This window comes from Schistocerca nitens, chromosome 4 (genome assembly GCF_023898315.1).
Source record: "Schistocerca nitens isolate TAMUIC-IGC-003100 chromosome 4, iqSchNite1.1, whole genome shotgun sequence".
Lineage (NCBI taxonomy): Eukaryota > Metazoa > Arthropoda > Insecta > Orthoptera > Acrididae > Schistocerca > Schistocerca nitens.
The window spans coordinates 886357636-886429724 of NC_064617.1; positions in this window are offsets into that span (position 1 = coordinate 886357636).

Here is a 72089-nt window from a genome sequence, read left to right on the forward strand (position 1 = left end):
AAACTGCAAACTGCGTTTAACAAAATCTGGACTTCCCTTTCAGTACAGGCCACGACTATGCGGGTTCGCTCAAACTGCGGGCACCCCTTCGCTACGGCTGGACGGGAATATGGACGTGGGCCACATATCACTAGATTTTTGAGGCGAACCCCTGTGCAGTTTACGTTTCGCCCACACGAAACGTACCGCCACGTGCCCTTCACCTTTCGAATACGTTCCCAGCTGTCGCGCCATTTTTCATTCGCATACTACGAGGCACCTGTTACCCGTACCGCAGCAGAACTCTGTCTGCACGCAGGAAACTTGGAATATGAACCCTCTTCTGACAACGCGCCACTAATGTTTTGCAATAGTCTTGGTCTGGGACGAAAAGTGTAACTTACTTCCTGAAGCCCCAACGTGTTAATTAGTTAAAACATCGATAACTTTCGCAACACTTTGCTAAGATGATGCTGTAGTCTACATGAAAGTAGTATCACACGAAAGTTGTGAACAAATCAATAAAGATTTGCAGAAAATAAAAGCGTGGTGTAATGACTGGCAGTTATCTCTCAATATTGGTAAGTGTAACCTACTGCGTATAACAAGGCGAAAATCCCCATTAATGTATGAGTACAAAATAAATGATCAGTCTTTGGAAGCGGTAACATCAGTCAAGTATCTGGGTGTGACTATTCGAAATGATCTCAAATGGAATGATCAGATTACACAAGTAACGGGTAAGGCGAACTCTAGATTGCGGTTTATTGGTAGAATCCTGAAGCGATGCAGTCCTTCAACAAAGGAAATAGCTTACAATACGTTATTTCGTCCAGTCTTAGAGTATTGTTCGTCTGTATGGGACCCTTACCAGTTGGGTCTGATTCAAGATATTGAGAATGTGCAAAGAAGAGCGGCAAGATTCGTGACTGGTACATTTAGCCATCGCGAGAGCGTTACAAATCTCATAGAAAGTTTGAAGCGGGACACACTTGCAGAGAGACGACGCGCTAAAGAGAAGGGGCTGCTCACTAAATTCCGAAATCCAATCTTCACCGAGGATGTAAAGCATATATTATTACCACCAACTTTCAAATCGCATAATGATCATCATTCAAAGACAAGGGAAATAAGAGCTCGTACTGAGGCGTTCAGACAGTCTCTTTTCCCTCGCGCGATCCGTGAGTGGAACAGAGGGGGGGGGGGGGGCGCGGGGGGGGGGGGGGAATATGACTTAGACGCGAATTGTGCCTTCCGCCACACACCGCTTGGTGGCTAGAGGAGTATATATGTAGATGCAGGTGTAAGAAAAAATCCAGTCCCACTTTCGTGATCTGATAAAGCGGAATCGTTTGGTAACATCACGATAACATTTTGGTTCATTTTTATTGTGGCATTTTTTAGCGGGTACAGACTGCACGACACGCCGGCCGGAGTGACCGAACGGTTCTAGGCGCTTTAGTCTGGAACCGCGCGACCACTACGGTCGCAGGTTCGAATCCTGCCTCGGGCATGGATATGTGTAATGTCCTTAGGTTAGTTAGGTTTAAGTAGTTCTAAGTTCTAGGGGACTGATGACCTCATATGTTAAGTCCCATAGTGCTTAAAGACATTTGAACCATTTTGTTAAGTTCCATAGTGCTCAGAGACATTTGAACCATTTTTTGCATGACAACGAAGCCGGCAATTTGTGAGGGACTTCCAGTATCATTTGGATGCTTTGAACTACCTCTATAATTAGTCATCAACAGAACTTAAGTCTACACGATACTTAAATGGTTCAAATGGCTCTGAGCACTATGGGACTTAACATCTATGGTCATCAGTCCCCTAGAACTTAGAACTACTTAAACCTAACTAACCTAAGGACAGCACACAACACCCAGTCATCACGAGGCAGAGAAAATCCCTGACCCCGCCGGGAATCGAACCCGGGCGCAGGAAGCGAGAACGCTACCGCACGACCACGAGCTGCGGACACACGATACTTAATTCGCTTCATAAGACACGTCGAATTCTGACGAACGGCTTCTCTGATACCATGGGAATAACGTCACTACCCAATAGAATAAGAGCAGTAACTTCAGCTAAGGAAGGGGGGGGGGGGAGGGGGAGGGATTGCAGTTGACAGTTTTGACACGAAATCCATTTGTGTAGCTAGCATACGCTTTGACAACAACAGATGGGCGTATGATTTCAGGATGGCATTGTACTATTTCCCTTGGTGTCAAACTGACAAGAAGGGCAACTCGATATTTCAATTTATAGATCTCGTGTTGTTTTTGTATTATAGCGAAATACGGGAGAGTGTGCCGTGGATATATACAAATGTAATGTATTGCGAATACATAGAAAGAAGGATCCTTTATTGTATGATTATATGATAGCGGAACAAACACTGGTAGCAGTTACTTCTGTAAAATATCTGGGAGTATGCGTGCGGAACGATTTGAAGTGGAATGACCATATAAAATTAATTGTTGGTAAGGCGGGTACCAGGTTGAGATTCATTGGGAGAGTCCTTAGAAAATGTAGTCTATCAACAAAGGAGGTGGCTTACAAAACACTCGTTCGACCTATACTTGAGTATTGCTCATCAGTGTGGGATCCGTACCAGATCGGGTTGACGGAGGAGATAGAGAAGATCCAAAGAAGAGCGGCGCGTTTCGTCACAGGGTTATTTGGTAACCGTGATAGCGTTACGGAGATGTTTAACAAACTCAAGTGGCAGACTCTGCAAGAGAGGCGATCTGCATCGCGGTGTAGCTTGTTCGCCAGGTTTCGAGAGGGTGCGTTTCTGGATGAGGTATCGAATATATTGCTTCCCCCTACTTATACCTCCCGAGGAGATCACGAATGTAAAATTAGAGAGATTCGAGCGCGCACGGAGGCTTTCAGACAGTCGTTCTTCCCGCGAACCATACGCGACTAGAACAGGAAAGGGAGGTAATGACAGTGGCACGTAAAGTGCCCTCCGCCACACACCGTTGGGTGGCTTGCGGAGTATAAATGTAGATGTAGATGTAGATATGATACGTGAGGCGCGGTGGCAATCTTTAAAACAAAGGCGTTTTTGTTTGCAGTGGGATCTTGTCACAAATTTCAGCGGCGAACTTTCTCCTCCGAATGCGAAAATGTTTTGTTAAATTCCAACTCCATAGCGAGAAATGACCACCGTAATAAAATAAGAGGAATCAGAGCTCTCACAGAACGATTTACGTGTTCACTTGTTCCACGAGCAATTTGAAAGTGGAACGATCGAAAAATAGTTTGGAAGTGGTTCTGTGAAGCTTTTGCCAAGCACTTAATTGTGAACTCCAATCTAGTGATGCAGTGGATGTAGAGCAATAATAAACGAACTAATTTATAGGTTATTCCTCATTATTTATAAAGTTAAAAGACACCTCATTACGAATCCACGGGCCTGTAAATCTGGACAACAAACGACTACAGGATACGTATATCTACGAGAGTTATGGATTTGGTAATGGCCGGCCGGAGTGGCCGAGCGGTTCTAGGCGCTACTATCTTGAACCGCGCGACCGCTACGGTCGCAGCTTCCAATCCTGCCTCGGGCATGGATGTGTGTGATGTCCTTAGGTTAGTTAGGTTTAAGTAGTTCTAAGTTCTAGGGGACTGATGACCTCAGAAGTTAAGTCCCATAGTGCTCAGAGCCATTTGAATCATTCGATTTAGTAATGTCCATTATTAGCGAGGGCTCATTTAAAACAAACTATCAGTAGGTCTCAGTTACAGAGAACAATTTTCATTTACGTATATACATGGTGTCTCAGGAGGAATGGGGTGACAGTACAGACTCATTCGAACAAAATGTTTCGTAAAACTGTGTCCAGAGATACAGCTGGTTAAAGAGATAAGGTTTCATTTCGCATGTTGGTACTCTAGTTACTACGGTTTTATTTATCTAGTTATTATGGTTTTATTTGTCGGTGGAAATTTTTGTTTTGAAGTTCCGAAGTCGTGCAGAAGTTAAAAATGTAAATGTCGTGTGACTAGGGCCTCCACTTCGGCGACTTGCGTGTGGATGGGGATGAAATGATGACGATTAGGACAATACGACACCCAGTCCCTGAGCGGAGAAAAATCGCCGACCCAGCCGGGAATCGAACACAGGCCCTTAGGATTAACATTCTGTCGCGCGCGCTGACCACTCTTTTCCGGGCGGACTTCGTAAGACACCCGTTGAAGTTCGTCGCTGAACGATTAACTCAGTTTTTTTTTTATTAAAGAGGTTAACTAACCCTCTGACCGAACACTCTGAGCTACGGTGCCGGCGACCACTCAGCTACCGGTGGCGGACGTGCCCAAGTTTATGTAACTGAAATTTTCTTGTGTGACTGTGATTGCGGTTTGTAATGCAGTTCTACTGTACCATTAAAGCGTGCTGCGCGTATTTTATGCCGTTACTTCTACACCTATAGGTGTTCCACAGGAATGTGTCGCACGTTGAGTATGCACGAACTGTTTACTTACCACTTATAGCGGATTCAATACCTCCGAGAAGGGGATGAAGATAGGCAATTGAAAATCGTCGTTGACTAACAGTGAACCACCGAGTAATCCCGTCATTACCGTTTACCGGTGGAGCCACTAGCACTGATGGCGGTATCAGTAACACTCGTAACTAATCACACTGCTGGTGCGACGAAAGCCAATACGACTCTGCCGAGACGCGTGTTCAAGAGCACTCCTCTGAGGTAAGCGTGCGGTGCGGTGTGCTCTGCTGTGATAGCCTGTAGTGCCGACTTAACGGCGCCCCATTATATCTAGCTTCCAGCATTACTGGAAGAGAGTCCTTTTGTTACCGTGAAGCATGCTGGGGCGAATCGTGTCAACCTAACATTCCCTGGAAAATGGTCACTGGAAACTTGCACAAGTCACACCAACATTCAAGAGTAGCAGGTAGTAGGAGTAACCCACTAAATTAGAGGCCCATGTCATTAACGTCAATAGGAAGCAGAATTTTGATACATATACTGTGTTCGGACATTATGAATTACCTCGAAGAGAACGACCTATTAACACACAGTCAACGCGGATTTAGATTACATCTTTCTTGTAAAACATAACTAGCTCTTAATTCACACAAAGTGTTGAGTGCTACTGACAAGGAATTTCAAATTGATTCCGTGTTTTCAGATTTCCAGAAGGCTTTCGGCACTGTACTACACATTGCGTGTTTATGGAGTAACATCTCAGTTATGTGACTCGATTCGTGATTTCCTGTAAAAAAAAAAAAAAAAAAAAATGGCTCTGAGCACTATGCGACTTAACTTCTGAGGTCATCACTTGCCTAGAACTTAGAACTAATTAAACCTAACTAACCTAAGGACATCACACACATCCATGCCCGAAGCAGGATTCGAGCCTGCGCCCGTAGCGGCTCCAGACCGTAGCGCCTAGAACCGCACGGCCACTCAGCCTGTCAAAAAGGTCACAGTTCTTAGTAACTGACGGAAAGTCATCCAGTAAAACACAAGTGATTTCTGGCGTTCCCTAAGGTAGTGTTACAGGCTCTTTGCTGTTCCTCATCTATATAAACGATTTAGGAGACAATGTGAGCAGCCGTCTTAGGTTGTTCGCAGATGCCGCTGTCGTTTATCGATAAGTAATGTCATCAGGAGATCGAAACAAATTGCAGAACAATTTACAAAAGATATACGTATGGCAACTGACGCTAAATAACGAAAAGTGTGAGGTCATCCACACGAGTGTTAAAAAGAATTCGTTGACACGTCGTGTGACTAGGGCCACTCGTCGGGTAGACCGTTCGCCGGGTGCAAGTCTTTCGATATGAAGCAATCCGTTAAACTTCGGTTACTCGATAAATCAGTCAAATCTAAAGGCCGCAAAATCAACTAAATGGTTAGGAATTAAAATTACGAACAACTTAAATTGGAAGGAACACATAGAAAATGTTGTAGAGAAGGCTAACCAAAGACAGCGTTTTATTGGCAGGACAGTTAGAAGATATAACAGATCTACTAAGGAGACTGCCTACACTGCGCTTGTCCGTCCTCTTTTAGAATACTGATGCGCGGTGTGGAATCCTTACCAGATATGATTGACGGAGTACATCGAAAAAGTTCAAAAAAGGACTGCACGTTTTGTATTATCGCGAAATAGGGGAGAGAGTGTCACTGAAATGAAACAGTATTTGGGGAGGACATAATTAAAATAAAGGAGTTTCTCGTTGCGGAGAAATCTCACGAAATTCCAATCACCAACTTTCTCCTCCGAATGCGAAAATATTTTGTTGACATCAACCTACATAGGGAGAAACGGCCACCATGATAAAATAATGGAAATCAGAGCTCGAACGGAAAGATATAGGTGTTCGTTCTTTCCACGCGCTATTCGAGATTGGAATAATAGAGAACTGTGAAGGTGGTTCGATTAACCCTCTGCCCGGCACTTAAATGTGATTTGCAGAGTATCCATGTACATGCAGATGTAGATTAACATAATTCGTTAGCCGGCCGTGGTGGTCTCGCGGTTCTAGGCGCTCAGTACGGAGCTGCGCGACTGCTACGGTCGCAGGTTCGAATCCTGCCTCGGGCATGGATATCTGTGATGTCCTTAGGTTAGTTAGGTTTAAGTAGTTAAATTAAAGAGACCTTTGGAGATAAGAGAACCACTTGTATGAACATCAAAAGCTCAGATGGAAACCCAGTTCTAAGCAAAGAAGGGAAAGCAGAAAGGTGGAAGGAGTATACAGAGGGTCTATACAAGGGCGATGTACTTGAGGACAATATTATGGAAATGGAAGAGGATGTAGATGAAGATGAAATGGGAGATACGATACTGCGTGAAGAGTTTGACAGAGCACTGAAAGACCTGAGTCGAAACAAGGCCCCCGGAGTAGACAACATTCCATTGGAACTACTGACGGCCTTGGGAAAGCCAGTCCTGACAAAACTCTACCATCTGGTGAGCAAGATGTATGAAACAGGCGAAATACCCTCAGACTTCAAGAAGAACATAATAATTCCAATCCCAAAGAAAGCAGGTGTTGACAGATGTGAGAATTACCGAACAATCAGTTTAATAAGCCACAGCTGCAAAATACTAACATGAATTCTTTACAGACGAATGGAAAAACTAGTAGAAGCCGACCTCGGGGAAGATCAGTTTGGATTCCGTAGAAATACTGGAACACGTGAGGCAATACTGACCTTACGACTTATCTTAGAAGAAAGATTAAGGAAAGGCAAACCTACGTTTCTAGCATTTGTAGATTTAGAGAACGCTTTTGACAATGTTGACTGGAATACTCTCTTTCAAATTCTAAAGGTGGCAGGGGTAAAATACAGGGAGCGAAAGGCTATTTACAATTTGTACAGAAAGCAGATGGCAGTTGTAAGAGTCGAGGGACATGAAAGGGAAGCAGTGGTTGGGAAGGGAGTAAGACAGGGTTGTAGCCTCTCCCCGATGTTATTCAATCTGTATATTGAGCAAGCAGTAAAGGAAACAAAAGAAAAATTTGGAATAGGTATTAAAATCCATGGAGAAGAAATAAAAACCTTGAGGTTCGCCGATGACATTGCAATTCTGTCAGAGACAGCAAAGGACTTGGAAGAGCAGTTGAACGGAATGGATGGTGTCTTGAAAGGAGGATATAAGATGAACATCAACAAAAGCAAAACGAGGATAATGGAATGTAGTCGAATTAAGTCGGGTGATGTTGAGGGTATTAGATTAGGAAATGAGACACTTAAAGTAGTAAAGGAGTTTTGCTATTTGGGAAGCAAAATAACTGATGGTGGTAGAAGTAGAGAGGATATAAAATGTAGACTGGCAGTGGCAAGGAAAGCGTTTCTGAAGAAGAGAAATTTGTTAACATCGAATATAGATTTAAGTGTCAGGAAGTCATTTCTGAAAGTATTTGTATGGAGTGTAGCCATGTATGGAAGTGAAACATGGACGGTAAATAGTTTGGACAAGAAGAGAATAGAAGCTTTCGAAATGTGGTGCTACAGAAGAATGCTGAAGATTAGATGGGTAGATCACATAACTAATGAGGAGGTACTGAATAGGATTGGGGAGAAGAGGAGATTGTGGCACAACTTGACCAGAAGAAGGGATCGGTTGGTAGGACATGTTCTGAGGCATCAAGGGATCACCAATTTAGTATTGGAGGGCAGCGTGGAGGGTAAAAATCGTAGAGGGAGACCAAGAGATGAATACACTAAGCAGATTCAGAAGGATGTAGGTTGCAGTACGTACTGGGAGATGAAGAAGCTTGCACAGGATAGAGTAGCATGGAGAGCTGCATCAAACCAGTCTCAGGACTGAAGACCACAACAACAATAAGTTCTAGGGGACTGATGACCACTGATGTTAAGTCCCATAGTGCTCAGAGCCATTTGAACCATAATCCGTTAGGACAGTGCGGCGAAATTTGGTGTTAATGGGCTGTGTAAACGGACAACCAACACAAATTGCTATGCAAACAGCACGACATCGCCCGCAGCGCGTCCCCTGGGCTCGTGACCATATCGGTTGGACCCTAGACGACTGGAAAACCGTGGCCTGGTCAGATGCGTCCCGATTTCAGTTGGTAAGAGCTGATGGTGAGTTTCGAGTCTGGCGCAAAATCCACGAAGCCATGGATTCTGTATCTCAACAAAGCACTGTGCAAGCTGGTGGTGGCTCCATAATGATATGGCCTGTGTTTACATGGAATGGACTGGGTTCTCTGGTCCCACTGAACCGATCATTGACTCGAAATGGTCATGTTAGGCTGCTTGAACGCCATCTGCATGTCACCTGTGCATAATTGTTCGCGATTGGTCTGAAGAACATTCTGGACAATTGGAGCGAGTCAATTGCCCCCCCAGGCCGCCCAATACGAATCCCATTGAACACTTATAGGACATAATCGATAGGTTAGTTAGTGCACGAAATCCGTACCGGAAACACTTCTGCAATTGTCGATGGTTGCAGAGGCAGCACGGCTCAGTATTTCTGCAGGGGACTTCCGACAACTTGTTGAGTCTATGCCACGTCGAGTTGCCGAGCTACACCGGGCAAAAGGGTATGCGAGACGATATTAGGAAGTATCCAATGACTTTTGTCACAACATTATGGCCACTGCCCACCGCGAGGTCGAAAGTCACCTGGTGGCGATACCCTCATATGGACAGTTTACAGCAAATTTCAAAAGTGATAAACGCACCGAGGCTGTAGTTAACCGTAGAACACCAAATACGGAAGTTATTAACATTGCTATGAAATCGTCGTGAAGTGTACTACTCCATTTTCATTCTACATCTACATTTACATTTATACTCCGCAAGCCACCCAACGGTGTGTGGCGGAGGGCACTTTACGTGCCACTGTCATTACCTCCCTTTCCTGTTCCAGTCGCGTATGGTTCGCGGGAAGAATGACTGTCTGAAAGCCTCCGTGCGCGCTCGAATCTCTCTAATTTTACATTCGTGATCTCCTCGGGAGGTATAAGTAGGGGGAAGCAATATATTCGATACCTCATCCAGAAACGCACCCTCTCGAAACCTGGCGAGCAAGCTACACCGCGATGCAGAGCGCCTCTCTTGCAGAGTCTGCCACTTGAGTGTATTAAACATCTCCGTAACGCTATCACGGTTACCAAATAACCCTGTGACGAAACGCGCCGCTCTTCTTTGGATCTTCTCTATCTCCTCCGTCAACCCGATCTGGTACGGATCCCACACTGATGAGCAATACTCAAGTATAGGTCGAACGAGTGTTTTGTAAGCCACCTCCTTTGTTGATGGACTACATTTTCTAAGGACTCTCCCAATGAATCTCAACCTGGTACCAGCCTTACCAACAATTAATTTTATATGGTCATTCCACTTCAAATCGTTCCGCACGCATACTCCCAGATATTTTACAGAAGTAACTGCTACCAGTGTTTGTTCCGCTATCATATAATCATACAATAAAGGATCCTTCTTTCTATGTATTCGCAATACATTACATTTGTCTATGTTAAGGGTCAGTTGCCACTCCCTGCACCAAGTGCCTATCCGCTGCAGATCTTCCTGCATTTCGCTACAATTTTCTAATGCTGCAACTTCTCTGTATACTACAGCATCATCCGCGAAAAGCCGCATGGGACTTCCGACACTATCTACTATGTCATTTATATATATTGTGAAAAGCAATGGTCCCATAACACTCCCCTGTGGCACGCCAAAGGTTACTTTAACGTCTGTAGACGTCTCTCCATTGATAACAACATGCTGTGTTCTGTTTGCTAAAAACTCTTCAATCCAGCCACACAGCTGGTATGATATTCCGTAGGCTCTTACTTTGTTTATCAGGCGACAGTGCGGAACTGTATCGAACGCCTTCCGGAAGTCAAGAAAAATAGCATCTACCTGGGAGCCTGTATCTAATATTTTCTGGGTCTCATGAACAAATAAAGCGAGTTAGATCTCACACGATCGCTGTTTCCGGAATCCATGTTGATTCCTACATAGTAGATTCTGGGTTTCCAAAAACGACATGATACTCGAGCAAAAAACATGTTCTAAAATTCTACAACAGATCGACGTCAGAGATATAGGTCTATAGTTTTGCGCATCTGCTCGACGACCCTTCTTGAAGACTGGGACTACCTGTGCTCTTTTCCAATCATTTGGAACCTTCCGTTCCTCTAGAGACTTGCGGTACACAGCTGTTAGAAGGGGGGCAAGTTCTTTCGCGTACTCTGTGTAGAATCGAATTGGTATCCCGTCAGGTCCAGTGGACTTTCCTCGGTTGAGTGATTCCAGTTGCTTTTCTATTCCCTGGACACTTATTTCGATGTCAGCCATTTTTTCGTTTGTGCGAGGATTTAGAGAAGGAACTGCAGTGCGGTCTTCCTCTGTGAAACAGCTTTGGAAAAAGGTGTTTAGTATTTCAGCTTTACGCGTGTCATCCTCTGTTTCAATGCCATCATCATCCCGGAGTATCTGGATATGCTGTTTCGAGCCACTTACTGATTTAACGTAAGACCAGAACTTCCTAGGATTTTCTGTCAAGTCGGTACATAGAATTTTACTTTCGAATTCACTGAACGCTTCACGCATAGCCCTCCTTACGCTAACTTTGACATCGTTTAGCTTCTGTTTGTCTGAGAGGTTTTGGCTGCGTTTATAGAGTGAAGTTCTCTTTGCTTTCGCAGTAGTTTCCTAACTTTGTTGTTGTACCACGGTGGGTTTTTCCCGTCCCTCACAGTTTTACTCGGCACATACCTGTCAAACGCATTTCACGATTGCCTTGAACTTTTTCCATAAACACTCAACATTGTCAGTGTCGAAACAGAAATTTTCGTTTTGATCTGTTTGGTAGTCTGAAATCTGCCTTCTATTACTCTTGCTAAACAGATAAACCTTCCTCCCTTTTTTATATTCCTACTAACTTCCATATTCAGGGATGCTGCAACGGCCTTATGATCACTGATTCCCTGTTCTGTACATACAGAGTCGAAAATTTCGGGTCTGTTTGTTATCAGTAGGTCCAAGATGTTATCTCCACGAGTCGGTTCTCTGTTTAATTGGTCGAGGTAATTTTCGGATAGTGCACTCAGTATAATGTCACTCGATGCTCTGTCCCTACCACCCGTCCTAAACATCTTAGTGTCCCAGTCTATATCTGGTAAATTGAAATCTCCACCTAAGACTATAACATGCTGAGAAAATTTATGTGAAATGTATTCCAAATTTTCTCTCAGTTCTGCCACTAATGCTGCTGAGTCGGGAGGTCGGTAAAAGGAGCCAATTATTAACCTAGCTCGGTTATTGAGTGTAACCTCCACCCATAATAATTCACAGGAACTATCCACTTCTACTTCACTACAGGATAAACTACTACTAACAGCGACGAACACTCCACCACCGGTTGCATGCAATCTATCCTTTCTAAACACCGTCTGTACCTTTGTAAAAATTTCGGCAGATTTTATCTCTGGCTTCAGCCAGATTTCTGTACCTATAACGATTTCAGCTTCGGTGCTTTCTATCAGCGCTTGAAGTTCTGGTACTTTACCAACGCAGCTTCGACAGTTTACAATTACAGTACCGATTGCTGCTTGGTCCCCACATGTCCTGACTTTTCCCTGCACCCGTTGAGGCTGTTGCCCTTTCTGTACTTGCCCAAGGCCATCTAACCTAAAAAACCGCCCAGCCCACGCCACACAACCCCTGCTACCCGTGTAGCCGCTTGTTGCGTGTAGTGGACTCCTGACCTATCCAGCGGAACCCGAAACCCCACCACCCTATGGCGCAAGTCGAGGAATCTGCAGCCCACACGGTCGCAGAACCGTCTCAGCCTCTGATTCAGAACCTCCACTCGGCTCTGTACCAAAGGTCCGCAGTCAGTCCTGTCGACGATGCTGCAGATGGTGAGCTCTGCTTTCATCCCGCTAGCGAGACTGGCAGTCTTCACCAAATCAGATAGCCGCCGGAAGCCAGAGAGGATTTCCTCGGATCCATAGCGACACACATCATTGGTGCCGACATGAGCGACCACCTGCAGATGGGTGCACACTGTACCCTTCATGGCATCCGGAAGGACCCTTTCCACATCTGGGATGACTCCCCCCGGTATGCACACGGAGTGCACATTGGTTTTCTTCCCCTCTCTTGCTGCCATATCCCTAAGGGGCCCCATGACGCGCCTGACATTGGAGCTCCCAACTACCAGTAAGCCCACCCTCCGCGACCGCCCGGATCTTGCAGACTGAGGGGCAACCTCTGGAACAGGACAAGCAGCCATGTCATGCCGAAGATCAGTATCAGCTTGAGATAGAGCCTGAAACCGGTTCGTCAGACAAACTGGAGAGGCCTTCCGTTCAGCCCTCTGGAATGTCTTTCGCCCCCTGCCACACCTTGAGACGACCTCCCACTCTACCACAGGTGAGGGATCAGCCTCAATGCGGGCAGTATCCCGGGCAACCACAGTCTTAGTCCGATCGTGGGATGCGTGGGACGAGCTGGCCGTCCCCGACAAACCCCCATCCGGAACCCCACAGTGATGCCCATTGGCAACAGCCTCAAGCTGTGTGACCGAAGCCAACACTGCCTGAAGCTGGGAGCGAAGGGATGCCAACTCAGCCTGCATCCGAACACAGCAGTTGCAGTCCCTATCCATGCTAAAAACTGTTGTGCAAAGAACGTCTGAACTAATCTACAGAGAGCGCAAACAAATCGACACAAAATTTAAGCGGTTATTAAAATACAAGATAGCCTAGTAAATGCAGTAATGCTGCTACTTGCGCACTGCTGACACACTGCTCGGCGGCGGAAGGACACTACGCGATTTTACACTATTCAGGTACTAAAACGCGATGCTACAACTCTCAAATACTATAATACGCCAGAAATTTATGAATTAAACAATGCAAGTACCAAAAACATGCAAAGAAATTAAGAATTAAACTATGTAACAAATGAGTGAGCTAGGAGTATACGACTTGCTGCTGCAGCTGCTTATCCAACGGCGGCAGGGAGCACACTGACTGTGACCATCCGACACTGGCCGTTCAAAACAAAAACAGAAGACAAAAGACTACGCGAATTTACACTATTCAGGTACTAAAACGCGATGCTACAACTCTCAAATACTATAATACGCCAGAAATTTATGAATTAAACAATGCAAGTACCAAAAACACGCAAAGAAATTAAGAATTAAACTATGTAACAAATGAGTGAGCTAGGAGTATACGACTTGCTGCTGCAGCTGCTTATCCACGGCGGCACGGAGAACACTGACTGTGACCAACCGACACTGGCCGTTCAAAACAAAAACAGAAGACAAACGACTACGCGAATTTACACTATTGGAAATACAGAAGCGTCCGATCTTACCCGTCGGCTTTGACCCATGACGTCACAAATATGGCGGAAACGACCATAAACGACAATTCCAATATGGCGGATATAAAAACATCGCATACGTATCATAAACACTGAAATACACAGGTTTCACAAAAATCCTAATGACTCTAACGGGACAAGCGTGGGAAATTGGGGGTTTTTGGGTGGGGAGAAACTAAATATACACAAATGTAGCCACCGACCGCCATACAAAACCACGCAAAACGACGAAAAAAATAAACATCACGAAACTGACCAAATACCAAAAAACACATTCTTATCCAGAATCAGACACTTGCCTTGACCAACATAGATCTACAGTAACTCCCGATCCCATAAATTAGGATCGAACACTTCCCTTGACCTATATAGCTCAACAGAACCTCCCGATCACATCCCCCAATACAAAACTCAAAAAACACTTCCCTTAAATCTACATACATCTACAACAGCTCCCGATCCCATAAATTAGGATCGAACACTTCCCTTGACCTATATAGCTCAACAGAATCTCCCGATCCCATCCACCAATACAAAAATAAAAAAAAAACAACAAACCATAGCAAACAAACATTTCCCTTAAACCTACATACATCTACAGCAGCGCACGATCCCATAAATTGGGATCGAACACTTCCCTTGACCAATATAGCTCAACAGAATCTCCCGATCCCATCCCCCAATACAAAACTCAAAAAACACCACTAACCAAAGCAAACAAACACTTCCCTTAACCTACATACAACTACAGCAGCTCCCGATCCCATAAATTGTGATCGAACACTTCCCTTGACCTATATAGCTCAACAGAATCTCCCGATCCCAACACCCAATACAAAAATGAAAAACCACCACAAACCATAACAAACAAACACTTCCCTGAACCTACATACATCTACAGCAGCTCCCGATCCCATAAATTGAGATCGAACACTTCCCTTGACCTATATAGCTCAACAGCAACTCCCGATCCCATCTCCAATTACAAAAATCGACATACTCCACCAAACATTGAGATTAACACTTCCCTCCAGCTATATAGCTCAACACCAGTTACCAATCCCATATCGACCACTACCCATGACCTATGATCTGAAACACATCTTCCAATACTAATACCAATACCAACCTTCACAGCCACAAATCTCAATGAAACACTTCCCTATACCCAATACACAACACATACACCAAAAACAAAACAAAAATGGAACTTACCACAAAAAATTTCCAGCCCCACAACCTAGATTGGCCACCACAATCACACACAAATGCACACACACACACGCACACACACACACACACACACACACACACACACACACACACACACACACACACACACAGACACACACACACACGGCAAAGAGAGCACTTTACAACTTCGGCAATTAATCCGAATAGCTGTAGAAACTTGATCAGGTCTAACGGTATCTCGCCCATCATCGCCCTCAACCGAACACTATTCATGCGGTCTTTCATATCCATTCCTGAACAAAAAACCACAACCGAATACACTCAATAACAAACTCACACGACGTACAGCAATTACCATTACATTAACCATCACACAAAACCGTTAACTCACTAATACAAATTCCGCTTCAAAACCACGAACACAGCACTCACCACTGAGCAACAGCAAAGTGACCCCAACAAACCAAACAAACGTAAACCATGAACACACCACCAGAGGGCACGACAAACATCCCCACGACATCTACAAACACGCCACAATCACAAACAAAACTCCGCGCCGTAATGACGTCACACACCACAACACGCTTACGTCACGAGTCAAAGCCGACGAGTAAGATCGGAGGTTTCTGTTGACCCACACTATTCAGGTACTAAAACGCGATGCTACAACTCTCAAATACTGTAATACGCCAGAAATTTATGAATTAAACAATGCAAGTACCAAAAACACGCAAAGAAATTAAGAATTAAACTATGTAACAAATGAGTGAGCTAGGAGTATACGACTTGCTGCTGCAGCTGCTTATCCAACGGCGGCACGGAGCACACTGACTGTGACCAACCGACACTGGCCGTTCAAAACAAGGAAGTCATAAATTACTGGTTATGCATTAGTTAGATAAATTACTAGATCTGTAATTGTACGTTACATACTAAATTAAGTACAAAATGTCCTCTTTTATACCCGACTGCAATCGTAAATTTTACGAGGGTTAAGTAATCTACGGTTAATATCGTCAACTGCTTAAAGAGGTGCCTGCAATATGTACACGTGTCAACCGGACACAATTCGAAATACTTTTTTGTGCAATAAATACTTTTCGCCTAAAGAGTTGCACCAGAATATTATTCTGCAAGATATCACTGAATGACAAGGTGCAAAACACTCGTATACCAACTTACAGTCTCCTGTATCTCCGAAGCAGGCAATAATACTTACGGCAAAAGTAGCGGAACCTAAACGTCGTGGCAGATGTACTATATCATTTTTGCAGTTTAAGTTGCTATAAATGCATATATAGCTAAATGTGCAGTGTTCAGATGTTGACAGACGAACCCATTTAATGAATGCGCGCCAGATATCAGCTCGTCCGTACTGTGCTTGCCCTTGCTTCTTTAAGCTTTTTATGCTACCTAGGTTGCGTGTCTGCCACTCCTAACTACTCCTGTTCTGTAAAAAAAAAAAAAAAAAAATATGCCTTGGGCAATTTGTGGAAACTATGAACTGCGGTAAGCGAAACGTTTGTCCTTATCGGAATGGGAACTGAAGACAGGTTCGCGTACAGATAAGCGGAGTTCGCGATTGTCTTGTGGAGCACGTGGCCTCACTAAACTAACCTTGTTACGGGCAATAGTTGGGACAGCTGTTCAGGAGAGGACTGATAGCGCGTAACGTTACTGAACAACTAGCGCCCGTCATTCGGTTGTTGACATTAGTCACACCGGAAGGCGTGGAAACGCTACTTGGAGACCTTTAAAAAGCTACTTCTCGCTACTCACGGAAAGCGTCATGTTGTTTGCGACAGCGCCATCTCAGTACCGTTGCACGCAAACTGTTGTCGATGCTCGAGCTGAGACGAACTGAGGTTCCGTTTTAGTCGTGTCTCTGCTATCCGCTGTAAAACTGCGAAACAACATTTTACTTTATCGAACCATCAGGAACAAAAACCCACTCCTAAAACTCTGGAATATACTGTTCGTGTTCACAGATCCGACATCCCACTCCTAAAACTCTGGAATATACTGTTCGTGGTCACAGATCCGACATCTGTGACAAATATCAATCCTTTATTTTATTATTTTTATAGGATATCATAAACGCTGCACAAATTAACATAACTCATGGCCTGGAATATGCTGTAGACAACCGCGAGGCGACCATACTGAGACGAATATCAGCATAACATCTGATGCAGTCAACTTTGACATACTGCCCAGAAAAATGCGGACAGATGAAAGTTCTAGACAGGGTGCTTTGAAGTGCTGTGGAAGGCACTTGAGACCATAAGCAGCGTGTTAATAAAAAGTCGTCCTGGAAGCGTGCTCTCTCACTCCTCGGGCCACTAATATTCGCCATTTGTGTCACGTCAGTTCCGCTAGCCTGTAAATTTCTATGCTGACGTCTAACACCATCCAGAGCCAGACCTGTAGCTCGTCCAGATGAATGATCATCTTTGTTTACTGCTCAGATGGTTGCCAAATATTGCTCTTAAATTACCGGGTGATCAAAAAGTCACTATAAATTTGAAAACTTAATAAACCACGGAATAATGTAGATAGGGAGGTAAAAATTGACACACATGCTTGGAATGACATGGGGTTTTATTAGAACCACCCCATATTGCTAGACGCGTGAAAGATCTCTTGCGCGCGTCGTTTGGTGATGATCGTGTGCTCAGCCGCCACTTTCGTCATGCTTGGCCTCCCAGGTCCCCAGACCTCAGTCCGTGCGATTATTGGCTTTGGGGTTACCTGAAGTCTCAAGTGTATCGTGATCGACCGACATCTCTAGGGATGCTGAAAGACAACATCCGACGCCAATGCCTCATCATAACTGCGGACATGCTTTATAGTGCTGTTCACAACATTATTTATCGACTACAGCTATTGTTGAGGAATGATGGTGGACATATTGAGCATTTCCTGTAAAGAACATCATCTTTGCTTTGTCTTATTTTGTTATGCTAATTATTGCTATTCTGATCAGATGATGCGCTATCTATCGGACATTTTTTGAACTTTTGTATTTTTTTGGTTCTAATAAAACCCCATGTCATTCCAAGCACGTGTGTCAATTTGTACCTCTCTATCTATATTATTCCGTGATTTATTCAGTTTTCAAATTTATACTGACTTTTTGAACACCCGGTATATGCAGTAAAGACCCAATTAACTTTAGCGTCCCATCAAGAATTAATTAAATCCGAATTTCTATTCTTCTTGACGGTATTCCAACAACATATGAGAAAACGGGGAAGATCTTGGGTGTAACTTCGGATGGGCACCTGAAATGGGCGAAAGATCCTATCGCCATCTGTTGGAAGACTTCCATTTGCCTCTATACCCTTCAGAAGTTACGGAAAATCTTTCCATAGACTGTGAAACGGAAGCTTTAGCAGTCACCCGTTTGCCCAACCCCCACTATTCCGATGTACTTAAATACGGCGCAGGTAGTGGACGGTTAGAAGTAACCACGAAAGCTTTTGTGGATTACACGAGGAACATCCCTCAGCCGAATCCATGAAAACTGGGCCCAGTGAAATTTGCGCCCAACCAGAAATCTGTGAAATCTGCGCCCAATACCTGGTCCCTTTGTGTCACGGCTTACCTGCGCCGGGCCGGCCGCTGGTGGCCGAGCGGTTCTGGCGCTACAGTCTGGAACCGCGCGACCGCTACGGTCGCAGGTTCGAATCCTGCCTCGGCCATGGATGTGTGTGATGTCCTTAGGTTAGTTAGGTTTAAGTAGTTCTGAGTTCTAGGGGACTGATGATCTGAGATGTTAAGTCCCATAGTGTTCATAGCCATTTGAACCATTTTAAGAAGTAAACACGACATATTTATGGATGGTACGTTCAAGTCCTGTAGCAAACAGTTGTTTTTGCAAAATATACACCATTCACACCGACTTTGGGAGTACAAATAATGAGATAATAATCATCTGTCCAGTTGCCTTTATATTACTGCCAAATAAAAGAAAATATACATACATCCATTTTGTCCGAAATTTGGTGGAAAATATTCCAGAATGGAAGCGTGCAAATGTAGCCGTAGATTTCAAATCAGCAGCGATTTCTGCGATGGAAGTTGTACTACCGACAACCGAAGTGCATGCATGTAGTTTCCACATGACAAAGTCTCTCTGGAGAAAAGTGAAAGATCTGGTACTGACTCTCATGAATACAAAGAAAATGAAGAAGCGGGGCAACAAATTCGCTTGTGTGCTGCGCTGGCGTTTCTACGGCCTGAAGATGTATGCGATGGCCGGCTCAAGATACAGGCACCGGATATCCCCATACTTTCTGAGTTTTTTCATTAGTTTGTAGATAGACGGTTGGAAACGACCGACGATGTAGAAGGCTGGCACCACAGAAGTAATAACATACTTGCTAAACCGAATCATAAAATTAATGACGTAATTCGGTGCACGAAAAGAGAAGCAGAAAATTCAGCGTGCACGTTAATGAGGGCAGAGCTGAGTATACAAGGTAAACGAAAAAACAGTCTGCATGAAACAGGATGAAAGGTTGGAAAAAAATAATGAAACAGTACGAAGAAGATTGTAAGATCAGTACCTGCTTGAGCCGGCCGTGGTGGCCAAGCGGTTAAAGGCGCTACAGTCTGGAACCGCGCGGCCGCTACGGTCGCAGGTTCGAATCCTGCCTCGGGCATGGATGTGTGTGATGTCCTCAGGTTAGTTAGGTTTAATTAGTTCTAAGTTCTAGGCGACTCGTGACCGCAGAAGTTAAGTCGCATAGTACTCAGAGCCATTTGAACCATTTGAAGTACCTGCTTGAAGGCTATCTTCTACCTACTGAAAGAAACTTGACAAAATTTATCAGAAGACGTATACAGCTAGAAAAATGCGCACATTTTTAATACGAATTTATAAATAAAAAATTAAAAACGGTGTATCGATGATGCTTATAAGCTGATTTTAAACATGCCTAAATAACAATAATTTACTTTTGCCATTTAGCGAGTCCAAAGTCTGGATAAAGTGTGGTGGAAATCTATTTTTGAGTACCTGGGCTCAATTCTATGGCTGACCATACCGAGCTCGGTTTCCCGTGGTTTCTGAGATCATTCAAGACAAATACTGGGATGGTTCTTTAAGGAGGCCGTGGTTGCTTCCCCCTCCTCTTGTAACCACAAATCCGAGCGAAAGCTAAGTCTCTAACAATAATAACAGTCGACGCGACGAAAAACACCAATCGGAAAATCTGTTTTCCATTGATTGTTATGACGATGATTGAAGATATAGTGAGCTAAAATTAAACATATCAGTGGAATGTAATCCAATTTCTGTGAGTGAAATTGTCATTCACATTATAAAGCTTCTAAGATACACACACACACACACAATTTAATAAGGTAAAGATAAGACTCATGACATATTTAAATAATATTGAATGCCTTGGCGACATCTGCTGTGATCAATTTCGAACATGTACAGAACTGTACAACGATTTCCTTTGTGGTTACCTACACAGCATTTTACTCTGGTTCAGACAGACGTTTACGCAGTGGCGTAGCTTAAGTGGTCTGGTACCCCCCGGTGCAAGCTTTTAATTTGTCAGCCCCTTCAATCCCCCAAACTGTTAACTTCACAAAAGCATAAAATACAACATTATTTGTGTGTAGGTTTTTCTTTTCATATGTGTGATTAAGTAATCGATGTTGACTACTTCGCAAACAATTTTATATGAATGAAAACGTATAAGTAAAACGCATTAAAACACAAACAGACACACACAGTTTAACTTATTGTTAAGGAAGCAGAACAAGTAACTGAGTAACTGAAGATCTCCTTACTGAAACCTGCCTACCACGTAGCTTTGAATTTCTTCCTTCTTTTTAGGCTGTAAATTTTGAAACTTCCTCATCAATATCGATAGCTTTAGCTAGCCCTTTTTTTTGAGTAGCTGTAAATTAGATCGTCTTCCTTGGCTCACAGTGGCCCCAAGGTAATCCTTAATTAATTTTACTTCTGAAAAAATAAGTGTCTTACATAACACTATCGAGACAAATATAGTTAAGAAAAATCGTAGCGCCAAAATAAAGTTGGGAACAGATTCGGAAAAAATCTTTTTAGTCGTGAAATTTGTGCAAGGAACCGTCTCCAGCAATCTCGTGATAATTGTATAACCGTGAGAAGTTTCGTTTCAGGAGTTTTAATCAAATGACTCGGGTGGAGGATCTGCAACGAATTGACGCATGGTGCAGGGAATGGCAATTGAATCTCAATGTAGACGAGTGTAATGTGCTGCGAATACATAGAAAGAAAGATCCTTTATCATTTAGCTACAATATAGCAGGTCAGCAACTGGAAGCAGTTAATTCCTCAAATTATCTGGGATTAGGCATTAGGAGTGATTTAAAACGGAATGACCATATAAAATTAATCGTCGGTAAAGCAGATGCCAGACTGAGATTCATTGGAAGTATCATAAGGAAATGCACTCCGAAAACAAAGGAAGTAGGTTACAGTACACTTGTTCGCCCACTGCTTGAATATTGCTTACCGGTGTGGGATCCGTACCAGATAGGGTTGGCAGAAGAGATAGAGAAGATCCAACGGAGAGCATCCCGCTTCATTACAGGATCATTTAGTAATCGCGAAAGCGTTACAGAGATGATAGATAAACTCCAGTGGAAGACTCTGCAAGAGAGACGCTCAGTAGCTCGGCACGGGCTTTTGTTGAAGTTTCGAGAACATACCTTCACCGAGGAGTCAAGCAGTATATTGCTCCCTCCTACGTATATCTCGCGAAGAGACCATGAGAATAAAATCAGAGATTAGAGCCCACACAGAGGCATACCGACAATCTTTCTTTCCACGATCAATACGAGACTGGAATAGAAGGGAGAACCGATAGAGGTACTCAAGGTACCCCCGCCACACACCGTCAGGTGGCTTGCGCTGTATGGATGTAGATGTAGATGTAGACCTAAAACAGCATCTGGTATACTGGTACGTTCCACGGTTTTGCAGCGTGTATTGACTTCCCAGTTCGCAGCCTTCTGTGTAGCAGTGTGCGATTTGCAGGGGGGGGGGGGGGATGGTGGGGATTCCCCCCCCCCCCCCCCTCTGCATCAGAACATCACCTCCTCTGGTTTTAGTTTATGCATCCCAACCTGGGATCTTTATTTCCCACGCACTGGAGTAAAACTTTACATATAATTTAAATTTGTGGAGCCGAACACTGAAAGTTTTTAATAAGTCTTACTATTAATACTATTAATATGTTTCAGTTTTCTATCTTCAGAATAAGTATAGCTTTTCACAAATGTGCCTCTACTTTTTGAATTCCCCTCGTATACCTGTATGTAGATGATTTTGTAAATAAGCTTTACCTATAATGTACTTTTAAAGATATAACAAGGGATGGCTTTTCTGATAGTGCATACGCGTGAATAGTGAGTTTCGGCATTAACATCTATTTATAAATAGCTTTTTAACCATGCGTAACGCCGCGGTCCAAGCTAGTAACATAGTTCTACTAACCCCCTAAGACATTCCCCTCCCCCCCCCCCCCCCCCACTGTAAAAGCACAAATCGCACCCTGCTGTGTAGTACGGCTTGAAAATGCGAGCTCGGAAACCACTAGGTAGCGCCCTTCAGCTCTTCTATTTGCCAGGCGAAGGGATTAGTGGACCCTTCCTCGACCCTTTCCGGGCGCAAATTTCAGTGGACCCTTCCTCGACCTGACCACGCCGGAGCTTCACACGCTCGCTTAGGATTGCTGCAGCCACACAGTATACGAGACAAACGCACGCCGCGCCCGCTCCATCGTCTTCTCAGCGCGCAGCCGACCCAGTGCCTCGCATTGGACATTAGGCACTCAGCACCCCGTCGTGACTGCTACACGAAGTCTCCCCTACCCAGTATCGCAGCTGTTCTGCTGTTGGCCTCCGGAACAAGGCACCAGTTCTCTGCGCCCTGCTGCACTTAAGGAGAAGCTGAACCACCTGGTTTTGTCAAACTCATAATTTTCCTGAAATATTAACATACTCGTAAATGGCCAGTTTCTATATGTAAAACAGAAAAGCAAATGCTTCCATCTTCTCCCACCACGTTCCTCCTCCTCTGCTCTCGCAGCCGCTGTTGCCAATACCACGTTTCCCTCTGGCACACTGTAACCTGCCTTCATTGTTCACTTTTTATCAACTAATACAAACTGTTTGCTTAGTACTTCAAGTACTATTGTCTCCACCCTTAATGTCGCATTGCTTTATTAGTGTTGGGTAGTATATCAAATGAAACTTGTTATGTGTTATTATGAACATAATGTAAAATACGTAGAAGTTTGGTTGGATGTACAGGGTGGCGCACGCAATGTGTTACCAATTGTTTCTTTCACAATTTACGACGCACATTAGATATCCCACTGGGATATCTACAGCAGTACCAGCAAAGCTTGGAAAAACAAATGAGTTACGAAATGACGTGTAATTCACGATACTGCCGCTAGGAGACTAGTAAGCAGCAATGGCTGACAATGGAAGAGTGACGACACAGCAACGATCGGCCATTGTGTTACTCTTTCATGAAACGAAAAGCCTTGTTGTGACTCAGAGGCGTTTTCGACAACAGTTTAAGACACGATGGGTCCCTTGCAAGAAGACCATCCACAGGTTGAACGATAAATTTGTACAGGAAGGAAGTGTTGGAAGCGAAGCGACCTCGGCCTAAGCCCGTTTGTTCGCCGGAGAATATTGAAGCGGTACGAGTTGCTGTACAGAGAAGTCCCGGGAAATCGTGTAGAAAGGCAGCAGTGCAACTGAGAATATCCAGACACTGCCGGAGTGGCCATGCGGTTCTAGGCGCTACAGTCTGGAGCCGAGCGACCGCTACGGTCGCAGGTTCGAATCCTGCTTCGGGCATCGATGTGTGTGATGCCCTTAGGTTAGTTAAGTTTAATTAGTTCTAAATTCTAGGCGACTGATGACCTCAGAAGTTAAGTCGCATAGTGCTCAGAGCCTAATATCCAGACACTGTTCAACGCATTCTTAAAAAGTGGCCTCCATATGTACCCATACAAGATGACCTGTGCACAGAAGCTTACTGAAGAACAAGCAGCAGAGACTACTGTTTTCTCAGTGGGCGGAGGATAGGGAAGAAACTCTCAACAACGTTTGGTTTTCAGACGAGGCGCATTTTCATTTAGACGGTGTGGTTAATAAACAAAATGTACGCTTTTGGGCCACTGAAAACCCACAAGTGCTTCATGAACGACAACATTATGCTCCGAGGATTACAGCGTGGGCAGCAATTTCCAGTCACGGACTTATTGGACCCTTTTTCTTTGAAGAAACTGTGAACAGCGAGCGTTATTTGAGCATGCTTGGCAATAGCTTCATTCCACAGCTTCTTGCTGCTGCCTTGCCCTTCAACGCGCAGTGGTTCATGCAAGATGGAGCAAGGCCACGTACTGCAAACACTGTGTTGGAGTTTTTACACGAGCATTCGACATGCGGATCATTTCACTCAGGTTTCCAGGTCGCTTCAATGACGGACAAAATTGCCCCCCCCCCCAATAGTCGAGACCTCAATCCATATGACTTTTTTCTTTGGGGGTACCTAAAGGAAAACATTTTCCCGAATCGTCCACGTGATTTGATGGAGCTCAGAAGACTTATTCTTCAAGCTTGCAGTGAAATTACGGAAGACATGTGCCGTAGGGTAATCACTAACTTCAGTGTTCGTTTGAAGGAAGTTAGGAAACGAAATGGTGGACATATTGAGCATGTGCTGAGTTAGAACAAATGTATATGTTGCTTTCAGATTGTATTGACAATAAAGTCTATATTCAAAAACAATATGGTAACACATTTGTTGCGCCACCCTGTAAGAGAGGGTCTCGTGGACGTTTCATGCTGGGATATATATATATATATATATATATATATATATATATATATATATATATATATATATAGTATGAGGTAGTTCTGGTTCGTAACATTTCATGTTTCTTTTCGAATTTTGTTTTGTATGGCATCTGTATTGCCGATTGAAGTAGCTCAGTTAACTTGAAAGCATTATAATCAAATTGTGTCCAAAGCGTAGCGATAATGAGGAACAAGAACGTATTTCCTGAGCAGAACATCGGACCAAACGTTAAAGGAATCGTGTGGAAAGTGACGTGTCTAAAGCGCGGTTCCATGTTTGAAGTGACCACAGACTAATAAGACAGGAATAACATATACAAAGCCGGATTGAAAGAAATTTTAGGCGCGAAATGAGAATGGTAGATTGTGTGGGTTCAGACGAATAGGACAATTTTTTGACAAAGATACTTAGACAAGCATCAAAAGAAGTCGAAGGTACGAAGAAGGTAACTATTAATTGGAGAAAGAGACGTGGAAGCAAACGATAATAGGAACACGATGGGATAGTATTAACTAAAGAAAACTATTCCGAAACGTCTTCAAGAGGATGACAGAAAATACGGTGAGTTTTGGTGAGAAAAGCTAGTGAAAACGATAAGAGTGCGAAGGAGACAAAACAGCAACTTATTTAGGGTAATTATCACATTTAATTAGTGAAGGTGGCAAATAACTTCTATCAGAGCCAAAAATTTCTAAAGACCATAAATATTTGCAAAGTTCAAGAAATGAATCAGAAGCACAGATAGCAAATTGCGTTAACAATACCATTCTGGAAGTAACGCCAGGTAAGATGTTATAGCCATTTCAGGCACAGGAAATTATGGTGTTTCGGTAGAAATGTTAATTAGGTAACAGACGTTGTCCGCCGATAGTAGTAACTTTCTGTGTTTATCAACGTTTTGCTTGTAGGCTGGAGTTGCATGCCAATCGTAAGGTAAATGATTTAATCCTCCACGCCACCATCTTCGTCAGAAATCCGTTATAGTTGAACTAGTGTAGCTGAACAGCCCGGAATATTCACGGGTTCCTTATCTCAAAATACTCAGTTTGGGACCGCCTACTGTGTGTACTACGTTGACTCCAGACATCTGGGACCCTATATACGTCAACGGTACCTGCAGCTTCCAATGGAGTTCATCAGAAGTGAAAGAGGTACCAGACAGACAAATCTCGTATCACTAAAACTACTGTCAGCAGGGTCACAGAACGTTTTCAGATCCTTGCGCTGTGAAAGCGAACAAATTTGAACGATCTCAGTCTTCACTGTGTCGTTGTAATGTATGGGTCTTAACACAGCAAGTTTGAAAGTAGACTCGAAAATTAATTATAATCAGTTGTTTTATGCCGATTGCCTGAAAACAATACAAGTGTTTTCGTAAATATCACTGAAGAAAAAAATGTAACGAGCTAAAGTTTTTGATCGAATGAGTTACTCGACTGTCTAGGCCCACCGTCAGACGGCAGGGGGAAATCGCTGCCAAGAGTCCCAGGCTTGCTTTTGTTTTTGTTGTGGTCCAGAGACTGGTTTGATGCAGCTCTCCATGCTACTCTATCCTGTGCAAGCTTCTTCATCTCCCAGTACCTACTGCAACCTACATCCTTCTGAATCTGTTTAGTGTATCCATCTCTTGGTCTCCCTCTACGATTTTTACCCTCCACGCTGCCCTCCAATACTAAATTGGTGATCCCTTGATGCCTCAGAACATGTCCTACCAACCGATCCCTTCTTCTGGTCAAGTTGTGCCACAAACTTCTCTTCTCCCCAATTCTATTCAATACCCCCTCATTAGTTATGTGATCTACCCATCTAATCTTCAGCATTCTTCTGTAGCACCACATTTCGAAAGCTTCTATTCGCTTCTTGTCCAAACTAGTTATCGTCCATGTTACACTTCCATACATGGATACGCTCCATACAAATACTTTCAGAAAAGACTTGCTGACACTTAAATCTATACACGATGTTAACAAATTTCTCTTCTTCAGAAACGCTTTCCTTGCCATTTTATATCCTCTCTACTTCGACCATCATCAGTTATTTTGCTCCCCAGATAGCAAAACTCATTTACAACTTTAAGCGTCTCATTTCCTAATCAAATTCCCGCAGCATCACCCTATTTAATTCGACTACATTCCATTATCCTCGTTTTGCTTTTGTTGATGTTCATCTTATATCCTCCTTTTAAGACACTGTCCATTCCGTTCAGCTGCACTTCCAGGTCCTTTGCTGTCTCTAACAGAATTACAATGTCATCGGTGAAGCTCAAAGTTTTTATTTCCTCTCCATGGATTTTAATACCAACTCCGTATTTTTCTTTTGTTTCCTTCACTGCTTGCTCAATATACAGATTGAATAACATCGGGGATAGGGTACAACCCTGTCTCACCCCCCCTCCCAACCACTGCTTCCCTTTCATGCCCCTCGACTCTTATAACTGCCATCTGGTATATGTACAAATTGTAAATGGCCTTTCACTCCCTGTATTTTACCCCTGCCACCTTTAGAATTTGAAAGAGAGTTTTCCAGGCAACATTGTCAAAAACTTTCTCAAGTCTACAAATGCTAGAAACGTAGGTTTGGCTTTCCTTAATCTATTTTCTAAGATAAGTCGTAGGGTGAATATTGCCTCACGTGTTCCAACATTTCTACGGAATCCAACCTGATCTTCGCCGAGGTCGGCTTCTACCAGTTTTTCCATTCGTCTGTAAAGAATTCGTGTTAGTATTTTGCAGCCGTGGCTTATTAAATGTTCGTTAATTTGTAACTGAGATGAACGCGCACAGAGCACTAATTCTTCCAACGCTCGGATACCTGAGTCCGCAGCTCGTGGTCTCGCGGTAGCGTTCTCGCTTCCCGAGCACGGGGTCCCGGGTTCGATTCCCGGCGGGGTCATGGATTTTCTCTGCCTCGTGATGACTGGGTGTTGTGTGATGTCCTTAGGTTAGTTAGGTTTAAGTAGTTCTAAGTTCTAGGGGACTGATGACCATAGATGTTAAGCCCCATAGTGCTCAGAGCCATTTGATACCTGAGTGGAACGGGAATAGGCCGCAAGACGCGGTACCGTGGCTAGTATCTCCTGTGGCTAGCAGAGCGTTGATTTGCATGCGGTGCACGAAGATGTCCCCTTGTTGTCCGCTGCGGAACTCTCCCTTCGAATACTGCCCAATCGGCAGCCTGTGTCCGCCTGGTCAGTGAGTCGGCCGAGACTGCAGCAGCAGGTGTTGACGGAGAGAGAGAGAGAGAGAGAGAGAGAGAGAGGAGACGCGTTTCGCAGGTCGGGAGCGGGCGGCAGTGCAGGACGGGGCAGGGCAGGGCAGGGCAAGGAGGGCGGTAGGGCGACTCGCGCCGCATTCCTGCGCCTGCCTTCTTTTTGGCGTCTGGCTCGTCTATGCCCGGGCCACCACACCACGGCACGCCACACGGCGTGAGGCGGCCACCCCTCACCCTCCCAGTCTGGCCGCGCCGCCTGCCCCGTTGCCACATCTGGTAGGACAGCAGCAGCTCCGCTGCAGATGCAGCCGCACACACTCACATATAGTCGCACGGTTTTCGGTCGTACCACAGTCTAACATATAACAGTCGCGACACTCACTGCTGTAAAAGTTGTTATCGTTTGACAGATGGAGCGGCGAGTAAGATGAACGTCAGAATGAAATTAACACCCGTAGCTGCTTACAGGCGTTGACATACGTCAACGGGGACAGATGAAAATGTGTGCCCCCACCGGGACTAGAACCCGAGATCTCCTGCTTACATGGCAGACGCTCTATCCATCTGAGCCACCGAGGGCACAGAGGATAGCGCGGCTGCAGTGATTTATCTCTGGCACGCCTCCCGCGAAACCCACATTCTCAACGTATTGTCCCGCACTACATTCGTAGTGTCCTCGCCCATTATACTCATTACTCGCGGCGCGTTGCCGATTCCCGTAAGAGTTCGGGCACTGTTTGCGCTTTCGCACAGAAGAAGAAGATGGTCAAGTGGCCGGTGAGCCTTAACTACATATACAGGGTGTTTCAAAAATGACCGGTATATTTGAAACGGCAATACAAACTAAACGAGCAGCGATAGAAATACACCGTTTGTTGCAATATGCTTGGGACAACAGTACATTTTCAGGCAGACAAACTTTCGAAATTACAGTAGTTACAATTGTCAACAACAGATAGCGCTGCGGTCTGGGAAACTCTATAGTACGATATTTTCCACATATCCACCATGCGTAGCAATAATATGGCGTAGTTTCTGAATGAAATTACCCGAAACCTTTGACAACGTGTCTGGCGGAATGGCTTCACATGCAGATGAGATGTACTGCTTCAGCTGTTCAATTGTTTCTGGATTCTGGCGGTACACCTGGTCTTTCAAGTCTCCCCACAGAAAGAAGTCACAGGGGTTCATGTCTGGCGAATAGGGAGGCCAATCCACGCCGCCTCCTGTATGTTTCTGATAGCCCAAAGCAATCACACGATCATCGAAATATTCATTCAGGAAATTAAAGACGTCGACCATGCGATGTGGCCGGGCACCATCTTGCATAAACCACGAGGTGTTCGCAGTGTCGTCTAAGGCAGTTTGTACCGCCACAAATTCACGAAGAATGTCCAGATAGCGTGATGCAGTACTCGTTTCGGATCTGAAAAATGGGCCAATGATTCCTTTGGAAGAAATGGCGGCCCAGACCAGTACTTTTTGAGGATGCAGGGACGATGGGACTGCAACATGGGGCTTTTCGGTTCCCCATATGCGCCAGTTCTGTTTATTGACGAAGCCGTCCAGGTAAAAATAAGCTTCGTCAGTAAACCAAATGCTGCCCACATGCATATCGCCGTCATCAATCCTGTGCACTATATCGTTAGCGAATGTCTCTCGTGCAGTAGCGGCGCTGAGGGATTGCCGCGTTTGAATTTTGTATGGATAGAGGTGTAAACTCTGGCGCATGAGACGATACGTGGACGTTGGCGTCATTTGGACCGCAGCTGCAACACGGCGAACGGAAACCCGAGGCCGCTGTTGGATCACCTGCTGCACTAGCTGCGCGTTGCCCTCTGTGGTTGCCGTACGCGGTCGCCCTACCTTTCCAGCACGTTCATCCATCACGTTCCCAGTCCGTTGAAATTTTGCAAACAGATCCTTTATTGTATCGCTTTTCGGTCCTTTGGTTACATTAAACCTCCGTTGAAAACTTCGTTTTGTTGCAACAACACTGTGTTCTAGGCGGTGGAATTCCAACACCAGAAAAATCCTCTGTTCTAAGGAATAAACCATGTTGTCCACAGCACACTTGCACGTTGTGAACAGCACACGCTTACAGCAGAAAGACGACGTACAGAATGGCGCACCCACAGACTGCGTTGTCGTCTATGTCTTTCACATCACTTGCAGCGCCATCTGTTGTTGAAAATTGTAACTACTGTAATTTCGAAAGTTTGTCCGCCTGAAAATGTACTGTTGTCCCAAGCATATTGCAACAAACGGTGTATTTCTATCGCTGCTCGTTTAGTTTTTATTGCCGTTTCAAATATACCGGTCATTTTTGAAACACCCTGTATATACTAAGATGGTATCTGTTCTTTCAGACATGTCCGAAAGAACAGACACCATCTTAGTATATATATGAACGTCAGACGCGTCGTAAGCATAATGTTTGCTTTGCATCCATTTCCTACGTAATTTACGAAATATTTGTGTTATTTTCTTGCCTCCAAGGGTTTGTGTAGTATCAGAAGGCATATATGTTTCTAAAAATGATTGTAAAATAAGCGCAAGTATGGACAAAAACCATGAATTGAGTGGCAAGCTACAACACATTCGTGAAGAAACATTTGTGACGTTGGATAGAATTGCACCTTACCTCGTTGATATCAAAAGAATATAAACATACATATTCACACGTAAGAAGCACAGACTATGTCCCTCTACATGCAAAAGCGATCGACAGCTCATTTATCGTTATGTAGGCCTTAGAGATGGGCAAACTGAAACACGTAATTGTTTCGAAACAAATGAAACAGTAGTTGTGTTGTTTCGATACGCTGTTTCGAAACAGTGAAACAGTTTTTGTTTTGTAACCTAATAAACACATTTGATCATCTTGAATGTCTGCTGTATAAGTATGTCCATATAAACACAAATGAGGTGCGAGAGCGCTAATCATGTCGCAGAAAGTATGAAACTATCACTTAGGCGTCTTGGCAGTTTCGTATTTCCTGCAGCAAATGCGCTGCTTTCGTGTCGTGTGACTTTCATACTTTTCAGTTGGCTGTGGACAGCCATAGCTGAAGACAGAAGAACCACCACGAACGGAACTGGAGGTGGGAGCAAATTGCAGAAACAACGTATATGCTACTGGGATTCCCACATTCCCTTAGTATGGGTAAAATACCCATCCTGATAATTTCCATGCACACAAAGGGAATCATTGTGGATAATAGGCACAGTGACTATAGACTCACAAATAACGCCAAATAATGCGAATATATAACAAAATATAACAGAAAAAAATTGTCTTTCAAGGTGTTTCGAATCGTTACTATAAATTCACCATGCTTCCCAGCCCTTCCCGTTCACCATTACACTATCAGTGATATGTCAAACAGATTGCTTGCAATTATACCTACATCAGATTTATTTATATGTGTAGTAACGATCACTCTACGCCTTTTTTTATTGAAAATGTTGTGGGCTTACTTGCGTTTCTAAATATGATTACTGTACATGAACAGAAAATCGTATGTTATAAAAAAAGTGTAATTTAACTTAATGATTTTCATATATTTATTATTTTGCATGTTAATAGTATGCGTTGTTTTATTGTTTGGTTAGTGTTTATAAAGCAGATGTTACGCCATTTCGGAATAGGACAGTCAGCTAGAAACGAAACTTTATTTTCGGATATCTTAAGCTTCATGCTATTGCTTGTCAAAAAGATTTCGACACTCTTGAAAGTGTTTCATGAAGTGGTATGTTGTGTTTCAGTACCTGTGCCGAGCCCGAATCTCGTCCGACACTGGGCGGAATGAAACATCACTGTTTCGATACAATTAGTCCGTTCCAAGCACAGGTGGACTGAAACAGCCTTATTTTGAAACAACGATACAGTTTCTGAGTCTGGCTCGAGATCGAATCTGGTCCGGTTATCCGAGACAGGGGCGCAATGAAACACCACTGTTTCCAAACAGTGAACCACAGCCGTTCCGAAATACTGAAACAGTTCCACGTATCGATACACTGTATCGAAACATAGAAACAGTGGCCAAGTCTAATAGGCCTACTGTGTTTGTCATTGTCGCCTGTTGCCACAAATGGTTCAAATGGCTCTGAGCACTATGGGACTCAACTGCTGAGGTCATTAGTCCTCTAGAACTTAGAACTAGTTAAACCTAACTAACCTAAGGACATCACAAACATCCATGCGCGACCGTAGCGGTCTTGCGGTTCCCGACTGCAGCGCCTTTAACCGCACGGCCACTTCGGCCGGCCCTGTTGCCATAAGTACGGCCTTAATCGTTATATTATTCTAAGTGGGACAAGCAACTGCCAAATACTGGGAGAAATATGTTGAAAACATTATAATGAGCTGATTGTATTACATTTCACTCAAAACCAAATATTTGAATAATTTTCAAACGATCTGTCAATGAACAAGGTGCTAACAAAATGTCATCATAGGAAGGAAGCAAGGAAAATTAAGTGACTAACAACAGAAGTGAATGAAATGCATACCAAAGAAATCAGCAGCCCAAATGAGCCAACTTCTTCAGTTTCTTATTTGCTTTCTTGTTGTTAGAAACTATGTCTTGATACCAGTAAATATCAGGATCCTACAGTCTTCAACATTCGTTTGTCCTTGTTCTGCTACGGTCGCAGGTTCGAATCCTGCCTCGGGCATGGATGTGTGTGATGTCCTTAGGTTAGTTAGGTTTAACTAGTTCTAAGTTCTAGGGGACTAATGACCTCAGAAGTTGAGTCCCATAGTGCTCAGAGCCATTTGAACCATTTTTTGTCCTTGTTCACTTGATCCTTCTGATACAGTTTCTATAGCTGTCTGTAGGCACTTTCCTTGTCCCGTATTAGTTTCGCTCGAAGTCTAGCGATCTGCACATTCTGACAGTTCACACGCTCTTGTAAGACACGAATAACTGCACTTAATCTAACCACTTCATTGTCAAAGCATGTCTGTGTTAACGATTCACACGAATTTGGCACTGATACATGGACAGTTGAACTGGCTGCTTCTGTGTCATAGGCCTGTTTTACAACTTTAGATGGATTGTCGAATCTTTGTGGCAGTTTCCTTTTCATCGACAGTTGAGGTGGCTTACTTGGGATGTCAAACAGCGTGGGTACTGCATTCCATACGAGTTTATTATTGTCTGCGTTCATGAATTGGTTTTGTTCGAAATGTAGCGAACAAAACCTAATATTATTATACAGGTAAACAGGGTCTGTTTTCATAAGGTCTTCTCATCTGCTACTAACTAACCATTTTCTGCTCCTAAAACGAAACATTAATCACTAATACACATGTAGTTTGCGAGTGAATCCTGACGACACAGTTTAGTAACTTGATGGTATATACCTCCCAGGATCCTTAGGAAACGTAAAAGAGACAGCTTTGGTGTCTTCTTCCTATTGTTGCTGCAATTTATTGCGCTACAAACGCACCAGCTTGTATAAACCATTGTAGAAATCAAAATAAACAACCACTGCTCGCTTTCACGATCACGCCGAACTCACAGTATAAGTTACAGGCCGCTTGGGGCGCTGCTGGTGCGGTGAGCAACAAAATCGAGGCGAAGTGTCGTGACTGTGGTCGTACCAAGCACCGCCACGTCGCGTCGTCGGTGGCAACACCAGCGCTGGAACAATGGCAGCGACGCAACGATCCAGTGTTCGGCTATGCCACTGTGGAAGGAGGCTCAGTTTGTTTACTGTTTCGTAAAGGCGCCCATACCACAATCTGTAGCGGGGACCTAGACCTGGGCGTATGTTCTGAAAGCATAGTAGCCACAATAAAGTTCCATCCAAACCTACATCTACATGGATACTCTGCAAATCACATTTAAGTGCCTGGCAGAGGGTTCGTCGAACCACCTTCACAATTCTCTATAATTCCAATCTCATATAGCGGGCGGAAAGAATGAACACCTATATCTTTCCGTACGAGCTCGGATTCCCCTTATTTTATCGTGGTGATCGTTCCTCCCTATGCAGGTAGGTGTCAACAAAATATTTTCGCATTCGGAGGAGAAAGTTGGTGATTGGAATTTCGTGAGAAGATTCCGTCGCAACGAAAAACACCTTTATTTTAATGATTTCCAGCCCAAATCCTGTATCATTTCTGTGACATTCTCTCCCATATTTCGCGATAATACAAATCGTGCTGCCTTTCTTTGAATTTTTTCGATTTACTCCTATCTGGTAAGGATCCCACACCGCGCAGCAGTATTCTAAAAGAGGACGGACAAGCGTAGTGTAGGCAGTCTTCCTAGGTCTCTTGTAAAATGGTTCAAATGGCTCTGAGCACTATGGGACCTAACATCTGTGGTCATCAGTCCCCTAGAACTTAGAACTACTTAAACCTAACTAACCTAAGGACATCACACACATCCATGCTCGAGGCAGCATTCGAACCTGCGACCGTAGCGGTCGTGCGGTTCCAGACTGAAGCGCCTAGAACCGCACGGCCACACCGGCCGCGTGGTCTGTTAAATTTAGAGTGCCCTGCCAATAAAATGCAGCCTTTGGTTAGCCTTCCCCACAACATTTTCTGTGTGTTCCTTCCAGTTTAAGTTGTTCGTAATTGTAATACCTAGGTATTTAGTTGAATTTATGGCTTTTAGACTAGATTGATTTATCGTGTAACCGAAGTTTAACGAGTTCCTCTTAGCACACATGTGGATGACCTTACACTTTTCGTTATTTAGGGTCGACTGCCACTTTTCGCACCATTCAGATATTTTTTCTAAATCGTGTTGCAGTTTGTTTTGATCTTCTGATGACTATTAGTCGATAAACGACAGCGTCATCTGCAAAAACCGAAGACGGCTGCTCAAAGTGTCTCCCAAATCGTTTATATAGATAAGGAACAGCAAAGGGCCTCTAACACTACCTTGGTGAACGCCTGAAATCACTTCTGTTTTACTCGATGACATTCCGTCAATTACTACGAACTGTGACCTCTATGACAAGAAATCGCAAATCCAGTCACATAACTGAGACGATATTCCATAAGCACGTAATTTCACTACGAGCCGCTTGTGTGGTACAGTGTCAAAACCCTTCCGGAAATCCAGGAATACGGAATCGATCTGAAATCCCTTGTCAATAGCACTCAGCACTCTATGTGAATAAAGAGCTAGTTGTGTTTCACAGGAACAGGTCCGACTGTGTTAGAAACCTGCGTAGTACCTATCTTTAAATCACTTTCTAGGCCACTGCCTAGCGAAATCATTACAGAAGAGGAACAGGAACACAGAATCAATGCACCGACGCCCCCGGTTAATCCCCTCCGCTGTTATATCGTACGCGTCGGCAACAATTAAACTACGTAAGCTTTTAGCAGCACATCCATTGTTTCAGTTTAGCTTTCTATTTACTTGTACACAGTTGAACGTGTTTACGACGTGTACTGTCTCCACGCCGCCCGAAGAAAGAAACGTCGATTCGTGGATAGCTGACCGTACTGGAACAGTTACATATGACGGATTTGTTTTATATTGTCGAGTTTGCGAGAAAAACTGTTCGTGCAAAAAGAAGTTTCAAATAGACCAGCATCTCAAGACAAGTCTTCATATCTCAGGAATGCAGAAGAAAGGACATCGAGAACGACTTCTGACAACAAGTCCCAGTAGCAGGGATTTGTCCAAATGTAACCAAAGAACTCGGTTTAACATGGATCTATGTGAAGCAATATTTCTCTTCACAAACGTATAAACCGTATCCTCAAAGACGTCCTGCGCAAATATTGCTTAAATCAAAATATACCAGAGGGCTCAACTTTGCGTAAAAATCACAAACAGACAATTTACGTAAGCCGGCTGCTGTGGCCGAGCGGTTCTAGGCGCTTCAATCCGGAACCGCGCTGCTGCTACGGTCGCAGGTTCGAATCCTGCTTTGGGCATGGATGTGTGTGATGTCCTTAGGTTAGTTAGGTTTAAGTAGTTCTAAGTTCTATGGGGACTGATGACCTCAGATGTTAAGTCCCATAGTGCTCAGAGCCATTTGAACCAATTTACGTAAATGTTCTGGAAGAAATACGCAATGAACTCGAGGACAGCGTTTATCTGTTGAAACTACAGAGATTTGTGGCCGTTACATTGCAAATTTAATTGTTGCTGCTTAAAAGAAGAGCCTTCTTTAGCGGCCTGCAAATAACTTGAAAAAGTAAATCATTCTACGATCGCCAGATTTGTGAATAAGAGTATTAGAAAAATATTTCCAGTATCTTCTGCAGATGAAAGGGTTTTTGTGTTCATTTCAGATGCTGCTCCCTATATGATCACAGTTGGGGAAAGCCCTCCGAGTATTTTATCTGAATTTGATTCGTGTGACGTGCTTTGATCATGGAGTACATCGCCTGCTGTAGAAGTACGTTTCACGTTTGTGAATGTAAATAAACTGATTTCATCCACAAAGAAAGTGTTTCTAAAGGCTCCTTCTCGCATCAAGACCTAGAAAGAAAAACTAGTAAATGTGCCTTGCCTTCCGAACCAAGTGTAACTCGTTGGGGTACGTGGGTCGAAGCTGTGTTATTTTACAGTGAACATTTCGAGGCCATTTGAGGGGTAGTAAACGACTTATATAGTGCAGAGGCTTTGGCAGTTTGCCAGTGCAAGGAAGCTTTTAATGATTCTGGTATTAAAAAAGAAATTGCTGTGATTAGCCCTCATTTTTCCCATATATCTACAAGTACTAAAAAGCTTGAAACTCAGTATCTGAAGATGGCCTTGTATACCGAAAATCGGTTAACAAAATAAAAATTAATACTGTATAACAAAAGCAAACTGGTGCTTTTAATTTATTATAATGTTGTTCTACCAGGAATCGACGGAAGATTCTGTTAAGTTGAAACTCAAGGTTTGGCGTTGAATGAATCTATTCGGTTAATGAATAAAATTATTCTAGTGAACTCCTCATTACCGGAGGTATTCCCAAGACCACTTAAAGAAAACTTTGAAAACATTTTAAATAGTAACACAGGCTTTGAACTCTTGTGCCAAATTGATAGTTGTATTAATGGTATGGGTGAACATTTACCAGAAACAATAAGTGCCAACATAGCACCCAAATTCAAATACTACCAAATACCTCAGTTCATGTAGAACTGTCCTTCTCTACTTATAAAAATATTTTGTGTAATGGAAGACAAAATCTTACTACCGAACATTTGGAACAGTACTTGGTCTTTTATGTTTACAATAGTATAAAAATGTAAAATAAATTGTATATGATGCTTTGGTCCAATAGTATTAATTAAAAGTTAATGCGGTTCAAAAAAATTCATGACTATGTTGTTTTTTAAATACAATATTACGGAGTTTTTGAGTGTGCCCCTCTGCGTGCGATATATCTCGAACTGGGGTCCTGTATATATCGACTGTTTCGCTACGACTCATTCGCTTCGCATCCGCTTGTTACCGACAACAATAGTAAAGAAGGAACAATTCTTGAAACACGGTATGCGTCCCAATTTTGTAAATTTTTAGAAAATAATACACGAAAAGCCCCCTTCCTAAACTCTACCATAAAGCATTCAGAAAATGATACCAACGTTCTAAATGTACCGATTTCTCCCGTGGCCGGCGCTCTTCCTCGTAATTGATATACACAGGTTCGACTTTGAGATATACTGCATGCAGTAACTACTATGTTTTTTTATTGTTTGATTTTGCATATTTCGACACTTTTCATGCATTTTTAAGCATTTTTCATGCATAGTTGTATGCATATTTTAAGGTTTTTATGATGCGTATAATCCGGTCTCTATAAGAACTATGAAATGTCTTAGTGCGGTAATAATAATTTTCATCGGTGCTAGATACATCGCTTTATGTAAAATAACTGAAATTTGGAGAAAGAGCAGCATTTCTTCTTCTTGTCCGCGAGCCTCTCACGAATTACGCGTATCGACCTGTTTTGGCCTCATTACCAGCTTTTAATTGGCCATCCTACGTCACTACTTCCTTTAGATTTCTATTGTAGAGCGATCTTTGAAACCCTTCCTTTATCTTTTTCGATTTCGCCGTTTACTGCAATGATATTCAGTTCTTCTCTAAGATTTTCGTTTGCGGTCCTGTCCAACGTATAGCAACCTCTGACTACCCATGAAAGAATGCTGCCGACATCACGTATACAATTTCATTTTCATGAAACATCGTGAATTTTTTAAATATTCTGCTTACTGTGCCACATACTCAGACATCTCTATTATTCAGTATCAGCACGCTCGTTTTCGTTAAAGGTAATATGGCCCCATATGTAATTCAAGTCCTGAACGTATTCCAAAATCTGATCTTCAGTTACAGTTTAGCTTCGTACTGGGTATTTCCCGTGGAATGCTATCATCTTTTATTTATTATTGTCTTTCTAAAAAAAGATAGATAAATTTAAATGTTAGACAGTCATTTCTGAAGATATTTGTCTGGAGTGAAGCATTTTGTGGAAGTCAAATGTGGGAATACTCCGTTCAGCCAATAAAAGAAAGTTTTAAAGTGTGGCGCTACTGAAGAAACCTGAGGACTAGATACGTAGATCGTTTGAGGAGACGCTGAACCGAATAGTTGAAAATACAAGTTTATGGCGCAACCTGACTAAAAGAAAGAATTGGTTGATGGGACACACCCTGAGACATCAAGGAATCATCCATTTGATGACGGAAAAGAGTGTGAGACTGGGCGAGGAGCAAAAATTTTACAGGGAACATCATCCCTTAGACGAGTAAGCAGGAGCAAATGGTTGTAGGTTGCAGCAGTTATGAATACATAAGAGACTTGGACATAATAGACCAGTGAGTTCCATCACACCAATCTTTAAACTTAAGACTACAACGTGGTTTCAAAAGCAATCAGCCGAAAATTTGACAACTGATACAACAGCTGTTGCAACAGACTGTGACAACACAGACTGCGTTATAACCTACTCGATATAAAATCGAAGAGTCCATTCAAGGTATTTCGCTCAGCGCTGCGTCACTGAACACAGGTGTTCGTAGTATGGCTCTGCGAGCATCTAGCTGGAGATGGGAGAGCGGGAAGGGCAGGTTTCTTCCAGCAGTTTCCGCTTCCCTTCGGGAAAGTCGGTCCTTCCATTATTTTCCATTGGTGCGCGACCTTTCCTTTATGCCTCGCCCAATTCAGCTTTTCGTGGTTTGTCAGCTACACACGTGTTGCACAAGCAGCAGGTATGCACAGCCTGATACTGTGTGGAATGTTTTCTGCCGCCGGTGAGGCCGCGAGCTCCTCCACACGAGCGAAACGAAAGTATCTTCCGTTAGATGCATTTTTGAATAGTCCGAAATAGCTCGCCGTTATCGAGACGCTTACCTTTCGTGCCACGCAATTCTCGGGATTAGCTCAGACGTATGGAAACCGATATAGTGAAACTACACTACTGGCCATTAACATTGCTACACCACGAAGATGTGCTACAGACGCGAAATTTAACCGACAGGAAGAAGATGCTGTGATATGCAAATAATTAGCTTTTCAGAGCATTCACACAAGGTTGGCGCCGGTGGCGACACCTACAACGTGCTGACATGAGGAAAGTTTCCAACCGTTTTCTCATACACAAACAGCAGTTGACCGGCGTTACCTGGTGAAACGTTGTTGTGATGCCTCGTGTAAGGAAGAGAAATGCGTACCATCACGTTTCCGACTTTGCGGTTTATCGTATCGCGACATTGCTGCTCGCGTTGGTTGAGATCCAATGACTGTTAGCAGAATGTGGAATCGGTGGGTTCAGGAGGGTAATACGGAACGCCGTGCTGGATCCCAACGGCCTCGTATCACTAGCAGTCGAGATGACAGGCATCTTATCCGCATGGCTGTAACGGATCGTGCAGCCACGTCTGGATCCCTGAGTCAACAGATGGAGACGTTTGCAAGACAACAACCATCTGCACGAACAGTTCTACGATGTTTGCAGCAGAATGGATATTATCAGCTCGGAGACCATGGCTGTGGTTACCCTTGACGCTGCATCACAGACAGGAGCGCCTGTGATGGTGTACTCAACGACGAACATGGGTGCACCAATGGCAAAATGTCATTTTTTCGGATGATTCGAGGTTCTGTTTACAGCTTCATGATGATCGCATCCGTGTTTGGCGACATCGCCGTGAACGCACATTGGAAGCGTGTATTCGTCATCGCCCTACTGGCGTATCACCCGCCGTGATAGTATGGGGTGCCATTGGTTACACGTCTCGGTCACTTCTTGTTCACACCGACGGCACTTTGAACAGTGGACGTTACATTTCAGATGTGTTACGACCCGTGGCTGTACGTTTCATTCGATCCCTGTGAAACCCTACATTTCAGCAGGATAATGCAGGACCGCATGTTGTAGGTTCTGTACGGGCCTTTCTGGATACAGAAAATGTTCGACTGCTGCCCTGCTGCTCCTTCAGATCTCTCACCAATTGAAAACGTCTGGTCAATGGTGTCCGAGCAACTGGCTCGTCACAATACGCCAGTCACTACTCTTGATGAACAGTGGTATCTTGTGAAGCTGCATGGGCAGCTGTACACGCCATCCAAGCTCTGCTTGACTCAATGCCTAGGCGTATCAAGGCCGTTATTACGGCCAGAGGTGATTGTTCTGGGTACTGATTTCTCAGGATCTATGCACCCAAATTGCGTGGAAATGTAATCACATGTCAGTTCTAGTATAATATATTTGTCCAATGTATACCCATTTATCATCTGCATTTCTTCTTGGTGTAGCAATTTTAATGGCCAGTAGTGTATTAACGATCCGCAGTGAAACATTCTCTACGGGGATCGCACAAGCCCCCCCCCCCCCCCCCGCTTTCCCCACTCCCAGCACATGATGTCAGCCATGTCGCCCCTGCTCATACATGCGACGTATTCTAGAGCGTAGTGCATAATAATACGCTGAAGCGCCAAAGAAACTGGTATGGGGATGGGTATTCAAATACAACGCCTGTATAAGACAAGCGTCTGGTGTCGTAAGATCGGTTACTGCTGCTACAATGGCAGGTTATGAAGATTTAAGAGATTTTTAACGTGGTGTTATAGTCGGCGCACGAGGGATGGGGCACAGCATCTCCCAGGCTGCGATGAAGAGGGGATTTTCTCGTACGAACAATTCACCAGTGTGCCGTGAATATCAGGTAGCTGGTAAAACATCAGATCTCCGATATCGCTACGGTCGGAAGAAGATCGTGCAAGAACGGGACCGAGGACGTCTGAAGAGAATCGTTCAACGTGACAGAAGTGCAACCCTTCCGCAAGTTGGTGCAGATTTCAATGCTGGGCCATCAACAAGTGTCAGCGTGCGAACGATTCAACGAAAAATCATCGACATGGACTTTCGAAGCCGAAGGCCCACTCGTGTAATCTGTATGACTGCACCACACAAAGCTTTACGTCCCGCCATTTTTTTTTCTTTTTTTTTTTTTGCCCATCAACGCTGACGTTGGACTGTTGATGACTGGAAACATGCTGGTGGTGGCACGAGTCTCGTTTCAAATTGTATCGAGCGGATGGACGTTTATGGGTATGGAGACAACCTCATGAATCCATGGACACTCCATTTCAGCAGGGGACTGTTCAAGCAGGTGGAGGCTCTGTAATGGTGTGAGGCGTGTGCAAGTGGAGTGATATGGGACCCCTGATAGGTCTAGGCACGACTCTGACAAGTGACACGTACGTAAGCATCCTGTCTGATCACCTGCGTCCATTGTGGATTCCGACGGATTTGTGCAATTCCAGCAGGACAATGCGACACCCCACATTTCCAGAATTGCTACAGATTGGCTCCTGGAACACTCTTCTCAGTTTAAACACATCCGCCGGCCACCAAACTCCCCAGTCATGAACATTATTGAGCATATCTGGGATGCCTTGCAACGTGCTGTTCAGATGAGAGCTTCACCCCCTCGTACTCTTACGGATTTATGAGCAGCCATCTAGGATTCATGGTGTCAATTCCCTCCAGCACTACTTCATACATTAGTCGAGACCATGCCACGTCGTGTTGCGGCACTTCTGCGTGATCGCGGGGGCCGTGCACGATATTAGGCAGGTGTACCAGTTTCTTTGGCTCTTCAGTGTAAGAGAGATCAGGGCGCAGCTTTAAGTTACCCACGTAGCTGGCCTTAAATTGCGCGTCAAAGGAACAAAAAGTGTTGATAGACGACGAGGGAGGTGACATCGATACGAAGTGTAATACAATGGAACACCTACAGCCGTCTTTATTTATTATATGGCTGTCAGTTTCGGTACTTCAGTACACCATCTTCAGGTCTTAAATGACGCTGACGGGGTCGACTCCAGTGGCATACACGATTCATTAGTGGCCAACACCTATGAAGTAGTTTTCGCAGACTACGCATAAGAACGGTGTTGTGCAACCAACCGAAGAGTGTAGGCCACTGATTAATCGCGTGAATAGCCGAAGTCCCTTAAGCGTCCAATCAAAAGGATGGACATACAAAAACCCGTTACGAAATGTAGAGGGGCTGGATGACGATCAGTGCCTGGGGCAAAGACAACCCTCAACTTGACTTGGCGTGACGGAGTGCGCGTCAGCACAAAAGGTTCAAATAGCTCTGAGCACTATGGGACTTAAGATCTGTGGTCATCAGTCCCCTAGAACTTAGAACTACTTAAACCTAACTAACGTAAGGACATCACACACATCCTTGCCCGAGGCAGGATTCGAACCTGCGACCGTAGCGGTGACGCGGTTCTAGACTGAAGCGCCTAGAACCGCACGGCCCTACGGTACAAGACGTCGCGCCACGGCCAGAAGGCAGGCACTGCCGGCGACGTGCGGCGCGCGGGACACACTAACAAGGGGAGGCCGCCAATTGTGCAATTCAGATTCGATTCATACTGCGCATAATAAAAGCTCATGGCCAGAGATGTAATGTGGCAAAGCACCAAGATGCACTTCTCAGCCGTTGTCGAGAAAATTGAGTTAAAAGAAACCGTTGCGGTGAAATACTCTCTACGATTAATAATTTTCTTTAGCGTCGTGGCGCAGCGGTAAGCGCTCGGGTTCGTAATCCGAAGGTCGCCGGATCGAATCCCGCGTCATGCAACTTTTTTTCATTATATATATATATATATATATATATATATATATATATATATATATATATATATATATACTATTAATGAATTGCTTATGCATGTTGGTGAAGGCGGATCGCTCTCCAATTGTACCGCCTCCATTTTTCCGTTTTTTTTTAACAGGGTGTACCAAAACTCTCACGTCCGCCCTGATTTTCGACGATGTTATAAGTTGCGCTAGGGACCGCATCTACCTTCTTTCGAAGTTAGCAGGCAACTACGCTGTTATGCGGCGGCTCGTTTCGACCCATTCAACATCTGTCCATCAAGTGTAACGAGCGAGTAACGGAGTTTATATTTCATACCTGCCACAGCAAATTTGTGTTCGTGTGGTCTCTATTCTAATTCGAACGTTTTACTTACGCTATACGTATTCGTTTCGGAATCTCGTTTCTACGTCTACCGTTAACTATACGTGGTAAACATTATGAAGACAATTAATAACATTTGTTAAATACTACTATATTTGCGGAAAACATAATGATGTTCGAAGTCGCCAGTTTTTCCACGACAAACGACTTTCAACAACTTATTATATGCATAATTGTTGCAAGTGATATATATATTTGGATTACAAAAAACAAATACTAAAAAAAAAGTTGCATGGCGCGAGATTCGATCCGGCGACCTTCGGATTACAAACCCGAGCGCTTACCGCTGCGCCACGACGCTGTAGAAAATTATTAATCGTAGAGAGTATTTCACCGCAACGGTTTCTTTTAACTGTAGATTTTCTCGACAACGGCTGAGAAGTGCATCTTGGTGCTTTGCCACATTGCACCTCTGGCCATGAGCTTTTATTATGCGCAGTATGAATCGAATCTGAATTTCACAATTAGCGGCCTCCCCTTGTAAGCGACGTCTCAATCGCGCATAACCTGGAGGACGCAGCTGGATTTTCTGCTCCGCTCCACTACCGTATCGGTCTAAACAGGGGTCGCTTTGACCCACGACGCAGTGTTCAACTTCTTACTGCTCCAGTGCCAATAAGCAAAGCCTCGCACCAAACCAACCGCTTTCGGAAAGATTCCTAGATCCGATCACGGCCCCAGACTGGCTCCTGCCAACTTCCACCGATAAAAATAGAAATGAGCGTATGGCGTAGTTGGCCGGGAGGCCCCTATTCGGTGAAGTTCGGCCGCCAAGTGCAAATCTTATTCGACGCCACATTGGACGACTTGCGCGCCGGTGACGAGGATGAAATGTTGATGAGAACAACACAACATCCAGCCCCTGAACGGAGAAATTCTCCAACCCAGCCGGCAATCGAACCCGGGCCCTGATTGCACGGGAGGCGAGCACGTTACAACCCAGCTAAGGAGGCGGACATCTTACACCGATAATCTCCGCATAACAAAACAGCAATACATATAAAAATCAATACGTAAAGAGTAGCACAGAATTATCACTCGCAGACTTCCACAGAGACAAATAACCTCGCCAATCCGCCAGAGACACCGAGATCCGTCTGCCTACCGCCCACTTAAGGCAAACTTGCCCGGAAAGCGTAGTCGTCAGGTCTGTAAGGCGAGAAAGTTAACTGGCTTGATTTTCGACCTGAGTGACTGAAACTACCTGTGCCGTTGCGGGAAAACAGCTGAGTATATGAACGAATCAGTCGAAATGAACATACTCGTAGCTAGTGTGTGCTGTTGACATTAAGTTGCGGGCTGAAACAAGTAGAGTACTACACTGAAAGCGGATTTTTTTACATGACATTACGTTGCATACAGATTTAGTAATGTAGTGATGGTGTCATAAATTGTTTACAATGTTTCCAATTTGTTAACAATAAATCTGCATATTTTTGATTCCCGTACATAGATATTTGTAAATTGAATTCGTATGTTATTATTGTAATGTAAGTGTCTATACTGGCGTCATTTGTTACAAAAAATTTTGTAAAAATAAAAGTGGACGAGACCTGACTAACACCAAAGAACCGAGGATCGCCAATGGGTCCCGGTCGTTTTTCTTTCCTGTCTCGTATCCCATCTTTCGCATCTGGCAGTGATTTACTAAAGCCAGTGATGCCCAACTGTGCTCTGGACCCCAGGAGGTTGACCTGAGATAAGAGCGTGCTCTGGAAGCACCGCTGGGCGCCTGAAAATGCAGCTTACCCTGATGGAAGGTTCGTCACAGAAGCAAAGGAAAAAAGAAAAAAGTGCGTCCGACCTATCGCATTTTATAAGGGCTTGCCAGCATCATTACTTTCTAGGCTTGCTGTATGGTCCCGGGAAACGTTTCAAGTGATACCGTTTTCTACCTCGTAAATTATAAAAGTTCAAGGTCATGCTTCCCAGAAAGCTGTTATATGCCGTTCAATGTCAGAGAGTAATTTCAGTCAACAAATATTTCAGAGATAAAAGGAGGATATATACCTAGTAAACAGCGGTACCGTGGATTACAATGTTTGTTCATCAACAGTCACCAAAACGTTAACAATAATAAGAGAACATAATGAGGCTCTTGGTGAGGAACAAAGTATTGGCTAGAAGCTGAGGATGGCGGCGAAAGGGTTAGGAAGGGAACCGGTGTGGTGAGAAGGGGGAGAGGGAACGTGGTGGCTAGACGAGGGGGGCCGTGAAGGAGAAAACTGTCAAAGTAATAACCCCTACACAACTCCACGTCATGTAGTCCCCAGTAATAGACAAATGCTTCGAAGTCATCGTCAACAGTAATAGGCAAAGGCATCGAAATCATCGTCAACAGACACTTACAACAATACGCAGAATATCAAAAAATACAAGCCGAATTCCGCAAGCAGCAGTCAACCACAGAGCCAATTCTAAGGATTTGCAAGAGTATAACGAAAGTAATAAGCATTACAGATCGCGCATCAATGCTATATTTAGATACAGCAAAAGCTTTTGCCGGCCGGAGTGGCCGTGCGGTTCTAGGCGCTACAGTCTGGAGCCGAGCGACCGCTACGGTCGCAGGTTCGAATCCTGCCTCGGGCATCGATGTGTGTGATGTCCTTAGGTTTAATTATGTCAAAGTTCTAGGCGACTGATGACCTCAGAAGTCGAGTCGCATAGTGCTCAGAGCCATTTGAACAATTTTAGAAAAAGCTTTAGATGTAGTCTGACATCCAGGCCTACACCACAAACTGAAGAACTATGGCATCCCTCTCCATCTTATACTATTGAGAACCATCCTAGACAGCAGACGTACAACGGGATTGGTAGACGGTAAACTATTAAGCATCTTCACCCCAGAAGCAGGGTGCCCCAGGGAGCTATTTTGTTACCTTCGCTATACTGCGGACATACTCGCGACCCACAATATGGTGTGAAGACCTAGCATTGTACGCTGATGACATAGTATACTGGTCTCAAGAAAAGACAAAAATGAACTGCAAAACTAAACATGCAGTACATTACCAAATTACAAATGGCTCAGCAAATGTCTAGTCCTCATCAAGAACATCTACGACATAGCACATATCATAGCACTACAATATATACTCGTCGAGATAACAAGCAAAACAACTGAACAGGATAAACACAAATACACTAAGCACAAAACTCCTCAAGGATAATATCAAAACTTTCAACTTCCCCAAGTTCCAATATCTGTACCCTCCACACACGACAGCGCAAGTTGATCAGAGCCACAGAAGAAAATGAAAACCAGTAGACCTATGAGCTGGACCTACCAACTACATCAATCAATAACGAATCTAAGAAAGAGAAAGAACCAAAACAAAAGTACACGGCATGAAGAAAATAGAAACTATTTGCCACAAGAAATACCAGAAAACAAACAGAAAGGCATCAAAAAAAGAATAACAATAAACCACAAGTGAAACAAGATTACAAATAAAAAAGGAACAGAATTCAATGATCTCCACATACGAAAACAAGAAAACTGGTACTGCAAATCAAATTAGACAAAGAAAGAAACGAAACGCAATAAGAAGAATCAAACAAATCGTAACAAACCATAGCAGAGAGGAGTAAAATAAAATGAATAGATTGCAAAAGAACGAAGCAAAATGGAATTAATTCCACTTCCCCAAAAACAGAATAACGAAAGGATGTAGCGACGTGAAGTACAGGGACCCATGGAAGACGGAACTCAACTTGTCCGGTAAGAATAAGGCATCATTTATATGCGCCAAATTACAGAGTTTTACTTTTCTACGTGATGGGCGCAGGTACACAACACGCTTAATGAGTCATGGCACATCTCAGTGTGACTCCATTACGTAAGTTTTTGTTGTCAAGTTTCTACAGACGTCTTCAGACATTTTTAGTTATACAGTCTCTGTTCCACTCTGTAATAGGTTCACGAAATAACAATGCTATCAAAATTTGTCGAATGAAAGTAGAGTCAAACAGTACACTCAAAAGCTGTGCCACGTCATCTACACAAAACATGTTTGAGCTTTTGTGTTGAATATTTGTATGTCATATAGGGTGCTACTAACGTTTAAAAACCCCAAAGCGACGAAGATGACGCTGAGACATGTAATTTAAGACAAATGGGGCCGCAAATGTCGGGAATTACCTCCAAAATGGTTCAAATGGCTCTGAGCACTATGGGACTTAGCATCTCAGGTCATCAGTCCCCTAGAACTTAGAATTACTTAAACCTAACTAACCTAAGGACATCACACACATCCATGCCCGAAGCAGGATTCGAACCTGCGACCGTAACGGTCGCGCGGTTCCAGACTGAAGCGCCTAGAACCGCTCGGCCACCAACGGCCGGCCCTCCAAAATGGATGAACAACGCTGAACACCCAGCTGACGTACCGCACCCCGCCTGTAGCGACTGGACTAGTCGACCCTACTCGCTGGTAGGGGACATTGCTACCCATTGCTCTGCTAGGTTGGTCTGTTTTCGTAAATTTAATCCGATTCACCGTAGTCTTGTATTACCAATACCGCGAGCGCTACTGCTTCAGTCGGATAGTACAATAACGAAAACAGAGTAGCCTAGCTCAGACTAATGTGTAGCCACTGTCCCTCCCGGTGAGGGGACGATCGACAAGCCGAACCGCTGCACTAATGGAAAGATATGTCATCCGATGGTGTCACATGTTCCACATTTGTTATCGACTTTTGGGGAATTTCCCGACATTTGCTGCCGCATCTCTTTGAATTAAATTTTCGGTCTCAGCGTCATCTATATATCTTCAGGGGTTTTTAAACTTTAATAAGAATCACCCTGCGTGTTAAATCGAGTGGATATAATGTATCATTTTAATGTGACATTTTCACAACTTCCGGGATAGTATGATGTCAAATGGTTCAAATGGCTCTGAGCACTATGGGACTTAACTTCTGAGGTCATCAGTCCCCTAGAACTTAGAACTACTTAAACCTAACTAACCTAAGGACATCACACACATCCATGCCCGAGGCAGGATTCGAACCTGCGACCGTAGCGGTCGCGCGGTTCCAGACTGTAGCGACTAGAACGGCGGGGCCACTCCGGCCGGCAGTATGATGCCGTCACAACCCCAACGGCTACCTGGTTGTGAAGGTTCCTGGAAGTAACCAACATACGATGATCGGCATGTAGGTACTTAAAACGTGACTAGTAGCGCAATAAAAAGATGCTGGAAAATTATAAACGTACCGGTCAGAGTGTTCCCACGAATCATCCTAGAGAGAATACTCGACTGCAAAATAAATTTAATGAATAGGGAACTGCCGAAATTTCGTTGCATCACAATGTAGCAGGCGTCAGTTATAACGTTTATTGCCTGTTATCTGAAGACGAGCAGGTTAAGCCTCGGTTAAAAAAGAAAAAAAAAGATAAAGAACAATGGCTAGTTGTTTTTATTTCCACTAAGAGACAAACTATTTTCAAACAGCTACGACTGAGATGTCGATTCCCACAAGCACGTACAGAGAAGGGGTCCTTACACGGTTAGGTGCAAGTCACTCCCCGTTACATACTCTGTTGAGGTTGCACTTCTATATGAAAGCGCTCCAATGTGTTCGGCCACTCGTTCTATAACGACTACAGTGTTCACGAGATGGCTACTGAAATACAGAAACAACGTGAATACTCAATCGTATGACTCACTGGCGCGCTCAGAGCAGCAACTCGAGGCAAATACAACAGGGTGCTGTGTTCCGCTGCAAAGACTGTAGCGCCGGTTGGCCAAAAAATTCGAACGTCCAAATCCTCTGTGTCTTGTCGATCTAAAAATATCCACCCTGTGATAGCGGTATAATGCTCCGAACTGCGCAGTGGGAAAATCGAGTCGTTACAGTTATCTGCGTTTTTCTGTTGATTTTCGTGACGGCGACGGTTATGCCCGGCCTAAAATGTCAGCGTTTAACGGTGACACACCTGCCCCAAACTTGGAGCCGAACCTTGACTCGTGTTAGCCAGGTTCGTTTGAGCAGTTACCAGACAGCGCCAGACAACAGGCTGTACTGCGCATGCGCAGCTACGATGACGTAGGCAGCCCGTGCTTGGTGCTTGCTCTGCTCATACGCTTTTCGCCGCATTTCTGGTGGAATTTACTGCGTGGTGGGGCATCACGTGACCATGTGCAGCCCTGCGGCATGTTGTTGAGAGGACATACAGAGTTTTACTTAGAGCAGCAGTTTTATCATATCCCACCCAGATAAAGGATGCAAATAAGGAAGAAGTTCTTGGCAAAATATCATTTCAAAATTAGACTCCACAGCTAAAAGTACCATAACATTTTTCTAAGGGGTTACTTCCATAATTTTTTTTTAATTCGTACTCTGCAATACTGTTATGTAGCATTTCCAACAGGTTTACATGTACACAGCGGTGGAAAAATCTAGTAGGATGGAATACAAATTTCTTGAAAAAAAAAAAGTTTCTTGTGTAACTTACACCGGAATAAAGGACAATAAATTTCATGACTATTTCTAAATGTGTAAAAAATTAACAAGGTTGTCTGTGAGGCAAAGAAACTGTACAACTGACAGTTTATATTCTACTCTAGGAATAAATATGAAGCCATGTGGGGAGTTAAAACGATAAAACACGGTATGCTGCCAGTCTACAACTTAGCATAGAATGGCATTCTATAAATTTAAGACGTAAACACAAATTAAGAAATAACTTCAGCCCTAGAAGAAGTACTAGAAAAGTGCTTGTTTTCGAAAAACACTTTCACAGAAGCAGATTTGTAAAATTTTGCTACAGATGTCATTATATTTGAAACAAAGTATTTAGTTCAAAACTACTGACCAAATTTGCCTACTTAGTCAGCTTCAGGTAAATGTTTACATATGTTCGTACGTATATAGCATTAAGAGATCTTACGGTGTCATAAAAGGAACAGGACATCAAAGACTACGCCAGCAGCATTGGAATTTCATAAACCATACTAAAATGCCTCATTCCGCTCTAATTGCACATTTCTATGTCCAGATGCACTCTGAAGTACCTGATATTCAGCTTTTCTTGTGGTTTTCGTGACACCAATTTTCTTGGAGATCCAGTACTGGATTCTCATGTTTGGTTCTTTACTATGGTTTAATGTCATTCGTCCCAGAAAATGAAAATTTGCACTTGAAATTGAAAGAAGTTGAAAGTAGCCGATAGTGCGGAATGAAACACTTCGTTTCAAAAAATTAATACAAGCAAATTTGTCTATAAAACAGACAGAAATAGATTCATTAAGACATTAACCGTTGATTGCTAATAACGTGGAAATAATATAAAAACACAAAATTGAAACTACTAACTTATTTCGGTCTTTCGTGGTTATTAGAATGTATATTAATCCACTCGATGGCTCCCGGCCACAGCAATCTGTTTTGATTTCATTTGACGTGGGAGCTGTAAGCGAAAAGACCAGCAACATTACGAAGACACTAAACATATGCACGGGGCACGTGGGGAAGGACCCCCCACTATAACTCAGCTTGCTCTGCGCATACGCGAATCTGACAGCTTGGGTCCGCCAGGAAAATTTTTCCGGGTAGCATCTGGCTACTTGGTGCTACTGCTCATACAGTAAACAGCCACGCTTCAAGTAGCCAGAAGCGGTAGGAAGGCGCTGCTCATACGCGAATTCAGCTCTGCGCATGCGCACGAGCCCGCTGGCGACTGCTCATACAGGGCTAGAAGCGGCCTTACCTCGTGCGTAGCACTCTTCTCGATGTGGACGTGGGCCAGGTGGTGCGAACACTGACGACGGGGGGAAGAAATCCTCTAGCGCAGGTAGACGGGCTGGGGCTTTGTGTAGCGGCTCCCTCTGGCCCACTGTGGCGGAAAAACCCCGAAAATAGGAGAGCGCGTCACTATAGCATTCTTCTGGCTTGTGGACTGATTGAACCAAGGTTTGGAGGCCTCGATCACGATGTTTAAAATTGCGTTTACGAGGCTCTTACTTACGGCAACGTTTGGCCGCAATATTTTCGCCGTTAACGCTGCTGCAATGTGACTCGAGTACACGGCAATAGTGCTGGTGGCTCTCGCTTGTACCTGCCCAGGCACGGCCGACTTGTTGCCGGAGTTTTACACTGAGAGTGCAGAACTATTGGTGCTGCCGAGCCGTATCTGAATTTCATAAATGCGATACGTACATCTATGACCGAAGCTGTGGAACACAGAAAATAATACATGTAATATATACGTAGACCGCAGTATGAATACCTATATTCTTGTTGCAATCGTCGTAACAGATCCGCAGTGGTGAGTCATAAATGTATTTAAATAACTTCCTAACACTTGTAAACTTTTTTGAAATTCATCACGTTTGTTTCCGTGATCATGGGTAGCAACTTGCTCTCTCTCTCCCACTTTTTTTTTCAGTCTTTGTATACAAGACTTTTCCTGTCCCATAACTCTGGTCGTACATGTATACAAGTTACTGATATCACAGTTCTCTCATTGTGCTGGTGAACTAAAATGACATATTAAGATAAACTACCGAAGCATTTTAAACATCTGGTACCAAGAGCTGTATCTATTGGAAGTGTACTTGAAGGAGATACATGACAGTTTAGTATGGATCACCAGTGGCCAAAGACTGAAGGGCGATCTACAATCAGATTGTAACTTATACAGTCTTTTATTTTGGTATTCGTCTTACGAAACAGCTTTTGGGTTGTATTCGAAACTGTGTTTCCACATTCTGGAAAATATATGTATATCCAGCATCAGTTCGCAATATGTCCGAAGCAGCTCGTTTACTTTAAAAGCCGGCCAGTGTGACCGAGCGGTTCTAGGCGCTTCAGTCCGGAACGGCGCGACCACTACGGTCGCACGTTCGAATCCTGCCTCGGGCATGGGTGTGTGTGATATCCTTAGGTTAGTTAGGTTTAAGTAGTTCTAAGTTCTAGGGGACTGATGACCTCAGAGCCATTTGAACCATTTTACTTTAAAAGAATCTCAACACAGGCTGCTCCTGTCCTTTCCCACTAATTTTCTTCACCTTGTGGAATGCAAATGTAGTAGCCCCGCCCTCACGTCAACTAGCTCACTTTTGTCCATTTCGCGGCCACACTGTGGTCCGCGTAAACACCTGCATCACGGAAATGTATTGCCGCAGTCATTGTGACCGACAATGTCGCCGAACATATGGCTGCAATTCGAATGGCCACAATGACGGTTCTCGTTTTATGAACAGGTCCTCGCGAGATATACAGCGTATTTCTGCCATTTTTTTTTAATTTCTCGACATCTCTGTCACACTGTCCGCCTGATCAGCTGAGTGGTTACGCGTTTCCCTCCCGTGCAGAGTGCTCGGTTTCGATTCCCGGCCGGGTTGGAGATTTTCTCCGCTCGTCGTCCTCACGATCATTTCATCCTCACTGACACTTAAGTCGCCCATCGTGGCGGAACCTGAAATCAGACATGCGATCCTGCGGCCGGACTTCCCCGGTTGAGGCCTTCCAGTCAAGAATGCCACACGATCATTTTCTCTGAAAACCCTCTCGCCAGACGAACAGGACAGCAACCGGTCCCACAGCCTTGCCTTGTATACGCCCCAAGTCCTCTGCTAATGTGACTTCACACAGTACACAAATGTGGATCGAACAAGTGTTTTGTATGCAGTCTCTTTTGTACAGTACTTGCAATTTTCTCACAGACAACAAATTAACAAAAAATGACGACGTGCCCTGCACGCTTATGACTCGGGTGTGAGTAACCCATCGCATCGCTCACCCGTAATTAGCTTTGCTTCGTAAATGACACTCGCAGCCGTTCAAGCTGAGCTATTAGGCTCTACGCTAACCACTACCTCGTAAATCGCGACGTAGCGCGGAAAAACAACGAAACTTTCATTATAAAAGTGATTGTAACCATGTGCTTTGATGTTTCACCCTTAGCAACATCTCGAAAAACACTATGCATTACGAAAAAAGCGGTCAAATATTACTGACAATCAAGGTTATAAGAGTTAGCGATTCTCAACGCCTACCATATGTTGTCAACAATAACGATAACCAATTACGAACAGCTACATGCAACAAAAGAGCCACGGGCACAGTAAGTGGACTTTTGCCTGAGTTCCTCGCGCCTAATTGCATCGTCTTCTAAACACCCTCGATTACAACTGATACTACCCGCTAAGCTATTAACAATTACACCTACATGACTATTCTTCAATTCACAGTTAAGTGCCTGGCGGAGAGTTCATCGGATCACCTTCATGTTGTTTCTCTACCGTTCCACTCTGGAAATGCACGCGGGAAAAATGAACACTTGTATCTTACCGTGCGAGCTCCGATTTTTCATATTTTACGACGAAGTTGATTCCTCCCTATGTAGCTGGGCGTCAACAAAATATTTTCACACTGTGAGGAGAAAGTTGGTGATTGAAATAACGCGAAAAGGTATCTTCGCATCGAGGAACGCGTTTGTTTTAATGATTGCTACCCCATTTTGCGATCACGTTCGTGACGCTCTTTCCCCTTGTTCCGCTGTAATACGTATACCATGAACAGTAACAATCCTATTATATTAGCACGGAACGCATCAGATATCACATCTCGGTAGTAGCTATCGTGTCGAAAGGAGACTGTCGAAGCCTGAATATGCAGGAAATGTTACATCCGCCACCACTAGCTAGATGTACAGTTACAGTTAGCAAGCTGTATATGGCGTGTGGAGGTAAGATCAGATTGAATCGGTACATTTCCACTTCCATTCCGCCCTTCCAGAAGAAAAAAAAAGATACATCCTAGATGACGCGCGGGGACAAATGTTAGCGTAGCTTTCCTTAGTTTACAGACGTGGCCAGTACACGAGGTAGACGGAGAACGGCTCTCGGCGCGCCTCGGCAACGTGTGTGTCCCGGAAGTTACGTGGCGTGGCGCGGTGGTCCGCGCACTGAAAGGAGCGGAGTTGAGATCGCGACGCGACTCATCCGTGGTGTTTACCTACAGCCAAGTTTACACGACGACACTAGGTTGCAGGCATTTGCGCTACCGGCCACTGCGCATGCGCGCCGCGCGTTCGTGCAACTCTTTGGTGAAACTAAACACTTTCGGCGTGTTCCAACTTTGGCGACACTAGTTGCATGAGTTTTTAGGTTATGTGTGTTTGTAGCTGTAAACAAACTGATATATGAAGTGGGGAACTGAGAATAATGTTCGCTTTTTGGATATCTATGCTTTGATAGGTGTTTGTGGGATTTCAGTGATGCTGATTACGAGAATAAGCGACATATTGCTGCCGCTGAGACCGTCGTGTGCGCTCATAACATAGATGGTTTGACAATATCTTAGCTGCAGGGCAAAATTTATTGAGTTAGGAGCACGTATACAACTGAATTAAGAAAAATACAAGCAAGTGTAATTCTAGCTGTATGGTCTACAAGGCTAAAATCCCATCGTTTGAGTTGGCCAGCTCTTTGTTAAGGAATATTGTTGACAGGAGGGAAGGCTATACAAATCCAAGAAGCTGCATTCTTTATTCAATATTAATCTATTTAAAACGTCGCTGCAGTGCTCTCCATTCACATATGTTAGGATTTTGAAATATTGCCACTGTACAGATCTATCTTCTTAATGCGGCCTGCTTTCGAATAATTATCACCAACTAGAACCATATCTTATATCATGCCGAGTGTTTTCGATTGTAATGCACGCAATATGATATGTAATTTCAGTTCTGGCGACAGTACTTCATGCATTACAGTACCTTTATTCCTTATTGCATAATTAACTCTATTTAGAACAAACGTGAACAGTTCTGGTGACATTCTAAGATAATTAAAAGAACTTTGTAACACTCCCTTATATTCTATTATAGCCCGTTCGTTCGGGATCTGAATAGCAGCCCACATAAGTATTAATTAATGTGACCGTGTACCTAATGGGGCTGGCAATCGGATTGGACTGCTACGGAGTTGTTACATTCCATTCTGTCCTTCTCAAATGCTGTAATAATGAAATGTCTAGTGGCAAGAGAACAACAACACAGCTTCACTTATCAAGACCTATATTCGTATCAAAAACACAAAGATAAGGAGACAGCCACTGCCTTCGTCATACACTGTTAATAACGGCTAATCTCAGCACAGGTTTCTTCGTTATTCATAATAATCACACGCAAAATACAATCACTGTAATCCAACACTGCAATCCAAATAATGCCGGCGCGGTAGACGCGGAATCTCAAACGGCACACAAATATCACTGATTACACTTGTAATTAAACTTCTTCACTTTCCCGTATAATACCAACACAAAGGGGTTAAACCGCGGCGATGGCCACTCCCTTTGTCGGTAATTAGTATCAATAACTGCTGGCTTCTGCACAGCTCTGCCCGCCTCGCGGGAACCCATAACACACATTGAACTCAACTGACTCTCGCTCTCGCGACCCAACACACTATCGATAGTTGCCCTGTCGACCTGTGCTGATGCAAACTTAGTAGTAAGGGCCTGCGGACCCCTTACAACTTCTTGGATCTTCCGTTACAAATTATTTCAGCAGTGATGCTGAGCAACCGAGCTGGTGTCTTTTCCTCATCCAGTCACGAATCGAAACACTTTACTTATTGTTTTCTTTAGCAGCGATTCCATCACAACTCGTGCGACGTGCAGCTGCCAAAACTTTCATTTCAGACACGACTCAGGGACCGACAAAACGGCGAAACTGAAGTGTATATTGGTGTCGCCGTGTCTATGAAACCACTTGCGTGCAACTCATTCCACGCAACGAGTGGCGCAACCCAAATGTCGTCGTGTAAACTAGGCTTGAACCGTACCGAGCGATGCCTTGGCCCGTTTCCGTCCTCATCCTCGTCGACTGCTGACCTAGGCTTCATCTCTAGCGACGCCGCTGCCGATGGGATTTTAAATTCTGGCTTCTCTTCTTTTATTTTACTTGTGGCATAACTTTTAAAACTGTAGCGTCTTCCATATTAGAGTCTTAAACATTTCTGTGACTGTCTTATGCCTACTAAAGGAAACCGTGGCGATCCCCATAGAAGAACCTTTTAAGATGTCGTTTCGACTCAAGAATCTTATGGAAGAGAGATCTCCTAAGCTATTTTGTTCGCGAAAATCCCTGACAAAGTAAACCTGTGTGCCGACTCGCGATTCGAACTCCGGACTTGCCACTGCCGGGTAACGCACACTCCGCGACTGAGCCACGCAGGCGCGTGTCGAGGCGCAACCTCAGACTTTCAACTCTGGCAGAAGCTCCCTCCTGATTTCCAACCCTAGTAGTTGGAAATGAGGCAGGGAGAGCGTGACGTGGGTAAGGCGAACTTCCTGGTCTGAAGCGACTATCCGGCAGACAGTCCTAATCTCTTCCGGGAAGTTTCAGAACAGCCACACTACGATGCAGAGCGAAAGATTCATTTTTACTTCCTTCATATAAGAATAGCGCTTCCTTAACACTTATTCAGTAATAAGTGTGGTCTCTGTCTTCCCAACAGCTAAATGTGTGTGACCGTTAAACAAATGAAATTAGAATTATATTAGTACCTTCAGCTGCTAAAGGGCGTTGATATATATCAACAGGGACAGATGAAAATCAGCGCCGCGACCGGGACTCGAACCCGGGATCTCCTCCTTACATGGCAGACGCTCTTCCTTTTGAGCCACCAAGGGCACAGAGGGTATCGCGTCTGCAGGGACTATCTCGCGCACGCCTCCCGCTAGACCCACATTCTCAGCTCGTATGTCCACACACTACATTCGTAGTGTCCCACCCCAACACACTCATTACTCGTGGAAGACATTCTTACCAAGTCCCGTAAGAGTTCGGGGAATATGTGTGCATCCGCACAGAAGAAGAAGGTCATGGCCGGTATTTCCAGAACTATATACTTGTATGGATATGGTGTCTGTTCTTTCGGACATGTCTTACGGGACATGGTAAGAATGTTTATCACGAGTAATGAGTGTGTTACGGTGGGACACTACGAATGTAGTGTGTGGACATACGAGGTGAGAATGCGGGAGGCGTGCGCGAGATAGTCCCTGCAGTCGCGATATCCTCTGTGCCCTTGGTGGCTCAGATGGATAGAGCGTCTGCCACGTAAGCAGGAGATCCCGGGTTCGAGACCAGACCTGTCCGAAAGAACAGACACCATATCCATATAAGTTACACAAATGGTTCAAATGGCTCTGAACAATATGGGACTTAGCATCTGAGATCATCAGTCCCCTAGAACTTAAACCTAACTAAGGACATCACACACATACATGTCCGAGGCAAGATTCGAACCTGCGACCGTAGCAGTCGCGCGGTTCGGACTGAAGCGCCTAGAGCCGCTCGGCCAAAGCGGCCTGCTGACTGTTAAACCATACAGTCGTTTCAGAGATAATCCACTATATATCTGGCAGTGACGAATGAGTCCGCAAACTGATCAGTAAATCGAAAAACAATTGCACTTCGTAGAGTTTGCTTTTGTCTACGTTCAGCAGCAAGTCATAGCAGTTAGATCATACGATGTTTCTCCTACAGTGCGCCACAACATATCGAAACAAAGAACGAAAGTACATAGTCAGAAAGAGTACGTGCATTTAGGTGGCCCACGGAAACTGCTTTTTGCCGACAATACAGGACAGCAACTTTGCCGAATACACAGATTACAGCGACGCATTCGGCGGTACTGTCCGGCAATAACTGCGGCAATACGTTTCCGAGCCACAGGTGCTTACACGGGCCACAGTACGGCCACTAAATGGATGAAAGCAGCTAGCTAGTAGTCGAAGTTGCTTTCCACATGGCGAAAAAGCGAGAAAAGAGAAATCGGGATTTGTGGATGTGTTCTTTCCGAAGTGAGCAAACCAGCTCGTCAACTACTGCTGGATACAAGCCTTTTCCAGAATGTCCAACCACGATTTTCAATACATCACAAAAGCAGCTCGTCCGAGAATTTGTAAGACCAATATCAATGTGATGAAGGACAGTACAGCAGTTACGACCAGATTGGCCATTACCCTTCACTACTTGGCTGTCCGTGGTTCATAGAGTAGTCTGATGTAACTGATGTATTTCTCACCGATATGCGTCTCGGTCTCAGAAATTTGCAGCGTAACAATCGAATGTTTCTGTTATTTTACTGTCGATCACCACCAGAATGAGAGAGCTATGAGTTTCATACAGGCGATACATTTACGACCACAGTTACAGGATGGAATAAGTAGTTACTACGACGTAACAAACAAAATACAGTTGGCGAGTTGTTGCTCACGAACACGGTAACCGGTGACGAAGCTTCAGAAAAGTTCGCAAGTCTTCAGAAGCTACACAGAATACAATTACAGCTCGCTGCTACACAATTTCTACTACGGCCAAAGTAGCCACATCATTTTTTTCTGATAGTCGCCTTTGTATACATTAATTCTTGTGTTCCAAAGCTCAGCCCTAGGTGCACGTATCAGGCTGTTCTCTCGTTTTTGCACTTATGCATTCCTGTAGCCAATAAATCTAGTCCCTTTACGAGGGGCGTTTGAAAAGTCCGTGCAAAGTCCGAGAGATGGCACCACCGGCGCGGATCGAGGTCATGTTTAGTTACTAGCATCTTTGGAAAGAACGCACACCAAGTTTCAGCCATATTTGTCTATTTCTTTGTGTTTGGCATTCGTGTGAATCAAGGAATTCGAGTGACTGTCAAAAAATGGACGAAAAAGAATTTCGTGTGGTGAGTAAACATTACTTTATGAAAGGCAAAAGGCCTCATGAGACTAAAGAGAAGCTTGATAAACATTGCGGTGACTCTGCACCTTCGATTAGAACAGTTTATAAGTGTTTTCAAAATTTTCGGAGTGGCCATATGGGGACAAGTGATGATATGGTGATGGATGACAGAAGGGTTAAGGCGCGTGAGATTGCTAGTGCCGTGGGCATCTCGAATGAACGGGTACGTAATATTTTGCATAAACATTTGGACATGAGAAAGTTATCCGCAAGATGGGTTCCGCGATTGCTCACGCTTGACCAAAAATGGAATCGTGTGAAGTGTTGGAAGGATGGTTTTCAGCTATTCAGGAAGAATCCGCAGGACTTTAAGTGTCGTTTCATCACTTTGGATGAAACATGGATACATTACTATACTCCTGAGACCAAACATCAATCTAAACAATGGATTACTACAGGAGAATCTGCACCAAAAAAGGCGAAGACCATTCCTTCGGCCGGAATGGTTATTGCGACTGTCTTTTGGGATTTGCAAGGGTTAATCCTCATCGACTATCTGGAAACGGGTAAAACTATTACAGGTGCATATTATTCATCGTTACTGAACCGTTTGAAAACCGAGCTGCAAGAAAAACGCGGGCGATTGGACCGCAAAAAAGCCCTTTTCCATCACGACATTGCACCAGCACACATCTCAGCAGTTGGGGTCACAAAATTATTGGAAATAGGATTCCAACTCGTTTCACATTCCCCCTATTTTCCAGACTTGGCTCCCTCGGACTACTATTTGTTCCCCAATTTGAAGAAACGGCTGGCGGGACAAAATTTTATTCAAACGAAGAGGTGATTGCAGCAACTAATAGCTGTTTTGCAGACTTGGACAAATCCTATTATTCGGAAGGGATTAACAAATTAGAACAGCGTTTTACGAAGTGTATAAGTTTAAAAAGAGACTATGTCAAAAAATAAAACAAGTTTACCCCAAACACGTAAGTAATTTTCATTTTTGCACGGACTTTTCAAACGCCCCTCGTATGCATGCGAGTCGTCCTCCGAAGAAGACAGAGGCTGGTATGATCCCGCCGTTCCATTCTCGGTGGAGTACACGGGCAGCCGCAACTACCTGCAACAGCTGCTTTGTCAGCAACATTCCGGGGCATACGAAAATAGTTCCGCACATTGCAACGATGTTCACGGCGACACTATTACTGCCACACACTGCCGCAAAAAAAAAGGGGCTACGTAAACGCACTTTAAGAAGACACAATATTGCGCAAGTTACAAACAGCACACACAGAGTACTTCTGGGAAAAACAGTCACCAGATACGGAAATGACTTTCACAAACGTACGAAATCAGCCGCAGTGCCACAGCCTGTCAGTAACGAATATTAGTGTCTCAGGTTTTGTCGACGATGAAGTGGTTAGGGACGGGCAATAAGCTCGCATTCGACAAGGATTGCCCTTTTTAAAGGCACCGTCTCGACATTTGTCTCGAGTGATTAAAACCACGCAAAACGTAAATCTGGATGGCCAAATGGGGATTCGAACAGCAGCCTGTTCTCCCGAATGCGAATCCAGTTTCCTACCGCTCGGTCTGCGAGTAAAAGCGAGCGCCATTACTCAGCGGACAAGGTCAGAGAATTTGCTTCTTAGCTAGAGAAGAGACGGTGTGCGGACATTTGCCACGCCGGACATTTGCCACGATTTTACCTGCTCCGAAGGGTTGGGTCCCTTGTCTCCTCCTCCTCCTCCTCCTCCTCCTCCTCCTCCCCATCGCTTGCTGAGCCTTTCCGCTGGTTTACTTAACACAGAACCAGAATCTCGTTGGATTTTCCGCCACATGTCTAGAGAGAGTTTCGTTGTGGAAACTGTTAAGTGCATCTCGCATTGAAATCCGCACCAAATTTCGAGCCTCAGTAAAACTTCGCCAGTCTTGGAGATTTTGCGTTCGTCTAAATTATACTTGCCTTTTTCGGTGCTCCTGCAGCAGCTTTCTGTCGTGTTTTGTGTACCATGGGGGATCAGTTCCGTCTCTTATTAATTTATTTAGTGTGACTCTCTGGAGTGCTGTTAATACTATTTCTTTGAAGTTAAAGCCACATATAGTCTTCACTTACATAGTTTGGAAGGATTGGAGACGGTCTCTTAGAAAGACGTCAACCGAATTTTTAGTTGCTTTTATAAATAGATGTATTTCGCGTTTAGTTTTGGTGAATTTCTTTGTTACGGAATTGAGCGTCGCTACGACTGTGTCTTCACTAATCCCTGTGTCCGTCGTGATGCTCAGGATTATTTGTGGCTAAGAGGTCAAGCGTGTTTTCGTAACCATTTACAATTTGAATGGCCTCGTGAACTAATCCTTCAAAATAATTTAAAAAAATTTAGAACAATTACGGAAGTTGTTTTCTATCTACAATAGGTCTGAAAATGTATTTTTGTCAACATACGGAAGGTAAATTGAAGTCACTGCCAACTATAATTGTATGAGAAGGGTACCTATTTGCGATGAGACCTCTGCCCATATTAAGTCACAGGAACTATGTACTTCAATGTCGCTTGTGAGCTGCAACACACATTACATTATTTTTCCTTAAGTTGTGCTTCTTGTTTCTGTTGTAGTGCAGATCATTACAATTACGGCTTTTCCCTCCAAAACCTAGGATGCTTTCTCTGTGAGCCTGTAAATACCAGAGCTAAACAATGTAGAACAACAACGTACGTTACAAGCATAGCATTCTGTATTAATTCATTTCCTTATTTCTAACATTTTAAAATTGTACGTCGACTTTAGATGACATGTCTTTTGGGCATGCAGTTGTAGTAATTGAAGTAGGCACAAATGCAGTGATTAAAAAAGAAATGATAGCGTACATTCGCATTCTCTTTACATCGTTCCTTTCTTGTTGCTCCCATGATGATGGACTGTTTCTGTCGCAATCAGTAAGCGTGATAGGAAGCTACCGTACAGACAGAGGAATCTATATTTATACTTGGCAGAACTAATCACATACTGACATAATCGTCGGTGCTGCTTTCGTTTCCCAAAAGTTATAAATATTTCGGTTTCGGAAAGGAAGCTTTGTATTTGGCCAAGATGTCGAAGAAGAGGTTGTATCGAGTAAGATGTGGAGACGGCGGTTTGAAAGCGGACAGAAGTAGTACGAGGACGGGCGTCCCTTACCTGAGGGATCGCTACCTGGCGAAGGGGCAAGTGTGGCAAATGTCCGGCGTGGCAAATGTCCGGCATTCGAAGAGACATCGCGAGAACTTTGGGGAAAGTGAAGTACGAAATATGTTTTATCAAGGAGATAAGACAGTCTGCAAATGATTTTGTTCATGGCTGTAGTTCAGCAGCTGGAAAATATTTCAGCAAAGATAAAAAGTCAGTCCTCGACTGCACAATATAACCTGTGTATAGTTCACTTTAATGATTTCAACAGTTCAAACAGTCTTCTTCAGAAGTCAAACAGGCTCAAATCATTGGTAAGCCAGCGTCAAAATGAGGATGGTAGAGCACTTGCCCGCGAAAGGCAAAGGTCCCGAGTTCGAGTCTCGGTCGGGCACACAGTTTTAATCTGCCAGGAAGTTTCATATCAGCGCACACTCCGCTGCAGAGTGAAAACCTCATTCTGGAGGATCACCCTGTTTGGCGCAAAACGTCAGTCTTTCATACTATGATTTGCTGCATGTTTCAGGTACCTCTTACTCCATCTGTTACTGCTACAGAGCTCCAACAGCCTCAAACACGTTGTTGTCAACAACGGGTATCCGGCTGGTCTTCTGCAAAAACCACATAACGCTGAAACTAGTAAGCACGTCAGTTCTTCTTTACTTAATGAAGATGGTGTCACTGAAAAAAGATTATATAGTTCCTTTCCTTGGGGACTCTTCATATTGAACTGGCGAGTCGTTAAGAAGATATGACTTCAATGTGGCGTTTTCCACTAATGCTGACACTAAGTTGCTTTTTATGCATAACGAGAGGTCTTCAACCAACAACTAGCTCAAATCTAGGATATATAAAATTCAATGCAGTGTGTGCCAGAACGTTTATATAGGACAAAGAGGGAGGGTTTTTAAAACGGGTTTTCGTGAGCGCTTACTCAACGAAGACGGTTAGAATTCTTGTAAGTCAACTTTCGCAGAACATCTTAAAATAGAAAAAAAACACGCTTACCGCCCCGTCATCTTTACTCGATATGGAAATTTTGCACGTAGTCGACAAATGATAGAAAATGAATCTTTTAGAAGAAACTGAAATTTATAAACGTTTCCGCCGTAACTTTAAGGACATGCTGAAAGATCAACTTGCATTGAAAAAAAAATAGTTTTTTGATTTTATAGCTTCTCTGTCAAATGATTTACAGTGACATAATTGATGTCCAACTCTTGTTTATCTGTTTACATTATCGGAATTGGCTGTTTCACAGATTGTGAAGTAACTTTATTTTATCGTTGCTATTCAATATGTACTAGTACCTTTATGTAAACACAGAATCTTTTTTTGTTCCTTTTTTTCTACTTTCTGAAGATGTCTGCTTGGTATAGCCACAAACTGCGTAACAGTCACACACTGAGTTATTAAAACGCCTACTAAAGTTTAGTAGCTTCCACACACTAGGTTTTACTAAGAATGTATCCGGTTGGTGCATAAGTTCGTAGCGTTTTTGTTTTGTGTGTTTATATTCCGGTTGCTATGGGTTTATTTATCGATTGTCACTTTTTATTTGTAGTTAACGCTTGCTATTTGAGTTTTCATATCGTCATTTTGTCATTTACGGATAATGAATGGAGAAATCGGAACATTTCCGACATATTCTTCTGTTCGAGTTCAATAGAGGGGTGACAGCAGCAGAGACAGCCAGAAACATTTGCGTAGTGTATGGGGATAATGCCATGGACAGAGCAACACAAGCAAATGCTTTCCTTGTTTCAACCTGGATGATTTTGACATTAGTGACTCTCCACATTGATGAAGACCGTCGGGATTTTAGGGAGATCGTTTAAAAGCATTAATTCACAATTATCCTCGTCAGTATGCTCGAAAACTGGCACAGTTGATGAACTGTAATCATTCCACCATCGTGCTACATTTACACACAATGGGGAAAGTTTAAAAATCGATTGTATGGGTACCGCATGGTCTAAGCCGTCCGCTCCCATAGCTGAGCGTAGCAGTAGCGTTTCCGCCTACCACGCAGGGGGCTCGGGTTCGATTTCTGGCAGGGGACTGGGTGTTGTGTGTGTCCTTCATCATCATTTTTCGGTAGTTCAGCGTGTTCGGTCAGAGGGTTAGCTGCCCTCTGTAATAAAAAAACTGAGTCAACAGCTCAACACTGAACTTGAACGGGGTCCTGGGACATCTGCAACGAACAATAGCAACGAACAACATCGAAAAAAAAGTGGTCAGCCTGACGGATTGCCGTCCTACGGGCCCGGCTTCGATTCCCGGCTGGATCGGGGATTTTCTCCGCTCAGGGACTGGGTGTTGTGCTGTCTTCATCATCATTTCATTCCCATCCGGCGCGCAGGTCGCCCAATGTGGCGTCGAATGTAATAAGACCTGCACTAAATCGGCCGGACCTGCCCCGCAAGGGGACTCCCGGCCAATGACGCCAAGCGCTCATTTCCATTTTTCATGGTCTAAGCCAAAATCGCACAAGTCAGAGAATGGTCACATATGTATCTCTGCTTGCTCGTCATCAAGTGGCTCATGAACGACCCCGACCATTCCTGTCTTATATTGTTACTGGTGACGAGGAAAGGTGTCTTTATGCTAACATAAGGAAAAGAAAGGAATGGTTGAGCCCAAACAAACCAGCAGCTTCCTGTACGAAGACCAGCGCTCGTCCACAAAAGATAGTGTTATGGATCTCGCGGAACAGCGACGGTGTGGTATACTAAGAACTGCTCCGCCGAAATGTAACCATCACTGTTGACATTTATTGTCCACAACTGAGACATCTTGCAGACGCTATCCCAGAAAACGATCAGGAAGATCGTGTAGTTATGCTACTCCACGATAACGCTTGCCCGCACTCTGCTAGACTGACAAAAAACACTATACAGGACTTCGATCGGTAAGTCATTACGCACCCACTTTATCCACATCACCTTACACCCTCGAATTTTCATCTTTTCCGTTCTCTATCGAACAAGCTTCATGGAACTTTCTCTGTGCTCCGAGTTATTCGCCTAAAAAGCAAGTGATTTCTACAGTTGCGGAATCGAAAAGTTTCCCTAGCGCTGGCAGACTGCTGAAAATGGTGAATGAGAATATATTACTGACAACTACGATCTCTGTTGCGTGTATCTGTCGCACGCCTTCGGGTGGGCGGCGTCCACTGCCTGCTATCGAAACTCGACTGCAACTCACTCACTTGTTTCCTGCTAACGGGCGTCCGAAGGCCGGCCTTCCTTTGTTTAGTTTCCTATGCATAGTAATATTATTTTTTATGTGTCTGTTTAGCTCTTGGTCCATGGTTTATTGTCTGTGTAAATAGTTTTGGTCATCATTTTATATGGTTTTACGAGGTATAATGCGTAGTTGCGCTTCATCTGTTGCAGAATTTATTACAGTTTGCATCTACACTAGCTCTCCCACTTTGCATACAGGTGTGTTCATTGCTCTTCGTGTCACCAATACGTTTACTGGCTTTCTAGTAATGAAATATTAAATGCTCTGAGTAACCGGAAGTCACCTGTTGGGATTTTTTGTGATCTCTCAAAGGCTTTTGATTGTGTAAATCGTGGAATACTTCTAGATAAGCTCAAGTACTGTGGCATGAATGGGACAGTGCTCAATTGGTTTAAATCATACCTAACTGGAAGAGTGCTGAAAGTTGAAATAAGCAGTTCACATAATATGCAAAAAAACTGCTGATTTCTCAAACTGGGGAACAATCAAGAATGGGGTGCCGCAAGGTTCAATCTTGGGTCCTCTGCTGTTCTTAATACATATTAATGACTTGCCATTCTATATTCACGAAGATGCAAAGCTGGTACTTTTTGCCGATGGTACAAGTATAGCTATCACACCCAACAGACAAGAATTAACTGGTGAAATTGTAAATGGTGATTTTCAGAAAATCATTAAATGGTTATCTGCAAATGGGCACTCATTAAACTTTGACAAAACACAGTACATACAGTTCCACACAGTAAATGGAATGACGCCATTTATAAATATAGAATTCGATCAGAAATCGGTAGCTAAGATAGAATATTAAAACTTTCTAGGTGTATGCATTGATGAGGGGTTGAACTAGAAAAAACACACTGAGGATCTGCTGCAACCTTTGAGTTCAGCTACTTATGCTATTAGGGTCATTGCAAATTTTGGCGATATACATCTCAGTAAATTAGCTTACCACGCCTATTTTCATTCTCTGCTTTCGTATGGCATCATATTCTGGGGTAATTCATCATTGAGTAGAAGAGTGTTCATTGCACAAAAGCGTGTAATCAGAATAATTGCTGGAGTTCATCCAAGATCATCCTGCAGTTTAAAGAGCCAGAGATCTTCACTGTAGTCTCACAATATATATATATTCACTTATGAAATTTATTATTAACAATCCGAACGAATTCAAAAGTAATAGCAGTGTACATGGCTACAACACTAGGAGAAAGGATGATCTTCACTACTCAAGGTTAAATCTAACTTTGGTTCAGAAGGGGGTAAATTATGCTGCCACAAAAGTCTTTGGTTACTTACCAAATAGCATCAAAAGCCTGACAGATAGCCATATAGCATTTAAAAGGAAATTAAAAGAATTTCTTAATGGCAACTCCTTCTACTCATTAGAAGAATTTTTGGATATAGTAAGTGGGTAATTTCCCCAACCCCCTCCCCCCCCCAAAAAAAAAAAATTAAAAATATTAAGTGTCATGTTATATTTTGTGTAATGTAATATCTTGTATAGACACCATTTATTAACCTGACACGTTCCACATCATTACCAAGTGTCGTATTCGTGATCTATGGAACAAATACTAATCTAATCTAATCTAATCATCGCAATACTATGAGCGATTTGGGATTTAACAGTTGATTGCTTGCTACTTACCGCAAGTATCATAAATTTTTAGCGACGTCACTCTATTTTTTTCTTTATTCTGTAGCAGAGGTATGTTGTGGCTCTCAAGCTTAGCTATTTTACATTTGTTTCAATTAACCTGTTGTATTTCTGCTTTTCAGTCGTTGTACATACTTCCTTTATGCAACATGGATTTCCTAAGACTTGCGCTACAAGTATTGCGGAAATTAAAAATGCTATTGATGTGCGGTTTTCACAGAATGGACTGGATGTCAGGGCTCGTATTATTAGCCAATAAAGAGATTGTAATAATACTTAGAAAGTGTATTTTTTGTGAAAATATGCTCTTTTAAATGGAACAATGCCCATTAACATTAACAGACTAAAAGTAAGGTAAATTAGAATGTCAGTGGTGTTTGTTGCACGATTCTAGTGGGAGTCATTTACGAGATATCATATTTTGAAAAGTTTCCACACCCACACTTGTTTGTACCATTCAAGGTGCATAGTTGCTAAGTACGAATTTGTTATGCTTGCAAACAGTGTGCTTGTGTGTTCCTCGAGTCTACTGCGACTTGATACTCAGTGTGTGACAGTCCAACAAGCAGTAGGTCGCGAGTGGACGATGGGATTTACCAACGAAGAAAAAGCCGACATGCTCGTGGTGTATGGAGAGCGTAGGAAGAATTCAGTTCGTTCTTGTACGGTGTATGCTGCAAGATATCCCCTACTGGCGTCAACCATTTCGACAGTCATTTATCAACTTCTTCAGCCAGTTACGTGGAAGTGCTAATGTAATACCTAGAGAACGTAACAGAATGAAACAAGCGACGACAGAAGAGGGGAAAATTAATGAGCTTTTGCTGATGTTGAATCACACGTCAGCTCGAGGAACTGACATGAGTCGAGCAAGTGTCCTACGAATTCTCCAGCGACATAAGTTGTACCCCTATCAGATATCTTTCCAATCAAGAGCTGCATGGAAGCTATTATGAAAATCATGTTAACTTCTGTAAATTGGCATTAAGGCAGGATATTCCGGATGTATGATGTATCTTGTTTAGAGTTGAGGCCACATTTACCATTCATGGCCAGGTAAGCCGCCGAAACACTACTGCTCTGTTGATAATCGCCGTTATGTTCGTCAGGTGGAGCGTCAGCATCCACGGAGTAAACTTGTGGTGTGGGACAGTGAACCATCAGCTCATATGACCGTTTTTCGTGGACGGAAAACTAAACGCGCACAAATATCGCAGCATCCTAAGAGACTATGTTCCACGAATGCTAAAAGACGTTCCTCTGCAGACTAGGGGGAATCTGTGGTACCAACAACTTGATGGCTGGTTCAAATGGCTCTGAGCACTATGGGACTTAACTGCTGAGGTCGTCAGTCCCCTAGAACTTAGAACTACTTAAATCTAACCAACCTAAGGACATCACACACATCCATGCCCGAGGCAGGATTCGAACCTGCGACCGTAGCAGTAGCGCGGTTCCGGACCGAAACGCCTAGAACCGCTCGGTCACAGCGGCCGGCCATGATGGCTATCCAGCCCGTAAAAATACTGCAGCATGTCTTCGCGAACTGTTTCCAAATCGTTAGACTGCACGAGGATGACCTGTACTTTGGCCGGCCCGCTACCCGAATTTGACGCCTGTAGACATACCAACTACAAACATAAAAAAAGTTTTGCATCACCCCGGTCCCACGAACTCCTGAAGACAGACGTTGACTGTGGATATTGAATCACAGACACAGTCCCTTTGACTGTTCAGATATATCACTAAACCCGCCAAAAGATGTGAACAACCATGCATGAGCAGCGCCTATTAGACGGAGGGGGTCCGACAGCCGATCAGTTCCAGTCATTCCACCAGGAAGGAGGTACACAGCTCGTGTTTCTGTAGTTCTACCATGCCTAGACGGTCAATACCGCGGTTCGATCGCGTCTGCATTGTTACTTTGTGCCAGCAAGGGCACTCAACAGGGGAAGTGTCCAGGCGTCTCGCAGTGAACCAAAGCGATGTTGTTCGGACTTGGCGGAGATACAGAGACACAGGAACTGTCGATGACATGCCTCGCTCAGGCCGCCCAAAGGCTACTACAGCAGTGGGTGACCGCTACCTTTGTATTATGACTCGGAGGAACCCTGACAGCAACGCCACCACGTCGAATAATGCTTATTGTGTAGCCAAATGACGTCGTTTACGACTCAAACTGTGCGAAATAGGCTGCATGATGCGCAAATTCACTCCAGATGTCCATGGCGCGGTCCATCTTTGCAGCCACTACACCATGCAGCGCAGTACAGATGGGCCCAACAACATGCCGATTGGCCCGCTCAGGATTGGCATCACGTTCTCTTCACCGATGAGTGTCGCATGGGCCTTCAATCAGACAGACGTCGGAGACGTGTTTGGAGGCATCCCGGTCAGGCTGAACGCTTTAGACACACTGTCCAGCGAGTGCAGCAAGGTGGAGGTTCCCTGATGTTTTGGGGTGGCAGTATGTGGGGCCGACGTACGCCGCTTGTGGTCACGGAAGGCGCCGTAACGGCTGTACGATACGTGAATGCCATCCTCCGACCGATAGTGCAACCATATAGGCAGCATATTGGCGAGGCATTCGTCTTTATCGACGACAATTCCCGGCCCCATCGTGCACATCTCGTGAATGACTTCCTCCAGGATAACGACATCGCTCGACTAGAGTGGCCATCATTTTCTCCAGACATGAACCCATTCGAAAATGCCTGGGATACATTGAAAAGGACTGTTTATGGACGACGTAACCCACCAACCACTCTGAGGGATTTACGCCGAATCGCTGTTCGGGAGTGGGACAATCTGGACCAACAGCGCTTTGATGAACTTGTGCATAGTATGCCACGAAGAATACAGGCATGCATCAATGCAAGATGACGTGCTACTGGGTATTAGAGGTACCGGCGTGCACAACAATCTGGACCAACACCTCTGAAGGTCTTGCTGTATGGTGGTACAAGATGCAATGTGTGGTTTTCATGACCAATAAAAATTGCGAAAATGATGTTTATGTTGATCTCTATTCCGATTTTCTGTACAGGTTCTGAAACTCTCGGAACCGAGGTGATGCAAAACCTTTTTTGATGTACATCCGATGATAAACAATGACGTATTACTGCAGCCTGCTCGGACATTTCCGCTGAATTGCTAGCACGTGTGCAGCAGTTGTCCCATGCCGGACTGGAAGAGTGTACTGCCTCTTCCGGTGGTCATGTTGAACACTACCTGTGATGTCTCGTTACTGCTCAGAAACCACACTACTAGTGTATTCACTTGTGTTGATCATCAGTCTCTGCTACCAAAGGTAGTGCACAAATGTCTAGTGGAAGCTTTTCAAAATATGATATCTCGTAAACGACTCGCAGTAGGATCCTGTAACAAACACCACTGACATTCTAATTTACCGTACTTTTAATTTGTTAATGTTAATGGGAAATGTTCCATTTAAAAAGGGAATGTTTGCAAAAAATACACTTGGTACGTATTATTACAATCTGTTTATTGGCTATGAATACGAACCTCCGACTATCAATACGTTCTGTGAAAACCGCATATCAATAACACTTTCCATTCCCGCAATATCTGCGGTGCAAGTTTTAGGTGATTCGCCCTTTATAGGCGTATTCAGTACTCTTCATGGAACCAGTATGTTTGTTGACTTTCGTGGCAAATACTAGGTACGATTTGGAATTGAAGAGTTCATTGTTTGGTACTCTTCGCAAATCTCATTTTTTTTTTTTTTCTTTCGAATAACCCATTTGGAGGGTACGATGAATCAACTTTGGCTACTCTTCATTGTATTAGATTTCTTCAGTTTCCAAATTTCCCTCATCCTTTTAGAGTGTTGTTCCCTTTCTTCTTGAGTCCACTTTCGTCTAGTTATTTTCTTTCTCTCCTGAAATTCTGCCTTTTGAACTGCCTTTCTGAAATGTGTTCTGTTTTCTATTGTGTCTATTGTAACTCCAGCATTTTCAATGTCCTTTTCAGTCTCTATGAACCGTACTGGCTTGGATTTGTAGCTATTGAGTAATGTGAATATCCGCTTGGTTAGTCTGTTGTTATCCATTCTGAATATATGTCCAAAAATCTGTAGTCTCCTCTTCCTCATTACATCAGTTAGTTTCTCCGTTTTCAGATATAGCTCTCTGTTTGGTCTTAACCTGTATTCAGCATTATCGTTTCTTTTAGCTCCCAGTATTTTCCTTAAAATTCTTCTTTCGACCTTCTCTAGTTTCTCAAGATCTCCATTTCTTGTTAGTTTAAGTGTTTCTGCCGCATAGAGAGCTTCAGGTCTGGCCACTGTTTGGTAGTGTCTTAATTTCGTGTTCCAGGACAAGGATTCTTTATTATAAACGCTTTTGGTCATATGAAACACTCTTTCCATTTTGTGCACTCTAGTTTCTATAGCTATCTTTTCTTTGGCATTGTATGTAATCCACTCTCCTAGGTATTTAAAGGAATCTGTTTTGTGTATTGTGTTGTTGTCAACTGCAATATTTTGAGGAGCATCACAGATGTTTGTCATAAACTTTGTTTTTTTCATAGGATATTTGTAGTCCTACTTTGGCTGTTTGTTTTTGTAGTTCTCTTATTTGTTCTTGGGCATTGTCTAGTGAATCTGTAATCAATGCCATGTCATCTGCGAAGGCTAAACAGTCGACAGTGATCTTGTTTGGATT